Source organism: Neltuma alba, unplaced genomic scaffold (assembly GCF_004799145.2).
Source record: "Neltuma alba isolate B1F8T4 unplaced genomic scaffold, ASM479914v2 tig00007603_pilon, whole genome shotgun sequence".
NCBI lineage: Eukaryota > Viridiplantae > Streptophyta > Magnoliopsida > Fabales > Fabaceae > Neltuma > Neltuma alba.
In genome coordinates, this window is record NW_021634823.1 from 10,233 (window position 1) to 81,834 (window position 71,602).

The window sequence follows — 71,602 nt, forward strand, 5'->3', positions numbered from 1 at the left end:
ATATCACCTGATAATGAGAACGATTGTCAGCTTTCAAGGAGCACTATGACAAAGATCATTTCTGTCACATTACTGATCTACTTTACTATGAAAACCATAGAGTTTAAGCAGTTACGAATAAGTATTATGAATGGCTTACATATCACCCAAATAAAGCATACCTCTGGCCCACGCCACTTGGTTATTTGAAGAAAATATTTGAGGCATCCATTATAATAAACACTATCTGGAAGAAATGCATCGACTTTGGTGAAAGTCAATGTATCATTCACTGTGTCATAACATCTGTCGTGGAAGAACTTACCATATTCAGAATCTTCATAAAAGAATTCAGGATATACATAAGAGGAATATGCAAGAAATACTGAAAAATGCTGGCATAACGATGGTCCACACTAACTGAGCAAGAACAATTAACAATAAGAACTTCAAAACAACAAAAGCCCAGGAGTACTTAAATCCAGTGAGGAGCCACACAATAGACAATTACTATCAGATCCAGATTTGCTGTAATTGTGCGCTCGCGCGTGTGTGAGAGAGAGAGAGAGAAAGCATCAAAGTGGCGTAGGCTTCATATATCATTTTATTCTTTTTTCATAGAAATGGAAAATCAAAGGAAAATAGTATTTGATCCCTGATGCCCTTGTCAAACATATAAAAAATTGAAGAAAGAAAGAATTAGGGTATATAATCATGAAAAATGGCACCATGCCACTGTTTCGATAGCGTAGACTTGAGTATAAGTACAAGAATGTAAACTAAATTAAAAGAAACAATCAAACAATAGAATACAAACCGGAATGGATGCTCAGATGTATAAAATTGTGGTTTATTGGCCTTGGCAATTACAACGTCAAACAGATCCCTCCAGGATTCTCTGCAATCTGCAGAATCCTAATCAAAAATAAAGAATCAGCTGAGAACATTATAGCCAGATATGGAAAACAACAAAAATACCATGAATAATTACACTTAAAAACTAGCAGGAACTTTCAGCCATGAACTTAATACAAACGTAGACAAAACATCAAAAGGCAAGCGTCAGTGCTAACAATCAAGGCATTATATGCACTTCAAATTACTCCATCACACAGCTGTTATGAGAACTTGTCAATGAGATGAAATTATTCCTTTCTGTAAGCATTCCTTCAAGCAAAGTTTCATTGATACAGTGATGGTTATGGAGAATTCAAGAGGACATTTTCCATGACACAATAAAGAGTAGGTGTGTTATGTAACATCATCTCAAGCAATTACCTCTAACAAGAAGCGCATCCCTTCATCCACAAAGTTAAAAGGAGAATTAGTCAACAAGAAAAGATTCTTGCCCCTCTCCCTTAGCATCTTCAGGAGTTGAAGTATCTTCCCCTGAAACAATTGCCCACAAAGGAATAACAAAAATTGCCAGAGGATTATAAATATGACTGCCACACTATGCTTCTCTCAACGGTGATAAAAACAAAAAACAAATAGTTTAACTTAACTAGAAAAGCAGTTTCACAACTAACCTTTTTCTTATATTGCAGTAGATCAACATTGAAATGTGTTGAACATATTCATAAGAATGCAAAGAAGAAGAAGACAAAGAAGCTAAACGCTTTAATCTTACGTTTTTCACCAAGTATATATGTGGATTAGATAGAATGCCTTGATGAACCAAACCACTACGGTGAACATGCTGAATGGCATGATTTACATCTTCATAAATGTACGAAGCATCAAATTCCAGCTTGGCATCAACAAAGTACTGCACCATATCTGCAATAAGGCATGCCTACAAAGTAATTATGTAAACGGATCAGTCCTAAACTTAGAATTTTCATGGTAGAGAGAAACTTTGCTTCATCAAATCAAAAGATGCCCAGAGTGGAGCAGAAGAATATGGGAAGGGAGTTCTCAAAAAAATTTTGAGCCTTAAAACTATAAATGAAGTTTTGAAATTTCACATGCCTTGGAACACATTCCATCTGTGATGAGAAGTATGACTTAAATCCTTTAAAAAATGGCTAAAAGGAGCAAAAGCTTAGAGATTGCTAGCTTGTTAACAGCAAAACAAATGGTCTATTAACTGGAACAAAAATTATCAAGTCCCATTATCTGAAATATGACTGAACCTACCGATCTTGAGTCCTCACTCCTGGAATTTTAAGAAAAAATCAGAGCACCTAGTGAATTTTATACAAGTCCCATTACTGGAACAAAAATTAGCAAATTTATTCTGGCTAGCTTGTTTTTCACTTTATTTCTGAAATATGACTGAACCTACCGATCTTTATATGAGTCCTCACTCTTGGAGCTATCCCATCAGAAAGAAGGTAAGATAGAGCTCTAACAAGACTGCTCTAGTTCAGATGAATGTAGAAAGCAGAATGCGGACAGCAGGGCATTACTTGGCTTTACAACTCTCAGACATACATGAACAGATTCAGCACTGGAATAAATATCTTCGATTAATAAATTTACAAAACCTAATACAAAAGGGGGAAATGTCTTCTACGTAGTTACTAGTTACTACCAAAGGTCCCCCTAGCTATGTACTGGATAATTATCAACCATCATTGTGCAACAAAATAGCAGAGAAACTGACCTCACTAAAGCAGAAGATATCCATTAAACCAACAAGCGAGCGGGCTTGATCCCGACCAATATGGCGTGTGCCGTATATATCTCGTATACCTTGTCCACTTAACTGTAAATTCATGAGCAAAAGATCATTTTTTATAATAGACAACAAACCATGATTTGAGTAGCATGTGAACCAGAAGTAAGCCAAGATACCACAGTATAAACAATATGCAATAGAATCTAGATGTGCAATATGCATCGTATTCTTGACCATGCTATTCCATTAATTTTTCACCCTGGGACACCAATGACATTTTTCATTTTAAAAAATTATTTATCCCCTCATTTCATGACCCTTTAACATTCAATTCCATTCTACATACCAAATAAGCCCTAACTATGCGTCGGCCAAACAAGGGACGTGACTCGTTAAATCCAAATCAAAATAATAGCACAAGGCCATAAGATAATGCCAATTACATGTGTGCCTAATAAGATAGAGAAACAGTGTAGTACCCTGCGTCGACCAAAGTAGCACGCGTCTGGCTCAATTGAACCAAAGAAATCCAGCTTCATGAGGCACCCCTTTGACTTATCATAGTAGAGCCCTCTAATGGGAAAAGATGGGTCATATTTGAATTCCATACAAATTTCCGGGTACCTGAGCTGAAAGAAAGGAATGGAAAGAGTAAGAAAAAGCTCACAAGTGGAGATAAATAAAGAATCAGTCTGCGCTAACCTCGTTAACCAAGTACTGCTTTGCGAGGTCATATATCAAAGTCTGTAACTCGGAGGAATAATGTGCCAACGTGTAGTCGTAGTCGAACCCATACACCTGCAATCTGTCCAATCTTAAGTTTTTGTTCGCGTATATGCCTGATGCAACCCAAGATAGAAACCGATCAATTTCTTGAACAATGTATTTCCTCCGAAGTCCAAGAAATCTTTGACCAACCTTTAGGATTCATTCTTGGCATTTCTTTCAGCGTATCAGGAATTCTGCGAAAATTCTCTTTGACAGCTTCAAAATCACGCCGAAGCATATGTATCTCCTCATCGAAATTCAGATTGCCTGCTTCGGCTCCGACCACCCCACCTTCAGGCTTTAGTAACACACTCTGTCCCGACGACGCAATCGCGCTATAAAATCTTCGAGAGCTTCTCGAAAGCCCTATAAAATGAAATGTTAAGTTCAGCGACAGGGAGAAAGCATCACTATGAATATTATACTACAGAGAGAAGGAACCCCAAAGAAAATAGAGAAAAATAAAGAGACCTCCTTGGAGAGTAGAAGGAGAAAGAGCAGTAATCTGCAAACAGGCAATACGATAATCAGTATTCCGAAGGAGGGCATTGAAAGTACAAGCGGCACAAGAGAGAAAAGAGAAAGAGGCGATACGTCTATGGAGAAATGGCGAGGATGAAGAAGCCTGCGAAGAGAAGCCATTTGAAAAAAAGATTGATGATATTCGTATTCAAAGAAGCGAGGAGAGAGAGAACGTTCATATAAGTCGCGCCATTTCTTCGCGCTAGTTTTGTTTCATGATCATCTGCTATCTGCCATGTTCGTGCAGGAACTAAGATTTTATTGCGAACCAGAAAATTAATAGGCCCTGGTAGGAAAAAGGTAGACAACTTTTTAGCCCAACTACGCTATTTCACTGAATTTTCACCCACTTTCTTCTTGGCTAGAGCTGGATAGATTCCTTGCAAATGTATCGGTCGCTGCTCCTCCGTCAATCCAACAAGGGTTTGAAACTTTGAATTTATAGCAAAAGGTGGAGCCTGAAGACTGTACCGCGACAAATTTCCGTATTTACGGCGGCAAATGGGAGAAAAGGACTGCATTGCTCATTTACTTACATACGGCAAAACTTAAATATAAATTAATTACACTCCATTATTGGTTAACTTCTAAAATTATTACTAATAAAATCTCTCATATATTATAATTTTATTTTTTATAAACAATAATTATAAACTTTCTTTTTCTTTGCCAACAAATAATCATAAACTTTCTAAGCTATGAATCTTGGAATATAATTTGATTGTTGTTGTTTTAATTTTTAAAGAAGTTTAGTTGATAAAATTACGTAATACTATCATTTAATTAAATAATTAATACCAATTAATATATAATACTCGTATCAAATTACACAATATTTACAATATGTTGGTACTATTAATATGTAAAGAAAGTTGGATGGCAAAGATATAAACTAACGATAATATGGAGAGAAACCAACAAGCTGTTGGTATTAAGCTGTTTCATTTTATGAAAAAAGATTACATAAGTTTAAGTATCAGAAAGCATATTTATTAGGAGGATTTTAATTTTAATTTGCTCTACCTGATAAAGATTAGTATGAAATCTAAAATGATCTGGAAAGACTCTAAGTTCATTCAATATATATATATGCGGAGAATTACGTGAGTATTTAATACTCCTCCGGTCCTTAATATAAGACCCATTTAACTAATTTGATTAGATTAAGGAAGTTAGGTAAGTTAGTTAATTATAAGAAAAGTGACACATTTTTCCTAAAACACCATAATTATCTTTTTTAATACCCCTCTCCCTCTTCTACTTGGTTGTGATTGAGGGAGTATTCATAGGGGTAATTTAGAGAAAATTGATAAATATAAGAAATGGGTCTTATATTTAGGATCAAAACTAACTCAAAAATTAGGTCTTATATTAAGGATCGGAGGAGTAATTTTATTCTCTACATTATAATGGTAACTTGTTCTCGTGCCACCCGTGAAACATTCAATATCACTAGGTTACTAGGTTACACTCGGTCACATTTATACCGAGGTTGTAATTGTTATGCTGGAAGTGAAAGTGGCTGGCTGGCCATTTGGCCCTTGCAACCGACTCCTGCTGCTGGGAACGCCAGCGGGACAATCCTTTCTAAGAATACCCATCAGGTCAGGAGGCGCGTACGGGACCACGTGAAGTCCATCTGGCCCTTCTATTTGTAGGTAGAGCAGTCCCACTAAGAATTACTCCTCCGGTCCTAATTATAAGACCCAGTTGACTTATTTAAGGAGATTAATGAAGTAAGTTAAATTGGTTATTTATAATAAATAAGTGTTGTCATTCCTAAAATATCCTTGCTAATTAAATATATTGGTTAAAACTATCATTATTAGAAGGATTATCTTGGAAAAAAATGCATAAATATAAGAGACAAAATGGATTGGGGTCTTATAATTAGGACCAAATAAAAAGTTAAATTGGGTCTTATAATAAGGACCGGAGGAGTACAATTAAATCCTTTAAAAAAATATTATTTTGATTCTTAAATAGGACTTAATTATTGAGTTAATTTTTATTCTAAATATAAAACTCATTTCTCATATTTATCAATTTTTTCTAAATTACCCCTATAGATATTTCTTCAACTATAATCAAGTACAAGAAGGAGAAAGAATATTAACAAAGATAATTATGGTGTTTTAGAAAAAACATGTCATATTTTTTATAATTAAGTAATTTAACTAGCTTCTTCAATCCAATCAAATTAGTTAAATAGGTCTTCTATTAAGGATCAGGGGAGTAATTATTAAAAAGTTTTAATAACAATCTAAGTAATTTGTAACGACAAATTTTAGAATAAAAAAAATGACAACTTCTAATTTGTTATTCGGACTTGTTAATGACTATTTCTTTTCTTAGGGCTTTATTGTAATTTTTTTTCTATTGGTTTTTTCATGCTCTTTGCACCAAAAAATATTAAAGGTTAATATGATTTCAAATTATTAGATTTGATTCATATAGTTTCATAATTTTCTTTATCTAAGTTTAACGAATGGTCCTCATATTTTCAAGGAATTTTGATTTTGGACTCTATATTTAAATTCAAGCTAAATCCTTATAAAACTATAAAGACTAAAACCAACGATTTAAAACTACAGGGACTAAAATCAAAATTAGATGAAATTGTAAGGACCATTAGTGAAAAAAATCATACTTTATCCTATGAGGAAATTACAATAAGGTCCCCAAAAAAATATAATTATCAAAAAATCCTAATCACAAGTAAAGAAACTATCATTTTCTATATCATAACTTGTATGATGCTATCTTGTTATTCGAACTTGTTTCCTAACTTTTGCTAACCATTTTCCATATGATGCGATATAATACTCTCCCTATCTTGCAAACAAGGATCAGTAATATTCAAGCAGCGAAGCATGCATGAGCTATCATATAACGGAGAAAACTCGACATGTCATGGTGCATTGCATGCAGTGTTGAACGTATTTTTTTTACTTAAAAAGGGCGGTTTCTCGTGTATTTTAAAAATGGCCGGGACATAGATGTAGCTTCTTAATTTTATATTTAAAGCAGGATGGCAAGACTCAAGTGATGAAGGTGGGTTATTTAAAGCAAAAAGAATCTTACCAACAAACAAGATTTGCTTTAATAAAAAGGAGATTACAATCATATTTCAAAAAAGAGATTTAATTATTCTAAAATTTATTGACAAGTGAACAGCAAGCAATAATAAGTTCTAGAGTAGTGAATGACAGTATGTTCAAACTAATCACTTGTCATTGAGACTTTTGGTAATTAAACTTCTTTCTCAAAACTTTTTAGTAATTCTCCCTCAATAAAATTCAAAACGTGAGGATGCTATTGACATAATTTATAAGTAGGGTATCTTATTGGTTTTTTTTTTCCTTTTATATTTTATGTTGTGGTCATCATATTGGCTCACTTGGTCTAACCCGACCCAAATAAGACCCAATTATTTAAAGAGAGAATTGCAACAAAGTCTCGTGGAAAGAAAATAACTATTAAAAAATTTCAATAACAAGTGAGGAGTTATAATTTTCTATTTTGGAATTTGTCATTATAAACTACTTAGTTGTCATTGGAACTTTACTTACTTGAGACTTGATTGTAATTCTCCTTTATTTAAATGGGCTTCTTGTTTGATGCGCAGTGCATAAGCATGAAGAAACTGACAGAAAGGTTTGGTGCAACAAAAGAGGTTATTCTTTTATAATGTGACGAATTAATATTCAAATTGTCGTTGGGAAATGTGTCTAAATTTAATGCTTGATAGTGTCTCAAACAAAATTGCTTTCAATAAAAAAAAATACATATACTCCTCTAGTCCTATTTATAGGATAAAAGAGAGAAGATATTTTTTAGTCTTATTTATAGAGCACTGAGAAATTTTTTTTATATGGATATATAATTTTACCACTCATTTATTATTGTGTTGATTTTGTTTATATGAGATACAATATATATTAAATAAAAATAAAATTAAAAATTTGTTAAGTTTTAAATGAAAGTTTATGAAATTTAAGTTTTTTTTTATTTGTGTAAAATATGTTAAAATGATTTGTAAATGCAGAGGTCAAAATATAACAGGCAATGTACAGATCATATAGGAACGTAAGCACCGCCTCCGCCGCCAGATTGGTTTAAAATCAATGTTGATGGGATCATGTCTATGAATGAGCAGGTTGCGGTGGAGCTCCAAGAGATAGTTGAGCAACTTGGATAACTGGGCTTCAATTTTCAGGGCCTGACTCTTCCATGCTAAAAAATTCTCCCAGTGTTTAATTTCTGATATATTTTTAGGCTTCGTCCCCCTTTTTCTACGGGGGCAAGAATTGAAGCAACGTATGGTATTAGAATAGATGGTTACCGTGTGTTGTGGTGGGACGACTATGGGACAGCCTCACGCGTTTCATGTTGCCAAATACGTATTGTATATAAGTGTACAAGTGTCATACTCTCGTATAATATTTGATTACGCGAGATATTATTACAGTAAATTGAATCCATTTTGTCAACCTATTATATTATATATATGGAAATTATCAACATATTTCTTAAGTTCAAAAATTACCAACCAATGATCGAATTATTCTAAAGTCTCAAAAGATCTCACTGTAAGAGATTTTATTTGTTTAATTACTAAATTACTCTTTTTTTTTTTAAATATGCCTTGACAACTAAACAAGCAGTCATGAACACCTTAAGATTTAATGATTAACAACTATCACGGCAAGTATTAACAACATATTTTCTCACTGCATCACAAAAATATAATGGATGAGTTGTTAATATCTGTCATGGTAATTGTTGATCGTTACACTTTAAATTGTTAACAACTACACTTTCACCTAAAAAAAGGATAAGAACAATTTAATAATTAAATAAATAGAATTTATTGCAATGAGGTCTCTTGAGATTTCAGATTAATTTGATGATTTCAAGAGGTATTTTTGTATTTAATTCTTTTGAGTGGGACCTTATCACAATTTTTCCTAACCCCCTGCTTGGATGAGAAGAAAAGTTGGGAGGAAAGAAAATGGAGAGAAGAGAAAACTGAAAGGAAAATATTATCACTCACCCTGCTTGGATGAGTGAGAGAAAACAGGGAGGAAAGAAAATGTATAAATATCAAAATGACTAAAATACCCTTATTATAATTAATTGGCAAGGAAACTAGATAATTTAGCAAAAAATTTATTTTTTTATGTAAAAATAAAAAGGAAATAATTTTTGAACTTAATTACAAAACCAGACTCGTCTTCACTGTCAGGGACTCCCACGGAGATGTCGTTACTGCTGCTGCTTGAGGTTTTCTTCTTCTTTTCTCTGCCTCTCTCTCTCTGCTTTCTTCTTCCCTTCCTTTGCTTTATCATCTTCATAAGCTTATCAGACATGCATAGGTTCTCCATAAGCTTATCATCTTCTGTTGTCGAAGCTCATGTGCCCATCGTAACCTTCTCGGCAACGAGTCCTTCTCTTGCTTCTCTTGGGAACCCATACTTCTTTTAGAGTGCACAGAAAGATTCTGCTCAAGTGAGTGGCATTAGCGTGATCATGCAAGCTTTTGGGTGGAAAGAAGCTGTGCCCATTTACGTCGACAATGACTGCTGGAAAGGGGCCATACACTCCTTAACTAATGCTCTTCAACAAGCCTATGTTCGAATCCCATATATGAGTGCCATTTCACCGTTAGCCGCGGACGAAGAAATCAAAACAGAGCTCTCCAAGTTGATGGCCAATCAAACCAGAGTGTTCGTTGTGCACATGTCCACCAATATGAGTGCCATTTCATTGTCAGCCGCAGACAAATTATGACCACTGGACCAATGACGGTAAGAGCGTTTAGTGCGGGAAAGAATGAGGATGAATGCGAGCTTCGCGGGAGAGGGCAGTGAGGGGAATGAACTAAAACGGTGAAAATCTCTCCATTTGTGGGGAGAAATTTTGAGAGGAAAATGGGGTATGGGAACCATTATATTTTTCCTCCCATTTTTCCTTTCTCTCCTATTTTCTTTCCTATCCAAGCAGGGAAAAACTTCATACCTCTCCTATTTTCCACTCCACTTTTCTTTCATCTCCCATTTTCACTCAATCCAAGCAAAGCATAAATGTTATTGTTTCGGTGTTTAATATACGAGTCAGATAACCAATTTATAAATTTATAAATATTAAGAAAATTTATCAAGTTAGTTAATTGTAATAAATATGTGCTATATTTCTTAAAACATTCATGTTAATTATATGCATTAGAATAAAAATATTTTAACATGTGCAACCATCATGGGGACTATTTTGGGAAAAAAATAAATATAGGAGACAAAGTGGATTAAACTCTTATATTTAGGATCAAATTGAATTTTTAACTAGTATAAGAAGCAAAGCTATTATAAATATATCATTGATGGAAGGGGATGCATGCTAATTGAATCTTAATTTAAGACTAACTATTTGAGATATATTATAGCTAGTTAATAAAAAATTCCAACAGTCGGACATTGTGATAAAAGAGTACATTTAATTTGGGCATTGTGATACAGGGTTGTGCTTTTGACTTTTCCTGTATAAACATGCTAATTTCTTTAATATATTCCTACAAATCCCTTCGTGTAATCGTACCTAAAATAAACATATTTGTTTAATATATTTCTATAAATTAATTACTTCGTAAATACTACCTAGAATACATCTTATTTATGCTATATGCAGCATGTTCATTGTTCTCATTTTTCAAAATTTATTCGGGCAAAACACCAAAAAAAAAAAATCCTTAAAAAATTACCAAGAAGAAAAAAGGAAAGTAAAAAGGTGTTCCCAAAAGATAAATCCTGGTTTGAGCAATGCTTGACTTTCCAAGTTTCTCTCACAATATATATAATCACATCCTCACGCCTTGTGTATCAGATTCAGAGAAACACAAATTGACTTTTGTGAGCCTTTCTTCCTCGCCGCCAATCAATCATCATCATCCCCTTCTCCCTCTTAATCTCTCCTCCTCATCATTCTTCAATCCTCTTTTGCGCCTGGTCACAACTTTCTCGGCAAAAATAATTAACAAGAAAAATCTTCTCTTCACCGCAAAAGAGAAAATGCCATCCTCATTGGATAATGATCAGCTTCTTCCTTCTTCCCCTGGAAAATCCAAATCCGAAAGAGCTCACCTCATGAATCGTCAAGTTTATCGGTGTTTCTCTTCCACCAGCACAATGTTCCTCTGGGCTCTCTTTCTTATTGCATTGACTGTTTCTTATTTGAGTTTTCAGAGTGTTGGAAGTCCCTATTTGTCTTCTTCCTGGGGAGGAACCAAATGGGAGAGGCAGGTCCGGGCCTCTGCTCGGATTAATCGCCGAGGCGGAATGGCCGTCCTGGTCACCGGCGCTGGTGGTTTCGTCGGCTCTCATGTTTCCCTCGCTCTCAAGAGAAGAGGAGACGGCGTCGTCGGTCTCGATAATTTCAATAACTACTACGAGACATCTTTGAAGAAAGCTCGCAGGTCGCTTCTCAGCACCAATGGCATATTCATCGTCGAAGGAGATTTGAACGACGCTAAGCTTCTGGCTAAGCTCTTCGACGTCGTCGTTTTCACGCATGTCATGCACTTGGCGGCTCAAGCCGGCGTTCGTTACGCCATGAGGAATCCTCTCTCGTACGTTCACAGCAACATCGCCGGGCTGGTCACGCTTCTAGAAGCGTGCAAATCGGCGAATCCTCAGCCGGCGGTCGTCTGGGCTTCGTCCAGCTCTGTGTACGGTCTCAACGAGATGGTTCCATTCTCCGAGTATCACCGGACCGACCAACCGGCAAGCCTCTACGCCGCCACGAAGAAGGCCGGCGAGGAAATCACCCATACTTACAATCATATTTACGGGTTATCCATTACCGGTTTGAGATTCTTCACCGTATATGGACCTTGGGGAAGACCCGACATGGCGTATTTCTCCTTCACGAAAAGCATCCTCCAAGGCAGACCGATCACGATATATCGTGGAAAGAACCGGGCCGATTTAGCCCGAGATTTTACGTTCATCGACGATATTGTAAGAGGTTGTGTAGCGTCGTTGGATACGTCAGGGAAGAGTACAGGTTCGGGTGGGAAGAAGCGAGGACCCGCCCCGTACCGCATCTTCAATCTGGGAAATACGTCGCCGGTGACGGTACCGGCGCTGGTGAGAATTTTGGAGCGACATTTGAAGGTGAAGGCGAAGAGGACCATCGTGGATATGCCCGGGAACGGCGACGTTCCATTTACGCACGCCAACATTAGCTTGGCCCAAAGAGAACTTGGGTACAAGCCCACGACGGATTTGGAAACTGGGCTGAAGAAGTTTGTGAAGTGGTACCTTTCCTATTATGGCTATGGGAAGTCTGTAAATTAATTATTTTTCTTCTTCTTTTTTCCCCTTCTAGGCTTCTAGAATTTTCTTTCCCAATTCCCATGTAAAATTCGTGAAAGGAAAAAAAAAAAAGAGTCGAGATAAAGAAGAAGAAGAAGAAACTCAAGAAAGGAGCGGAAATCAGAGGGAATGGTGGAGGAAGAAGATACGTGTACTTTTATCTAAGGCGATGTCTGGAAATATTAGTGAGCAGATGGAATAGATGAAAGTTTGGAGAAATTAGAATGTAAAAATTATTTACATGTGTTTATAAATTTATAATTACTTTTAAATTTTATACAGTATATCTTTCACAGTCCGCGGCAAATCATAGCCCAAAGATGGATTGCGTCAACTGAAGTTGACAAATAAAGCTGGGCTGGCCAAGTGACCATTTTTTTAAGCTATAATTTTGTTCAGATTAATGTATATGTTAGTCAAAATGTTGCAATCAAATTATTATTTATAGGAGCCAAACTATTACATTTAGACTCATGTTCAAGACAAGCCAATCATTTGATCAAATGTTTGGCCCATCCACGACCATCAGATGCCAAGTTATCATCACGGATATTCTCCATGCATAGTATAGGTACATTATCTTTTAAGATTTCAATTCAAAACTATCATTAGCTAGCCAGTCTCTCTACGTTTTCTGTTTTTTTCTTCTAATTTTTGAAAAAGGGGTAGGCATGTGAATATAGTGAAGATAGTGATACATAATGATTTAGGATAAGTTGTAAAAAGGGAAGTTTGATATTACGAGAAGAAGCAGTGAAAGCATGTTACTGCCTCCGATCCTAGGTAAGAGCTAGTTAGGGAATATGATTTTTTTTAAAATATAATATTTTAATATATTTTGCCTCCTAAATTTATAATATTTTTTCTAAAATATTCCTATTGATTGTATGGAGTTTTTACTAAAGGGTAGTTCCAAAGTACATAATTAAACATGATAATTTAGGGAAGCCAACACATATATGTAACAAATAATAACCAACTTAACTAATTTTTTAATTTCTTCAAATTAATTATCTATCTCTTATATTAACAACAAGAGGTAGTAGCTTATAAGCATTACAAACTAAAGACCAGCACCAGATATAGTTTGTTCGTCAATATATATAAGAGCCAATTAGAAATTTAATTTAATCATAAATATAAGATTTTGATTCACTTTGTTTCTCATATTTATTTCTTTTGTCTCCAAGTAATCTCTATAGTGATTGTAATAATAATTGTCTCAATACACATGATTAATTAATAAGAATATTTTAAAGAAGATAATACTTATTTATTACAAATAACCAACTTAATTAATTTTTTAATATTTATAAATTAGTTATCTAATTTTTTATATCAAGTACGAAAAGATAATATTATTTATATTATATAATGGCTTCAGTTTTGTAGGCAAGCAGCCGAGTACTACTCTATACTCACATGCCACGCATCAACCACAAGCGGCATGCGTGGGCAAACCTACTTTGAAGGTCTCTCAGTACGACTTCCACTTTCTGGTTTCTCATCATTATTTATGCTCTCCCACAATTCTACCTTTATCCCTTCACTTTCATTCCTGCAAGCCTTACTATCTCTTCTCCTTCCTCTTTCCTTGACTTTCTCGCTCCTTACGCCTTGCTCCATACGTCCATATATACCCAAACATGTTAATTAATATCTTATCTCCCATAGAAATTAATTAGAGTGACAACATATATAATAAGCATTATGCAATATGCTTTTTTTATTTCCATCACACTTTTAATAATACAACACACAGTTGCTTCATATGTAATCACACACCAGACTACTACATGACACCTACACACAAACATGGACGTACTAAAGATCTTCCACTTCAAATGCACACATGCATGCTATGATCGATGCAAATTCTTATTCAAATGCTTCTTTTTTTTTAATTACTTCTGAAAGAGAAACTGACCACTTTCCTGCTAACTTAATAATAAACTTGCAAGCAGGAATCAGTTAATCCGATCACTTTCCATTACCGCCTCCGTAGCCTCCGCCGTATCCCCCACCTTCGCCGCTCCCTCCCTTTCCGTTCGATCTTGACTTGGCATGAGATCCAGCATATGATCCGGCTTCAGAACCCGCTCCGGAGGATCCGGATCCTGATCCTCCATGAGATCCTGCATATGATCCGGCTTCAGAACCCGATCCGGAGGATCCGGATCCGGATCCTGCATGAGATCCTGCATATGATCCTGCCTCAGAACCACCCCCAGACGACCCCCCAGACCCTGAATTCGAATATGAACCCGAACTTGAGCTGGAGCCCGAACCAGAGCCTGACCCCGAGCCTGACCCTGAGCCCGACCCTGCCCCGGCACCGGAGCCGCTGCCGCCACCGAGTCCTATACCTAGGCCAGCACCCACACCAACCCCCACCCCTAGATCCTTCCTTGCCACTCTGCTCTCACACAAAACAGCGACATTGAACGAAACCAGCAAAGCTATAAGGGCCAAATTCCTTAAAGCAGCCATTGAAGGACTCTCAGATGATAATATGAGAGGCTATATGAGGGGATGTTGTAGAGAGGGACGTTCAGATGCATGCTATTTATAGTGGAGAGTTGAGAATCATGGCTTGTGCGGTGGGTAATTAAATAATAGCGGAAAACAAGCATAGTGCTCTCTTTAGTAGTAAAATACCATTTGAGTCAATCTTTAAGAGATTTATATCTTTTTTTTCAAAACTGAGATGTCATTGCAAAAACTATGTCATCTAGGTAGTATGATGGTCTCATTGATCAACCATCAAAACTGTTGTTTTTATCTGGAAATTTAGTGTGATTGAAAACTAGTGGGCAGTTAAATAATAGTGGAAAAGATAGTATAGTGCTCTCGATCTTTAGTAGTAAAATAGCATTTGAGTTAGTCTTTAAGAGATCTTTATCTTTTTTTTCCAAACTGGGATGTCATTACAAACATTTGTCATCTAGGTAGCATGATGGTCTCATTGATTAACCATCAAAACTGTTGTTTTTATTTGAAAATTTAGTGTGATTGAAAGCTATATATAGTCTAACATTTTCAACTATATGTGTTCTTCGTAAGAAAAGATTGTTGATTATATGGAGCTATTATATAGTCAATGATATTGTCAATTAAAATAATTAATAATGACAACGAACAATTTCAAAGACACAGGTTTTTCTTTACAAAACAAAAGAGAATACTTCATTGAAATAAAGAGAGGTGGAAATCCGTGTAAAAGAAAGAAAATGCATGGTGAGCATTTGCTAGTGGGTGACATGTGCGTAGTTGTGTTACAGGAAAAAAAGAATTAAATTAATTTTTTTGTGAGAATTATGTGATAATAAATACACTGAATAATTTTTAAAAAATGAATTTATTAAAGGAATTTATGTGGACGAAACAGGTAGAAATGGGGAAAGTGGAGACGTGTTGAAATGGGATATGGTTTATAAATCTGATTCCTACTGAGGGAGTGGCGCCGCCTCACAGGCTTAGTACTTTATGCATCCCATTTTGTGTGTGTATTAGTGGAATAATGAATGGCAGTGTCACTACCTGCTGCAACATCACAAATTGCTCAGAGCTAATCCTCTTTAAATAATTAAGGTTGGGAATAACAAAAATAATGTGTGATCGAACAGACTAGAAACTGAAAAGCCATCGAAGCTTAGACATTATTGGCGCACATATATAGGGATGCAATGTGGAAATTTGAACTAATAATTTACATAAGATAATAGCTACGTTTGAGTCATATCAAAGAAAAAAAAATTGCTTTATTAATGCTAAGTAGCTTTGATATGGGGTCTTCATATATCCTGCTAGCTTCTATAGTTTGAAACAGTTTATAAGTAGCTTTTTCATCGTAATTTATAAATACGAGACAAGTATGTGAATGAGTTTTGCCTCAACTTACGTAAAAGTGTTTATAAAAGATTTAGCCGCTATCCCAAACAAGTCCTATGCCTGCCCAAACTCGGGGAAAAAATGCCCATCACACCCTAAAAAAAAAATGGTTAGGAAAAAAAATATTAGGCTTGTTTGGGCAGGACCACTTGTCAAGGCTGAGCATTCGGGTACAATATGCTGCTTTACCCATTTAGTCTAACCTAAAAAATATATAATTTTATTAAAAAAAATAATATGAATGCATATTATTATGCTATTATAGTCTTTTTAGTTGCTTTATTTTTAATGGCTTATGGATGACTGAATGTTATTTATTTATCGTTTAAGATTAGATATTGTGTTAAGACTTATTGTGCGGTCTTTTATTATGAAATTTCTGTGGATACATGTGAATTAACAGTGTTTATATTTATTTTTTTAAAATGTTATATTGACGTTTAAAAATATTATTTATTAAGTTTTTGATTGAGTTTAATATACACACACACAATATTATAAGCAAGAAGTTTTTATTTGGGTAGGGATCTGCCTAGGCCAGCCTAAAATGACCGGGGTATTTCACTTTCACAAGCATGGGCAGGCAAAGAGCTGCGAAATGCAGCGCATGCATCCATCGGATAGGACATCAGACAGGGGTTACGTTTTGTTCGGTATGTCTATGTGCAGTTCTATTATGATATCCCTTAAGCAAAAGTCAAGGATATTCTGTTCTAATTTAAGAATTAGTCAAGAGTTAAATTCGATTATAAATATATAAGATTTTAATATGATTTTTTAATTAGATATATAATCTCATATTTTCCAAATTTAATTCTATATGAAGCCTATTTCAATTAAGGAATTAAGGAATAAAATTAAAAAGCAATAAGATTTGGTGCGTTGGACCACTGGACCAGGCGCGTGCCGCAAAGGATTCCAACAGCATGCCTGACTTCCCCTTCCCCATTTATCACTGCTTAGCTTCTCTGTTAAAATGGTATCGAATCGCCGTTTGAAATAACTTAAACTGAAATAAGCTTCCACTGTTAAGTGGGGTGTGGCTATGTTTAAAAATTTATTAAACAGAGATAAACTCCTTCATATATTTAAAATTATTTTTAAAATAACTTTTTTGTGTTAATTGTGTTTTTCCCTCAATACTCATTTTGTAGTGTTAGTCAAATCTGAGATATTTTGCAATATTTTTTTTTGGCCCAGCACTACTCGATATATTTAGTTTATTTTTAATCTTTGCAACCATTAATGAAATAATTTTTTTGCAGTATATTTTACTACTCTCTCCGTCCTTAATATAGGACCCAATTCTTGAGTTGGTTTGGTCATAAATATAAGAGCCTTTTCTCATATTTATCAATTTTCTCTAAATTACCCCTATGAATAATCCCTCACCATAATCAAGTAAAAGAGGGAGATGAGATATTAAGAAAGATGATTATGGTATTTTAGGAAAAATGTGTCACTTTTCTTATAATTAACTAACTTACCTAACTTCCTTAATCTAATCAAATTAGTTAATGGGTCTTATATTAAGGATTGGATGAGTAACATATTTTAAACTATGAAAGTCCAAATTTTTGGAAACTAAACTAACTTTTTTAACAGTCATCCATTCATTCAAGTTATCTAAGAATAACTCTGTAATACATTTAGATGTCAAATGAGTTGGGAGACTAAAGGCGCTGAGTGTTTGAGAACTTAATAATCACATTTAAAATCCAGACAAATTATGGAATCCAACAAAATATAGTTTGGGTGATTTGACAAAATCTCATGATTTCAGATTCTTATTACGCATTTAGCAAAAATAACAATGAGTCCTTAGCCAATGATGGATCAGTAGTTTCTGATCAATGGTTTATCTGGTCCTATTATAGGACAAAGAGAGAAGAATTTTTTCTGATCCTATTTAACAAAGCACTAAGAGAAATTTTTTGTATGAATATACAATTTTACCCTTCATTTTTTATTGTGTTAACTTTGTTTACATGAAGAATAATATATACTACCTCCGGCCCTAATTATAAGACGCAGTTGACTAATTTGGAGAGATTAAGGAATTTAGTTAAGTTAGTTATTTGTAATGAATAGGTGTTGTTTTTCCTAAAATATTCTTACTAATCAAATTTGTTATCTAGAACTATCATTATTAAAGGACTATCTTGGAAAAAAATAGATAAATATGAGAGACAAAGCGGATTTGGGTCTTATATTTAGGACCAAAATAAAAGTTAAAAAGGGTCTTATATTAAGGATCGGAGGTAGTATTAAATAGAAATAAAATTAGGAATTTGTTGAATTTTAATGAGAGTTAATGAAGTTTAAGGTTTTCTTTGGTCTGTGTAAAACATATCGGAAGTGACTTATAAATAAGACAGAGGAGTACCCAATAATAAGATCTAATTGGTTCAAAGAATTATAAAGAAGAAAAGCAAAAGTAATAAGGTGTTTTCTTTTTGCGATACAAAATCATAATGCAATTGTAGCCAATGACAAGTTGTCTAATCTAACCTTTCTTTTGCCCCTTCGTACCTTCTTTAAACAATCTCCTCGATCATTTTTTACCTATTTAAACATAATTAATTGTCGACAATCAACAATACAATACTTTGTTTCTTTTATAAAAGACAATTGTGAAACACACATGTTCCTTCTTAAAAGAGAGACTTAGAGATTGTTTTAAATTTTATTTGATTTTTTATTTTACTCTCATTTAATTATCATATTACTCATATCATTACATTTAATTTCCACACATTATCTCTCTTCCACATAAATGAGAGTATTTTTGACAAAAAAATTACATTTTTAACATATTTATTGTCTTCAATTAATTTTAACCAACATCTTGAATAATGTAATTTGATTATCTCTAATAAAAAAGAAACGGAGGCCAATAAAAACAACATTCAATCTGAACCTTCCAACTTTACAATAAACAATCAATGGGTAAGGCTGAATTGACTTCATAAATACCGATTTTAAAAGTGCAATATTATGGTGAATATTTCCATGCTACAGTACTTTGTTATGTTTTTTTTCACTTGTCATGTTCGGCACCAAAAACCCATGAAGCTGAGTTCTGTTGCTAATGTCATTTTGGGATCATTTCATTAATTCTCATGAATTGAAAACAGATGACAGGAACTCTTATAAATTCCAAGCAATGATCATGATACCCCATGTAGCAGTTGATGAGTTAAACGTACTGCAGTGTTGAGAGCAGAGGGCAACTAATCATGATGATAATCATACTCCAGAAATCCAGAATAATGAAGAGAGCCATCCTTTTGTTCCTGTTCTTCTTCTCCTGAGATCTTTCCTGTCATAGTTCTGTTGGCTGTAATTCCAGATGATCGATTTGATGGCTCAAATGATGTAGGAACATCTGATCCTGTACCACAGATATTTGTGTTTAAAGAAGCATGATCATTGCTCGATACATTGTGGTCATCTTCTATCCTGAAGGATAATATGTTGAAACATATAAGTTCATAAGCATTTGAGCTTGCAAGACCATAACATTACTCACAATCACATCGGGCACATTTATCATAACCAGGATGAAGGCTCAGTGGCACCACAACACATCTCACAGAACACATAAAATTCTGCCATGACAAGCAAGAATATATGGTATAATAAGCAAAGAAAGAATATATATGCATTCCGAATTCTGATGCAACAACTTATGTATTTTCCCTCTAATGCATATTTAGAACCATTACGGCGTTCATTTACTACTTTTTTTGTACATCCATCGGTTAGAGAATTGTATTGACAGGACAAGGTGTTCAAAATAGATTAGCTCTGCTCTGCCCTGTGATCCAAGAATAAAATTTTAACTGGTAAGTTCACTAATACATAGAATCATACCAGAAAGAAGCTTCAGAAAGATCAGAAACTAGGCAAGCAAACCACTTACTTTTACCTTTCTTCCATTGAAGTTGTCAAAAGCAATGATACTAAAGTGACATACCATTGATACACCAAAAAGAAAAAGCAACAAACAATTAAGATGCCTTGCAACTGTGCACAAAAATGTACATTGATCATACTACGAAGGTGCCAAATTTTCACCACATAAAGCCAAACATAAAATATCAACCCAAAAAAAAAAAATCACTTACCCTGCATTAGATTGGTCCGAAGTTGGAGGATGATTTTCACTGTTCTCTGTAACCTGGAATTCTTTCTTCAAAGCCATATTCATTAACTCCTATTCCGTATATACTTTAAGCTCAGCAATTCTAAAACAGCACAAGTCAGTGCCTCTAAAAGAGAAGAAACATGCTACAACTGGAAAAACACAAAAGAAAAAAGCACATGAAGTGTACACACGAGATGTCATCATCACAAAGGTCAGAAGCATCTTGATGCAACTCTGCCTCTAATTTCCGCACAAACAAACCAAACAGTACACTTCAGGCGTGAGAATGAGGTGAAAACAAGAACCTCCCGTACTATATTTGGCATAGAAGCATCTAGGATTAATGGAAGATTAATACCTCAAGTTCACAGACGACAGAATTCTCAGACTCAGCAACCCTAGTGCTGGGACAAGATTCGGAGCATATATGGGGCCACCCCTTGGAAATGAGAGCTCACATTCCTCAGCCACTGGACGTGTGGATTCTACAATGTCCATTTGAAAAGGGAAAATTATACTGTACAGTGAAATATCAACTCAATAGACGCCCAATACATCATTTCATATCGTCTTATCCCCTCTCATTATTTAGCTAATTACCCTCACGTTTACTATTGCCACATGTGAAATTATCACTCTTCCTCTATCGTTGGCTCTATCACTTGCTGTCTCTCTGTCTCTATCACTGGCTTTATCACGCACAATCCCTTCTCTCAAGCTCCTTCCTTTCTCGCCTTCTCACTTTCCTTGTCAGCACTCTCTTCTGTTTACTAACGTTTGTTACGAACCATTGAAAATGAGAGATACGAATTAAGATTAAGATTGAAAAAATAGTGTTTAGCATGAAAAATTACTTATTATATAGAATTAAACAAACTCATAATATGGGGTCGAGGAATACCATGAAAAAAGTGGTATTCCCTAATTGTACTATTATAAATTTGTCTAATTCCACGTAAGAAATAATTACTTATATTGAAAACTTTTTTAATAATTTTTTAATTACAATCCTAATATATGTCTCTCATTTTTAATGCTTTCTAAGAAACAATGTCTTTTATGTTTTCCGATTTCCATTTTTCTCTCCACTTTCTCCATATGATGTCCCGTGCCTTGCAAACGCTACGCTTCAGAGAATAAAAAGGGTTTGGTGGAATTGAAGATGTGAAAGTTTCTCAGCGTCCCTCAATATCTTTGAATTCCATCCGTTCAATATTGATCTAAGCGCTCACAAGGAGACACATCATGCAGCTTTCAAAATTACATCTCCACCGTCAGTTGTAATCTTGGCCGTCCATTTACATTCAGCTCCTCTTCGCAGCCAAATCCCTCGTGATCTGATACGGTAATTTTTGTTCTCTTCTGACCTATCTGATGACGGAAATGCAGAGCTCATTGTCATCCACCGTGGGCCATCAGTAATATGGATTGAGTCCACGAATTCAATCCACCAACTTTCGTAAGGTGACGAGTTGGGTTGAAAGAAATAAGAAATCATGCTATCGTTTTTAACCCACACTTACCAGCCCACAACCCACTACGGGCCAGCTTATCAGTCTCTTTTTTAACATTTTCTTACCAATTTTAATTAAAAAATTATTATTTTTACTTAATTTACATATAACCTTACATTTTGTTAGAGACTTTGATTATAAATTTGATTTCTCAGTTTCTTTATTGTTTTATCATTTTTATACTAATAAAATAACTGTTAACAGTAAATTATATTTTTATATTTCAATTTTTGAGATTAATTTAATTATATAATTAATAAAAATATAAGAATAAGAAGAATTTGGTTTATAAAAATTTATAATTTGATTTAAAAAATTTTAAATATATGTATAAAAATTTGAAAAAACAGGATGGAAGTTGGCAAGCCAACAGCCAAATATGGCCCGTGAGGAGGCTGTTCTTTTGGGACTAGCTCGATGACCATCTCTAGCTGAGAGGATCTTGTTCCCTTTTCCACCCTTCCTCTCTCGCTTTCATCTTTCATCCCCTTTCAATGGAGGTTGTTGTGACATTTTAGGCTATGGAGAAGAAAGTTAATGTAGTTAGAAAAGCTGACACATTTGATTAGAAAAACTAGGATTTTTGTTAATGATTTTGGCTTCTTCTTTGGCACGCAAAGTCATGCGTCGGATTTAGGCGATGGTTATCAGTTGGCTTAATCTCCGTCTATTTTGATAGTGGCTGCTTCATTCTTCCTACTCTGTCCACTTGCATTCTTCTCTTTCTCTTCCAATAGAGTCTCTGATTAGGAAGGAAAAAAAAAAAACAGTATTTTCTATTTTGTGCTAACAATACTGACATTAGCTATGCAGTGCGAATGATACTTCAATTTTTTTTTTCAATGAAAACGATGGCACTGTAAATGAAAATGGTATTTCATTTTCTTCTGGTGAAGATTACTTTGTTGGTTTTCTGTAGTAATTATGCCTTTGTTTTGAATTATATTTTTAGTTTCAAATGCGTTGGTTTGTTTATGTTCAGTCAATATATAAGAATTTCTTTCGGTTTTTGAAATTTTGACAACGGAAGTTATTAACCAGGCTTTTTTTTTCTTCTTGTGAATAAGGTTGTTGAGGATGCAGATGAATCTTTTTCCTGATTATTGCTAATATTATTCTTCTTAATTATTCTGCTAAATTTTTTTAACGAAGATTTGGACAAAGCTCATTAATGTTCAGATAAAAGTGAACGTTATTTTATTAAAAAAAAAAACTAAGCATCTCTAAAACCGGAGGGAGTAGTTGATTCTTCATTGTTTTTTTTTTTTGGGACTTGAAAGATTCTTCACTGATGAAGTGTAGGAAATCTGTAATAGATGTTTCTTTATGCTCGGTCAATGCATGATGTGTTTCTTTATGAGCCCTGTGATTGACTGGACGAACATGATTTTGAGATTCTTGAGAGACATAGAGAACAAGGCTTCTGAGAGAAACCTGATTCATGATCATGCTGGGTAAACGCTTCCTTGGCATTTCACAGATTCTCTTCACTGCTTCGCTCACAGTCTGACTCCTCGGTGTGGGACTATGTGCTAGGCTTAGAGCTTTAGACAAAGTCTTTCTTTTACAGCAAGAAGTATAGAAACATTCATGCCTTATTCAGGAAAAACTAATAAGCTCAGCAACTTTTTCCATGATGATGATGAGATTTTGGAAGCCCTAGATTTTTTGTCTTTCTGAGTTCTGGGTTACATTATATTTTGAGTTTTCTCATGTTTTATTTTCACCTCTGAATTTTAGATTTTGTTAACAACGCTTTCCCTTTGGCCAATAGATATCATCTGATTAGGGGTTTATATTTGCATTTATTTAGTCATTCTAAGCCTGCCAAAAACCTAGGCTAGACTTGGTAATAGCCAAGCCTGACAGGAAAGCTTATGGATTTTGGCTATATTACCTATTCCTCTTGAATTTCTTAACTATCAGGCAATTAAAGGTTGTTAGAAATGAGGTTGGACTTATTCATCCTATGGAGAGCCACAACCCAGATCCATCAGTGCACCCTCTTGAATATCTCATCTCTGCAACAAATGCCCGCAACAGAAATGAAGAACAGAGCCAAAAATCTTACAGTATAAATAGTTGAATATTTCAAACATGAGAAAAATAACTACTTCATTGATACTTGACAGAGAAGTTGATCTTGATTATAAATACATAACCTATTTCTGTATGAAAACTTAGCTTTAAGAGCTTTAGAGACCGGTAAACAATATTTAATTGAGAATTTCCTTCTCTTGATTTTTATCATATATTCAGGGGTATTTTGAAAACTAAGATTCTAATTGATTATGTAGGTGTTGATTAATCATTCTACCATGGGAAATTCCAAGACTCAACTCCAGCCTTCTTTACTTGGACCTTGTTTTCATTTATTTATCCGAGAAATCCACGAAATGCACCAGTAGAGTATTATATGTGAACCAAATACGGAGAAGGTGTGGCGACCGGAGAATTAAGAATTTTAGAAGTTGAAGACAAACTTACCTCCCAAGGCAAATGGCGGAAACAGAGAGAATGTGTTTACTTCTAGAAATTAGAAGGCTACCTGAGCTTTGGCCCGGTTATAAGCAGACAAAAGCATAAGATATGAAGGAAAGAAAAATCAGCAACTCATACAAGACAATGACTAAATTAAAATTTTATTAATTTCCGAATCAATAATCTCACATGAATTTACCTCCCTCAAACGAACTAAAATCGCGCAAGGATCTTGACTCACTTGCCCCTTTTAGGCCCCTCATCACTACCGGGCCTACTTAAGGACACAATGTCGAGCCCAAAGACCCAATAGGGCTGACACGAAGTAAGAAGAAAAGCTTTCCAACTAGATTGGGCGGGGTGCGCCAGGCCCGCGCAGTAGTGCAACGCATGGGCGACACGCGAGGATCCCAGCAGCAAGCTACTGTAATGGACCCTCCCCCTTAAAAAATTAATTTAATATCATGTGGGCCGATGGCCCACGTATCAGATATTAAACTGATAAGAACAGATACTACACTTGATCTTAGCCAAAAGGCCGAGAAAGGTATGCTTTGTCCGTTCGGTTCCTTAGTTTTTATACCTGCTGACTGCTTTGCTCACAGGATGAATACCCAATGTGGGACTATCTCCACTCCAAACAAGCAGCTTTCTTTCACGGCGCTAAGTGTAGAACCCGGAAAATGCTGATCAAACAACTAAATGAATCCAATATTTGTGCTGATAAAACCCTCTGTTTAGCTAAAATTTACACGAATGCTACATAATTCTTTCAGATCTTGTGGGAAAAAGAAAGTTAGGTTTACTCTGTGCTTCAAATCCTTGACAGGAATGATGAGTTGGGTGCGTTCTAAACGAACGACAACGAATCACCGGGAATGAGAAGCGAAAGACCCTCTGCTTTTCAGACACAGAAATCTTTAGTTTGGACCATATATCCAAATTGCTGGTTCGAACCCCGCAAGATGATGACTTTCCTTTCAAGTAAAATCTATTCATGAGTTGATGCAATATCTGAGTTTGTGAAATATGATTGCCAACCGTAATTAATAATAATGTGAGAGCAGTTTGAAAGCTAGGTGTGCATCCAAAGAAGCTGGAAACTCTCAAATTAAACCACTTGGTTATGCCGTGAAATTGGATCTGCAGCTTTTTAAAGCGACCCAGAAGCTTATAAAACAAGTAGGGAAACGCATAATAAACTGATCATGCTAAAAAGTTCCTGAATTTGCCCACCAAACTGAGCTTGCATCTCTCAACAAAAATGAGATTCACGAAATAATGCTTAACTTGAACTATACAATCCAACACAACAGAGGATTTCACCACACTCTCCCACAAAGTGGTCGTGATGACTAAAACTTTGATCGTTCTGAGAGGACCAATGCATTGTTCTGGGCAGATCTTAAGTGAATGGTTGCCTTCGATTGACAAAATGAATCAGAATATTTTGGATTGGATTCATCATAATGATCTTAAAATGTAATTTTTATTCATGGATTGTACAGGGAAAGAGATTTCATATATAAGCAAGAGGTAGTAGTCAAGTTGGTTTTTCCGAATGTGTATAAAAAGTCCAGCATTTTCCATCATCTCTACACTACTACTACTTTTTTTTCACTTTTGTTACGAGAGAAACTGCCTGTGATGCCAGCAATAAGTAACTTGAATTATATGTCTCACCAAAAAGGGGGGGGTGATACCACAATTCAGGACTTATATTCACAGCATAGATTATGCTAAAATTTATTAAAGCTTTTATATTGGGGAAAAAAAAAGACACAAATATACATGCTCTGTTTGCCTAAGTGTTTGAGGGCTTGTTAAGTAGCTTTTGAAGCTATAAGTGCGGTTGCTCTCTCAGTAGGATGTTTGGCTCAGAGTTTAACTAATCTCACTTATAATCAGAAGCTGTGATTTTTAAGCCCGATTGAGGTTATGTTTGGATTGCAGTTGGAGAAGCCAAAGGCATATGGAAAAGCGTGAAACTGAGGTTAGTGGCTTATTGTGGCTCAGAAGATTGTTTGGATGGGACTTCTTTTCTAACTGACTTATGGGAAAAAGTAACTTTTCTAACTGACTTATCCAACGCAATCTGAATCAACTTTTCTAACTGACTTATAGGAAAATTGTACAAAGCTTACGATCTAATTAGTCATGTGATTTCATTTACTTTAATTAGAGACCAAATAAATTTTAATTTATATTCTTGTTTATCCATTATGTATATTTAATTAATTATCTACAATGTGTTTTCAAATTTTTCTCCGTAACAAATATTTTTATTTTATAATCTCACAAATAAACTATTTATATTTTACCATAATAATTTTATGTATTTTTTAAACTATTATCACATTAAAAACATATAATTTCAAACACTATTATTCAATAAAGTCTATGCCATTTTCAGTCATTTACAACCAAACTAACTTTTCTATTAATCATCCAAACAACTTTTAACTTTTTCAACTGACTTTTTATAAACACCTATCCAAACATAAATCATATTACACTAAAACTGACTTTTACTCCAACTTCAGTTACAAAAGTCAGTTAGACTATAAGTCAGTTTTGTCCAACGCCAATCCAAACATACCCTGAATAAGTAGGAGAGTTCTGCTTTTAGCTTATGAAAGCGGGCTTTTAAGGGGACTTTGGGGCCATTGATCATCACCTTTAATGTGCTGGGAAAGGTTGCCGACTGGACTATCACTGTTCATGTTCTAATTTTTCAAGCGAGCAAAACAAGGGAGGAGCTGGAGGCCGACTGAATATGGAGCTGTAGGGATTTGCAATATTTTTTTTCATTTTTCTGATATTTTCAAATTTAATTCACTCAATAAATTTTATTTTTTATATTAAATTAATTTAAATTTATTGTATTATGTCAATTCATTTTTTATCATATTTTACTTTATATTTAAAAATATTTCTTATGATTTTTCTAAAGTTTTTAAATTTAATTCACTCATTAAATTTAATTTCTTCATATTAAATTATTTTAATTTCATTGTATTATGTAAAATTATTTTTCTTAATTATGTTTCATTATTTATTAAGACCTATACCCATTTTGGTTATTTTATAACTAAACTTACTTTAACTCAATCATAATCCAAATAATTTTTTACCAATATTACTTTTACAAACTAACTCTCTAAACTCCAATTCAAACACAATTCAAATTATCTAATTTAATTTTTACTCAATTTTATTTTTCTAAAAATCAAATTGATAATAAACTACTTTTCTCACTAATCCAAACAGACCCACAAATAGTTGGGCTGTGTTGTGCGGTCCTTACCTCGGGATGCCAAGTCTAAGGTGAAGGTATATTCAGCTTAGAAAGAAAGAAAAAGAACTACTTTATTCTATTCTTCTTCTTTTCTCTTTTAAACCTTGTTATTAATGAGCTAATAATATATTTTCTGTAATTTTCCGTTTGAAAGTAGATATTTTTTCCCAATAAAATAATATCTTTGGTTTCACTTCATTGTCCCTTGTTTAATATTTTCTTTTTGGGCAGCATAACATTCTGTGTCACCCTATTTATATTCGTACGAAAATATTTTATGCAGTGAATTTGCGAAAGCACTGGTGGGGCAAGGCAATTCGAAGTTCGTCCTCGTCGACCGTGGCCCTTTGCGTAGTGCCCTCTCTTTCTCACTTGGAACGGGGGTTGCCTGCCCTGGCTATTCATCCTTCATCATCTTTGCTCCATCGGCTATCGGTTAGCTCTTCCATTTACAGTAAGTCCTCTTATCTCGAGATTCCCTTGACTTTCTCTCTTACTCAACACCCTTTTTTGGTTGGAATTGTTTTGGGCATGAAAAATAATACTTTTTTTTTAAATGTATTTAGTTGGTTAATTTGTTCTGTTTGCATTCTTCTGGATACATACGATTTAGATGCTTTGGTTCGCACGTTGTGGTTCTTTTTCTAATTCAATTGGAATTTTGCAATTGAGTACCGCGCTGTTGAATTGACCAATGTTTCTTTATGTTAAAGCCCGTTGAAGGATGGACATTTTTGTCAGGATTGAAAATCTTGAAACCTGTTAACAATAACTGCGAAGAAAGAGAGTTGATACAACAGTTTTAGGCATCATCCCTTTGGTTCCCCTTCTTGCGAGGGTTCATCCTTTGAATTCATTGCTACCGTTTTTCAAGATTTTATGGTGCTCAATGCCGAAATTTTAAAACTTTATCCTAGATGCTTGTAGCAGAGACCAATATTTCAATGTCCATAAATGAGGTACGTAAAAACAATTAAAAACGTACAAGCAATACACATGAATTCAATAGGATTCGCAGGTATAATAGTATTTGCATGATGCCGGGGTCCCAAACATAGGCACACTAGATTAAACTCAAAAATTTCTGGAATCCCAATTCTCCCCCATGTTGTATTTGTTAGTTGTTGGTCTATCTTACTCACTCAGGGGACACATGGCTACAACCCAGAACATTAGGGGTTTCAATCCCTCCTCACCTACATTGGCCAAAAAGGGAAGTTGCTATGCTTGCAATGTTTTCCTAGCAGTGCCGCTTGCAAGCATGCTTGCTATGCCCATGCTTGCAAGCTTGCTGTCACCAATGGGGTTGCATTTGTTCTGTTATTTGTTAGTTGATGGTTTATCCTCCTTATTTAGTGAGCACTTGGCTGCAACCCACAGCATTTGGGGTCTGAATCTCTCATCACCCTCTATTGGCCAAAAACAGAAATTGCTAATATTTTCCTAGTAGTTCTACTTGCTATGCTTATGAGTTTGCTGTCAGAAATGGTGTTGTCTTGTGTCTATTAAAGAATGCTTGGGCGTCTGTTCTGGGACCCCAAAACAGACACCCAGACATACGCTTAGTTGTCAGTTTTTATTACTTAATCAGTGAGCACACACCATATTTTTCTGGCACGTAAATAAACTATACATATGGTTCAAGTGACGAACTGTAGTTCTATTACTCATGCAGTTCATCATATTTGGACTTTGAGAATTTTAAACTACGGTAGAAAAAAGAAGGTTTGATCCCAGTTCAAATGATCAATAATTTTGGTAACCGAATCCACAAATGTTCATTCTATTAGGGAATGAATAAAATTATGAACCTTCACTTAACAACTTAAACTTTTGGGTTGATGTATTCTTCGACTAAATTTAATATCCATAATTCCATATTATTTTTATTTGAAGTATGATAATTTGTGGACTGGAATCACCTAGTCATCCGTGATTTGTCCCTATATAAGAACATTCACTGGAACTTTTGGTTAGACCTTTAGCTTGAAAATATGAAGGTAATGAATATTCATATTGTGCATTTCATAATATAGATCTGATGCATTGCTTTCCTGATAAAGTTTATTTCTCGAATTCTGTTTGCCATTTATGATAAAACTCATCATTTAATAACAAAAGTAAGGGTGTTTTCTGGGACGGGATGGAAGTATGGAAGTGGGATGGCCTTAGCCATGCCCCATCCTGGATAAGATTGTGAAAATGTCCTATTCGAGATAAGCTTCCTTCAATAATGAATATGCCATGGGTCCTGTGACCATTTGTTTTGTACATTTGCTTTCTCTTTAAAGTAGGCAACCATTTTTGCTTTCGCTTATGTCATAAATCATGACTATGGGTCCATATCCCCTGCTATCGGAGCAGAGGGTATTTTGCTGCAGATAGCTTGGAAGTGTACGATCTCGATGTCTGGTTGAACGCTAGTCCTCAATCTGACAAATGGCAGCCAGAGGCAATATTCCAGCAGCATATGAGGGGCGTTCTGTCCAAGCTCCTGGGATGATGCGGCATGGTCCATATACTGGTGTAAGTTCTTCTGCAGGCCATCCTTCTCTAGAGGCCCTGCCCCGTCAAATGTTGGGGGATGAAATTGCTTCTCAGGAAGAAGAAATAAAGCGACTAGTGGGCGACAACCGTAGGCTGGCAAGTACTCATGTGGCCTTGAGAGAAGAGCTTGTCGCTGCTCAGCAGGAAGTGCATAAACTGAGGGCACATATTAGGAGCATTCAAACTGAAAGTGATATCCAGATCAGAGTTTTACTGGATAAGATTGCAAAAATGGAGAGAGACATTAGAGCTAGTGAGAATGTAAAGAAGGAACTCAAACTAGCCCATCTTGAAGCGCAGAGCTTGGTAGCCACTAGACAAGAACTGAAAAGCCAGATTGAAAGAGCTACTCAGGAATTGAAGAAAGTCCGTGGTGATGTCAAGAGTTTGCCAGATCTGCAGGATGAACTGGACAGCTTAGTGCAAGAACACCAGAGATTACGGTAAGTCATTTGCCTATTATGGGTTTCTTCCTTCTGCGTGTAGACCAGAACTGATACTAAACTCATTGATGAGATTTTCTCCTTTTTATTGTGAGAATGCACATGTGATTGTTGGATAAAATTGTGCAAAGGGAAAAGAATGCATACTAATTTTTCCCCTATTCTTTGGTACACAAGTTGCAATGAACCCGGCTGCTGTTCATTGGATTGTCTAAACATGGTGAGACCAGAATGCATTCATGATGTGTTGTCTTCAAATTGGGTATTTTGAATAGCATTATGACCGTCTCCTATTGTTATGATCTACTATATTAACTTGTACTTTGTGCAACAGACTCCTGTCTCGTAAGTGTGTGTAAGTTGTATTGATCTCTTTGTCAGATCACGTTTTTAAGTCATATGGTATTTATTATTGATGGCTGTCTTTTTTTTTTTTTTTGGCTGGGAATTGGTGGCAATTTTTATATGCACATAATCTTCCGACATTTGCTTTGGCATTACATCCTGTTTCATATTTTCTTTGTTGCTCTTCATTGGTGCTTTATCTTTTTCTTTTTCTTTTTTTAACTTTTGACCTTGTTTGCTGATTCTTTGAGAATCTGGTTGGGCACAGTGCAACCTTTGAATATGAAAAGAACAAAAACGTTGAGTTAGTGGAGCAACTAAAAGCAACAGAGAAGAATCTGATAGGAATGGCAAGAGAAGTTGAATTTTTACGAGCTGAGATTCAGAATGTTGAGAAAAGAACACATGGTAACTTTCTATCTCCTGGATGCTGATGTCTTATTATCTGATATATGCGTGCATTTCCATCTTTGATGCATTAATTCTACATTGACACAGCACCAAATCCGTATGGTGCTGCTGCAGCAATACCCAGAACCTTTGTTGATGCCTATGGGAGAGCTCAAGTAGGAGAGACAGCACCAGCGTATGGGGCCGGCAATGGCCGGCAGCTTTGACTAGGGCTGCTAGGGCTGGACTGCTTGATTCCTCAGTTCCTAGGAAGTGATGTTTCGTGAGGAGCAATCAGATGTAATTCTTGATTCTAGCTGTTGCTAGTATAAGCCATGAATTGATGGTTATATTGTTTATATATAAAACACAGATCTGATGGCTCTATTGTAACCCCTCTCTATATAATGTCAGTGAATTTTGTAAAGTGCTGAATAAAATTTGTAATGGCCTCTTGTAATGTATTTATTTAAACTTATTTAAAAAAATTTTAAATAAAGAACTCTTTTTTTTACTGTTTTGTTTAACCTAAATACACCCCAAAATTAATGTAGGGAGGAAGTGAAAGCTTCAAAGCAGTTCTTTTTGGCTCATTTGAAAATTTTTTAAGTAGTTTTTTAATCGTGATTTATGAAATATAAAATAAATATTTAAGAGAAATTTTGTTTTGATTTATATGAAAGATATTTATAAGTGCTTGTATAAATGATGCTGAACAAGTATTAGACTTTGTGCAAGGATGAGGTTTTGGGAGGCACCCCATGATTCTGCCTGTTTTATGGGCTTATGTGTCCCAAAAAGAACGGGCCAGTTACCGACCATTTTCATCTGTGATGAGCCAGCCCTTCATGTAGGACCCATCACAGTTCAGCTCGACCCAGGAGCTCGGATGTTCTGTCCCTTTGATCTGTTACATATCAAACACCAATGGCCTAATGACATGCGAGCTCCTATTTGTAGAGAAGTTTTTATTATTGCATATGCTGCACCAGATACCAGCATTTAGGTTAGATCATCGTATTTAGAAATATTATTCTCAGGACCTTTAACCGAACAAAGACTTTTTTGGGGGTAAATAATACATTTGATTCTTAATATAAAACATAATTGATTAATTTGGGTATATTAAAGAAATTAGTTAAGTTATTTATTTGAAATAAATAAATAAAATTTCTAGGATACAGTTATTAATCATATATATTAGTTAAAACTCCTATTTGATTAAACCTTTAACATGTGTAAATACTATAAAGACTATTTTGAAAAAAATAAATATAAAAAAAATGGATGAGAATATTATATTTAGAATCAAACAAAAATTCAAACTAACTTTTATATCAAGGATTAAAAATAATATATTGACCCGAAGCTATGGACGAACTTCATTCTTTCTTGGGGTGCTTGTGGATTTTCACTCAAAAAAAAATGTGGCCAAGTAAGTCTAACTCTGATATTTTATCAAAAATAATAATTAATGGTCACTGAGAACTATAATCAACAACAATGTTGACTACTAACATTTAAATATCGAAAACTTCAGGCCAAAATAAATAAATATCGAAAATATTTTCATTGAATTGTAACTCAGATCAAAATTCAGATAATCCAGGCATGTCTCAATGATGCAGATTTGCATTGCCATTTGTCAGCTACTGCCAAAAGCCACCGATCAAATTCAATAACCGAAAAAAAAAACAGAGAAAAAGAAAGAAGGAAAGGAAAAAAGGAAAATTGCAGCCATCTATTTCCCTCGAATTCTTTTAAAAAAATACAAAGTAAAACAATTATTCAGTATTAATTCAATTCACTTTATCTCTCATATTTTTCTTATTTTATCAAGGTAGTTCTTATAGTAATAGTAGTTCTAACCAATATGCTTGATTAACAGAGATATTTTAGGAAAGACAATACTTATTTATTACAAATAACTAACTTAACTAATTTCTTTAATCTACTCAAATTAGTTACTCTTCTAGTTCTATTTATACAGCAGAGAGAAGACATTTTTTGGCCCCCTTCATAGGACGTTAAGAGAAATTTTTTGTATAGACATACAATTTTACCCTCCATTTTACCCTCCACTTTATCTCTTATATTTATCTAATTTTATCAAGATAGTTATTGTAATAATAATAGTTCTAACCAATATGCTTGATTAACAAAAATATTTTAAAAAAAATAATACCTATTTATTACAAATAACTAATTTAAATAATTTTTTTAATTTACTCAAATTAGTTACTCTTCTCATTCTATTTATAAAGTAGAAAGAAGATATTTTTTGGTTCTGTTTATAGGGCATTGAGAGAATTTTTTTGTATAAATATATAATTTTACCCTCCATTTATTATTGTACTGATTTTGTTTATATGAGGTATAATATATATTAAATAAAACTAAAGTTAAAAAATTGTTAAACTTTAAATAAAACTTAATAAACTTTAAGATTTTCTTTTTATTCCGGATGAAATATATTGAAAGTCATCTGCAAATATGAGCCGAGGGTAACTAGTTAATATATTAACGATCGAGTTATTCTTTTTGTTATTAGATGGTCAAAACTTGGGGAAAGTAAGTGGGAAAAGGACCTTTTCTCATTCGTTGTTTCGTAAGGCTTTCTCTATCTCCGATTTTCAAATCGGCAATTTCCTTCAACTCGGTTCTTCCCAATGCCGAAAAATTCGATTTTCCAGTTCTCTTCAATTTCGCTCCTGTACCTTTGAAAAGGGAAAAAACATGTTTGGCTCAATGAGAGGAAGGGGAGGGGAGGGATTTTAATGGAAGGAAGGGGAAGGGAGGGGAGTGAAAAGATTTTAATATTATCTTGTTTGGATTTATAAAAAAAGAGGGGAGGGGAGGGAAAAATATTTTAATATGGACAATTTTGCTCTTATTTTATTTAAAGCGTAGGCATAATGGTCACAACATGACAAAATATAAACATAATGATCACAACATGACAAAATATGGGTATAATGGTCATAATATGACAAAATATTACCCTTTCCCTCCAAATTCTCCCAATTTTGGAAGGGAGGTTGAAGAGGGGAGGGGAGGGGAAATTTTAAAATTTTTTCCCTCCCCTCTTAAAATTTGTGTGTTGCCAAACGAGGGAAAATAATTAAAATCCCTCTCCTTCCCTCCTTTCCCTTCCAAAGCCCTCATATCAAACACACCCTGAGAGCTCTTTCCTAGATCCGAAAGAGAGTATTTGGATTCTCCCAGTAACTAAAATGTGCATCATGCCTTAATCTAACTGGGATTCGCCATGGTAGAGGAACTGGATCGGAAAAAAGACAGATTCTAGTTGTAAGATATCTAAGAAAACCATCACTAGAATTGAGATCTCATTCAGAGAAAGATATCAAATATCTAGAGTTCTTTTCGTATATTATATGGATAATCCGATCTGACCATGACTGGGAGTTGTTTGATTTAAAAAAAATACAATAAAATAGATGAAGAAATTCGTCCACCCCCTGCATATTTTATAAGTTCTCCCAGAAAAAAACCTGTAAGACCCACTTCATTTGGAATTCCATCAATTATTCGTCTATCAAAAAAAAGAATTTAGTTTAGCTAATCTTCTTATATTATTAATTAAAGACATTCTATATGTTTCGGGTAGCAACAATTTGATTCTGCTAATCAATTTCTCCATGCTTGTTCTGTCAATCCCCGTAACCTTGGAAGCGAAATTGCTGGGAAAGGATAGCGACTGCCAGAAATGGTTGCAAAAACCGGTCCTCATATTCGGCATATGCATCATGGTGTTGTCGACGATAGGTCTGATTGGAGTTTGCTGCAGCGCCACCGCCTGCCTCTGTATCTACCTGTTTCTGATGAATCTGATCATCATTGCGTTGTTCGCCTTCAGTGTCTTCTTGTACGTGATTACCCATAAAGGGGCTGGGGAAACTGTGTCTGGATTAGGGTTCGAGGAGCAAAGGCTTGGCGATTACTCCACCTGGTTGCAGAGGAGAGCAGAGAACATCGATAATTGGAATAACATCAACAGTTGCTTGCAGCGAGCTCAAGTCTGCGTTAAATTTTACGCCGATCATCAAAACGACACTGTTTAATCTTTCCATCAACCAAATTTATCTCCGATTCAGGGTGGTTCTTCATTTTGATCTACTTTCTCATCTAATTATCCCACCCTTGCGTGTTTGTGTTAAAGGATATCACATTGCGGTGCATCCTTATAAAATAAATTTTTTTTTTTTTGCCTGAATAACATAACACACTTGTATTATTGATGGAAAAAACTAAAGTACGAATCACAAAAGCTTACCGAAGACAAAGGCAGCAAAGTGCAAAACAAACTTCCTTCAGATTAACAGAAACAGACCAATGCATATATATATAACGATGTTATACATTTTAACACCATCTTATTGTGACATGCACAATGTTTTACTATATAACAAACCAATACAAATCCACCTCAATTTTATGAAAAACGATGTTATATATTGTGGTACGATTTATATTTTATTCTTCTCATGTTCAAAAATTTATATCCTTAAAGTTCTTGATGGTACGTATTCTCTCTTTTATAGAGTTAAGGTTCTAACTATACACTTTCACAATTTCATTCTTTGTCTCTCTCTGAACTTTACAAGAACTTTCCAATGTAGAATTTTAAAGAATATTTACACCATCCTTAAAATTTATGGAGGTTAATTAAGAATCTCTGCGCCGCATGCACTTAATTGCCCTTTGAAATGAAAAGTCTCCTATACTTTTTTTTTTTAACTGACATTGTTTAATCTATTGTTCTATACCATTTGAGCTGTAAAAAAGGTGATCTTAATATATAACACAGGATTAATTATCATTGTACTGGGAACTGTTTATGCTGTGGCGTTTGAAACTTGTTCAAATATTTGACGATAACTTGTTGCTCTAATAATATATAATGATTAGAGAACATGGTGATGTTTGGCTGAATTTGTGCAGTCAGGGTGTTGTAAGCCGTCAAGAATTTGTGAGTTCGAATACGAATCGCCAATGGTATGGAATAAGCCAGAAAATGGTACGTCTTCAAATCCAAATTGTAATGCATGGGACAATAATCCTAACGTTTTGTGCTTCGATTGCAACGCATGTAAGGCTGGAGTGCTGGACAACATTAGGAATAGTTGGTTTAATGTTTGTGTTGGGAACTTCACTCTCATCATTATCCTATGGTTGATTTATTCCATTGGATGCTATGCTTACAGAAATGACCGAAGGGAAGAACTCAACAGACGTTATTTTATACGGTACTAGAATAATAATTCTGGGGTATGTGTAAATATACTCCTCCGGTCTTAAATGTAAGACCCATTTAACTAATTTGATTAGATTAAGAAAATTAGGTAAGTTAGTTAATTATAAAAAAAGTGACACATTTTTCCTAAAACACCATAATCATCTTTTTTAATACCTCATCTCCCTCTTCTATTTGATTATGGTTGAGGGAGTATCTATAGGGATAATTTAGAGAAAATTGATAAATATAATAAATGGGTCTTATATTTAGGACCAAAACCAACTCAAGAATTGAGTCCTATATTAAGAACCGGAGGAGTACTAGCGTCTGATGCTTTGTAATATAGCTTCCTTGAAAAGTTCTGATTGTGTGCAGTGAAAAGCAAAAATGGATGAACTCCACACACCCAACAGTATCATACATGTTTTATATAAATATATATATATATATATATATTTATATATGATTGAGCTACCTTGGGTTTGAAGGTGGATAGACTTTCCATAGATTCAATGTATCTTGGTTGTCTATGGGAAAATAAAAAATACTACTTTCGGTCTTAAAGAGCTAGATGATTAATTTGAATAGACACTACAAGAAATTGTAAAAGTAGCAGCGGAACCTTTCTAGCGGTTAAAGAAAACCGCTAGAAATTTCAGATATTTCTAGCGGTTCCTACAAAAACCGCTGCAAAATACAGACGGTTTGACCATTAAACGCACATTTCTAGCGGTTACCCCCTAACCGCTAGAAAATTAGAGCTAGAAAACTTCCCGGGCTTTGGCGGGAACTTGGCGCCAAATTTGTAGCGTTTACTTTCTAGCGGTTCAGGCTAATAAACCGCTAGACACTGAAAAATTCTAGCGGTTGATGCATGAAGCGCTAGAAATTTTTTTCATTCCCCGAGGAGTTTAGAAATTTCTAGCGGTTCGCGGCCGAACCGCTAGAGATCTCTAGCGGTTCGGCCGCGAACCGCTAGAAATTCCCAACGGTCATATGACCGTTGGGAATTTCTAGCGGTTAGGCACAAAACCGCTAGAAATTTCTAGCGGTTTTGTGCCTAACCGCTAGAAAGTTTCGGTCTATATATACCCCCCCCACACTCTCACTTCTTCAATCGTTCTGGAAGCGAAGCTCTGCTGAATTTTCTTCACAAACATATTTGAGTTCTGATTCAGTTGCAGATCCTTATTTTCAGGTAAAAATAGTAATTTATTGATAAATAATTTTTATTTTATGTTTTATTTTATTAATTTTATTATGTTATAGCTTATAAATTAATTTTTTTATTTCATTTATAAATAATTACTATTTGTTGTTATTAGGATGCCTCGTCGACATGGGAAAGACCCAGTTGATCCTGAGAGAGCTGGACCCAGTGAGGTTCATCATGATGCTGATGAGCCATTTCCCAGCATTCATGACTACGATTTGAGCGAGGAGGATATCCTCAGTTTTATGGAGCAGGATGGTATTGAGCGGACTGAGGAGGCTCATTTTACTGGGGATGAGCAACCCCATGCTGATGCTGCTGACGAGGAGGAGGAGGAGGAGGAGCAGCAGGATCAGGGGAATGAGTATCCCCAGGCTGCACAGCGTCCTGCTCCGAGACGTCAGGCTGGTTATGAGGTGGAATTTGTCGGTAAGTATTTATTTTAACTTTTTAAAGTTTTGATCAGTATTTAATTTATATAGAAATTATATTAATTTATTGATATATAATTTATTTCTTAATTAAATTTTGTAGACACTGAGGGGAACAGGTCCTATCGGAGGCTGACAGCCAGAGAGCTGTCTATGATGACGGGCGGACGAGTGGTTGTGCCGCTCAATGAGTTGGGCCAACCGACGAAGAAAGGTGGCCAGTTGTACAACAAGTACGTGCGCCTCCTTGGTCAGCAGTGGACGCTGTTCCCCATCTACGTGCAGGACTGGAAGAAGATCACCTCAGACAAGAAGCAGCAAGGCTGGGAAATAATGAAGGTAATATAAAATTGTTATTTATAATTTTTTTTAATTTAAATAAATGATTATATATTTTGTTTTCAAATAATTTAATTGTTTGATTATAATTTTTTATTTATTTAATTTGTTTGTTATTTATAATATTTTTAAAAGTAGTTAAATGAATATATATTTTTAATTTAAATTATTTAAAGTAGTTAAATGAAAATAATTTGTTATTGATTTCATTAATTTATTACTTATAATAATTTTAAATTTAGTTGAGTAAAAATATTTTTTTTTTAAATTACTTAATTGTTTAATTATTATTAAACTTTGATTAATTTATATTTTATTTATAATATTGTTAAATTAGTTAAAAACTAATTATTTGTTTTTAATTATTGAAATTGCTTAATTATTTGTTTATAATTTGTTATTTAGTTAATTTATTATTTTAATCATAGAGTAAATTTATTCTGGGGGAGGAGTTGAGGGCTGACACGATCAAGAGGCTGGGGATGGCATGGAAGAACAGGAGGGCCGACCTGTGGAGGGAGAAGAAAGGTGACGGGACGAGGCCCCTCCAGGAGATACTGGCAGATGTACCTGGTGGAGTCCCGGACCAAGACTGGTCCACTTACGTCTATTTTAGGATGACGGCTGACCAGATGGTATGATAATATTGTATTAATTATAATTTCTTTATTTTTTATCCGACTTGACTCATTTAATTTAATTTTTTTACATTTTGCTTCAGGCTCTTTCTAGGAGAAATGCTAGGAGCGTCAGGCATCAGACGATACGTCATAGGGCTGGATCCAGGAGCTTTGCGATCACTTATGACGAGATTGTGAGTACTTGAAATAAATTTATTAAATATGTAGATGTATTTAATTTGTAACTAATTATTTCTTTGATTTCATTTACAGATAGAAAAGACGCAGCAGGAGCGGGGATACACGCCCACTTATGGCGAGATGTGGCCGATGGTGTATAGACCCCGAGACGGGCGTGCGTCGGATGAGGTTGAGGAGATAGCGGTAAGTAATAAATTAAATATTAATATAATATCACAGTGTAGATATCATTATATTATAATTAACTTCTTTATATTAATTTTGGTAGGCACGGATGACTCAGGTCGATTCCGAGTTGCGTGAGTCTCAGGGGTCTGCCTTGGATCCCACCGCCTCACTTTTAGCGGGTCTTGGCCGGCCGCAGCACCCTGGTCGAGTTAGCGGGCTTGGACTTGGACCTACACCGACTAGGCTGCCCCGCTCAAGTGGCGCTGGCCCTTCATATACTGCTGGGAGCTCTCATGCGAGTGCGAAGCGGCCGGGTTCCTCATCTTCAGAGGAATTGCGAGAGGAGCTCAGACAAGAGTTCGAGGCCAGGATCGTGGAGCGTGATCGTCAGTTCCAGGAGCGTGATCGTCAGCTCCAGACGCAGCTTGACCAGCTCTTGGCAGCTGCTACGGCTCTGCGTCATGTGGTGGTCAGTATAGCTCCAAACATCTCGGTTCCTGACATCCCCGACCTACACATGCCACCAGTCCCGCCCCTACCCCCCATCCGCCAGTCCAGTCCCAGCAGGTTGAGCGGCCTGCCCACCGTCAGCCGGAGGATTCAGCAGAGGATGATCCCGATGATGCTGCTTCTGCCCCCCACCCATGATTTGCTTTCATTGTATCGGATTTTATTAGAATCTTAATTTTACGGTTTTATATATTATTTAGATATTTATCTAAATTTTATATTTATTTGTTTCCTTTATTGATTTATTTCTATAATTTTATTTATGTCAAGTACTAATTAATATTGAAATATTTATTTATTTATTACAACATCAACATTACAATTTATTAAACACGTTAAACATATTAATTACTCGAAATAATTCTATAATCATTTATTAATTTAATAAATATTTTTAAAACTGTAGAATTTTCTAGCGGTTCTGGTGAACCGCTAGAAATTTGAGAATTTTCTAGCGGTTCACGTGAACCGCTAGAAAATTCTCAAATTTGACCGAATTTTCTAGCGGTTATAAAACCGCTAGAAAATTCAAAACAGATGGAGAGAAAATTCCCGTTAAACCGCTAGAAATTTCTATCGGTTTGTAACCGATATTTAGAATTTCTAGCGGTTAATAACCGCTGGAAATTGAAATTTTCCGTTAAAACCGCTACAAATTTGTAGCGGTTTTGTAACCGCTACAAAAAAATGACCGTTCCTCCACCCTCCTTTATAAGCTGAAGCACTTCAACTGAATTTCATTTTAACTTCTCTTTGAGCTCTGTGGCATATTTTCACGAAATTTGAGCATTATTAGTCATGGATAGGTCGTGGATCAACTTGCACCGGTCGACTCCGCAATACTTGGCTGGTCTAAACTATTTCTTGGATTTTGCTTTCGCCAATGCTGCCGTAAATGGTAAGATTCAGTGTCCCTGTCCTAAATGTAATTTCAAAAAGTGGCATCCCAAAGATATTGTTAGGGAACATTTAATCTTTAAGCCTTTTCCGCGAGAGTACGTATTTTGGCAACTACATGGGGAACGGCTAGATATGGGTGCTGAGTCAGTGCCAGTAGTTTCACGGATGGGAGTTCGAGTGGATGAGGCCGATGCCGTGAATGATGCTGTGCGTGATGCTTTTGGTGTTCACGAAAGCTCGAATCCCAACGAAGATGAAGTAGAGGGACCTCAACCGGAGTTTCTAAGAAACGAAACTGCTCGGGAATTTTTTGACCTCATGACCGAAGCTGACAAGCCTCTTTATTCTGGGTGTACAAAGTATTCGAAGTTGTCATTCTTGGTGAGGCTGTATCACATCAAATGCTTGTGCGGTATGACTGACAAGGCGATGTCTATGTTGCTGGAGTTACTGGGAGATGCTTTCCCCCAAGCTGAATTCCCTCCGTCTTTTTACGAAGCAAAAAAGATTATTAACAAGCTTGGCTTGAACTATAAGAAGATAGATGCATGCCCAAACGACTGTATGCTATACTGGGGAGATGATGCCAACAAAGAGATTTGTACGAGATGCAAGACGTCACGCTATAAGTCGGTACGAAAGGGCAAGAAGCAAAAGAAGAAACCGGCCAAAATTCTCAGGTACAAATTATTACAGCGTGTTACTTGTTCCGTCTCTAAAAATATTCGGTATTTTAAATTTTTAATATATTATTTTCTTAGATACTTTCCTTTGAAACCACGGTTGCAAAGAATGTATATGTCATCAAAAATGGCTCAGCACATGAGGTGGCACGCGACTGAGGAAAACCTAGATGGTAGGTTAAGGCACCCACGAGACTCGGAGGCGTGGAAAGCGTTTGATGCGAAATTTCCAGACTTTGCCAATGATCCTAGAAATGTACGTCTTGCATTGGCAACCGATGGTTTTAATCCCTTCGGAAACATGAGCACAAGTTACAGTATCTGGCCGGTGGTGTTAATTCCATACAATCTACCACCTTGGATGTGCATGAAGCAGAGCTCCTTTTTGCTTTCCATGATCATTCCTGGCAAGAAAGCACCAGGAAATGATATTGACGTATACCTGCAACCGTTGATACACGAATTGCTCGACCTATGGACGAATGGTGTTGAGGCATATGACTCACATGACAAGCAACTATTCAATCTCCGTGCAGCCTTGATGTGGACAATAAGTGATTTCCCGGTTTGGGAACTTTGTCTGGCTGGAATGTGCATACTGGGTTGGCCTGTCCTGAGTGCAATTTTGATTCTGTGCCATGTCGCCTTCCACACAGTCGCAAGTGGTGCTTCATAGGACATCGACGGTTCCTTGATTCCAAGCACAGACTTAGATTGCAACGGATTCGCTTCGATGGGAAACAGGAGAAGAGAGATCCTCCTGTTACTTTGTCTGGTATGGATATTTTGCGGCAGTTAGAAGATGTTCATATCGAGTTTGGTAAGAGTGTGGATCCCGAACGATTGGGACGACGATCTCGTGGGACATCTGATACGCAACCTATGCAATGGCGGAAGAGAAGCATATTTTTCACTCTTCCTTATTGGGAATCTAATTTGCTACGACACAGTTTGGATGTTATGCACATTGAAAAAAATGTGTGCGATAATGTGCTATATACGTTGCTCAATGAAGCTGGAAAGTCCAAAGACCATCTCGCAGCTAGAAAAGATTTACGGGCCTGGGGAATTCGTGAAGAGGCTTGGCCTGATGAAAACGACAAGTTTCAGCCAGCTAAATTCACCTTGACAAAGCAGAACAAGGATATCTTCCTCTCGACGTTGAAGAACATAAAAGTACCAGATGGATATTCTAGCAACATCTCAAGGTGTATCGATCTGCAGGCTCGAAAGGTTACTGGGTTGAAAAGTCATGACTCTCATGTTCTTATGCAACAGTTACTTCCATTGGCCTTGAAAAACACACTTCCTTCTGATGTATCGGTGGTTTTGGTAGAATTATGTTCATTTTTCAAGAAGTTGTGTGCGAAGGTCTTGGTAGCGGAAGAGCTTGATCAGCTGCAAAATAAAATTATTCTTACACTTTGTCACTTGGAGATGATATTTCCTCCATCATTCTTTACTGTTATGGTTCACTTGACTGTCCACCTTGTTCGAGAAGCAAAGGTTGCTGGCCCAGTTCACTATCGATGGATGTACCCTATAGAGAGGTACTAGATTATCTTTTATTCCCGCCTCTTTAAATTTCACATTGTTCTTTCATTTACTCGTAATTATTAATGCAATTTTAACTTACAGGTACTTGGGAAAATTAAAATCATATGTTAGGAATAAGGCATGGCCTGAGGGGTCAATAGCAGAAGGTTATTCCGGAGATGAGGTCCTAACTTTCTGTTCGAGGTACTTTGATGACATGGAGACATCTTTTAACCGCCCGCGTCGCGTAGATGATTCTCCTCCCGGTCCTTCCACGTCAACTTTATTTCCTCCTGTTGGGAAACCAGTTGGAGGATATGAATTCTTCAGACTCACTCCTACAGAGAAACTCCAGGCACACAGACACGTTTTGATAAATTGCAGCCAAGTTGAACCCTTCATGCAGTAAGTATATATATCATATAAGCTCACTAGCTTTTACACTTTATATTTGTTTCTTATTGACTCTTCTAACAAATTACACTATACTATAGTGAGTTTAGGAGTTATCTCAGGCGTCAGCTACGGGGCCGTGCGCGTTCTGCTGACATTGATAAAAGAGTCCACAAAGAGTTTCCCAGTTGGTTTACACGTCGAATACGTAATGACAACAGCCCATACACAGATGAATTCAGAGCTCTTTCTCTCGGTCCGTTAGACCATGCACGGAGGTTTACCGCGTACAATGTCAACGGCTTCAAGTTCTGTACGGTTGCACGTGATCAGGGATTGCTCACACAAAACTCTGGAGTTTGCGGGACATTCGGAACGAGATGTTATGCTAGCAGTAGTGATGGCGATATGCGCTTTGGAGGCGTCACTTACTATGGAAAGCTAATTGACATTATTGAGTTGACTTACCAGCTTTTCACCGTGACACTGTTCAAATGCTCCTGGGCAAATACGACAACTTCACGGGGACTCGCTACTGACCATTTGGGCATCACCTCAGTCAATTTCTCAAGACTTATTCATACGGGGGCATCTGAAGATGATGAGCCATATATCCTTGCTTCTGAGGCACACCAAATTTACTATGTCGAGGACGAGAAACATAAAGACTGGAATATGGTCGTTCACCTCAAACCACGGGATCTTTACGATATGGGTGATGGTGACATTATTTACGACAGTGAACCCTTCCAACCCTCGAATTTTGAAGACTTCTTTCCTCAAGGAGATGATAATTTGCCACTTATCAGGTACACGTCTTTTCTTAAATTATTTAAATAATTAACTACTAATTACTAATTTTTTCCAAATACAACATAAATTTAACAAATTTTTTTAAAATATGTCCTTTCAGGCCGGATGATGATGGAGAGTAGCAGCATCCAAAATAAATTATTTAACAAATTTTTCGTCCATAAATACATATGTATAAATTAAAATTCGTAAAATTTTTTTAAAAAAAAAAAATTTTCATTTGTAGCGGTTATTAACCGCTACAAATTTTTCCACGAAATTGTAATTTGTAGCGGTTATTAACCGCTACAAATTACAATTTCGTGAAAATTGTAATTTGTAGCGGTTAATAACCGCTACAAATTACAATATCGTGAAAAAATTTGTAGCGGTTATGAACCGCTACAAAATACATACCTGTAAATTAAAATTCGTTGAGATTTTAAAAATAAAAAATACTAACTTTCTAGCGGTTAATAACCGCTACATATGTAACCGCTACTAATTACTAGCGCTTTTATATACGCTAGAAAATGAATAACAGCTACAAAATGTTATAAAACGCTACAAAAACACCGCTACAAATGTGTCGCTGATCTCTATAAATACCATATCTTCTCTACATTCATTTACTCCATCTTTTTCCTTCCTCTCCTATTCTTCTTCATAATTCTCTCTTTTTTTCTTACTATCTCATATTGTGATTTTTTTCTCTTTACTCTATGGTAAGTGAATTTTATTTTATAATTAATTGTATCTTTTATTTGTTTTTATTTAAAATTTACTAACATATTTATTTCTCCTTTCCTTTCAGATTTTTCTTCTCCACATTTGTCATGCCCTCCTCAACTGATTCAAATACTCATCAACTTAATACTATAGGTTCAATATTCCAAAATATATCATCTTCAATTCAACTATCTTATTAAATATTCAATTAAATTATCTTGTTAGATTAAATTCACTTCTTTTAACACATTCATAATTTAATTACATATTTTTTATTACAAAATTTGAATATATAAAATGTAACATATAACTAATTATACAAATTAACAAAAATTCTTCAAAATAATTTATTTAATGGTTTTTAAAATTATAATATGAAAAACCATAAATTTTTTTTCTGGCACGGTAAACATTTCTAGCGGTTCAGAACCGCTAGAAATATTTCGTCAAATTTAAATTTCGCGCCAAACTTTCTAGCGGTTAAGAACCGCTAGAAAATTTTCCCGCCATTCTAAAAATTCAATTGGTGTGAAAATTTAATTTCCCAAAGATTTCTAGCGGTTCTATAACCGCTAGTAATTTTCGCGCGCTACTGAAATTATTTAATTCCCGTTTAGCAGATTTCTAGCGGTTACAAAACCGCTAGAAATTTTTCCGGGGAAACTTTTCTAGCGGTTATAAAACCGCTAGAAACGTTTCCCCGGAAAAATTTCTAGCGGTTTTGTAACCGCTAGTAATGTGTCTCCTTCAGATAATTTCTAGCGGTTCGTAACCGCTAGAAATGTTCTATCGTTTTGACCATGATGTGTAGCGGTTGAGATAACCGCTAGAAATTTTTTCTAACACCTGTTTTTCTAGCGGTTTCGTTAACCGCTACAAATGTTATTTGTAGCGGTTAAAACCGCTAGAAATGTAACACCATAACCGCTAGAATTAACATATTTTTTTGTAGTGAGATTAAAAAAATTAGTTAAATTAATTATTTGTAATAAATATATTATATCTTCTTTAAAATACTCTTACTACGGAAAACAAATGACCGCACCCTTTGATACGTATGGAGAGTTGAGAATGTCAACGCAGTTATGAATTAAATTTTAGTGATGCATAGCATTCATCGCGAGTTGCATCAATGAACACTACTAGCAGGCAGACCAAGAAAGTTGTCCATTATTGACCTAGGATTTTATTTAGGGAGATTACAATGAGGTGCCAAACAAAAAAAAAAAATTACTGAAAGTTCTAGGAAGAGAAAATTAAAATTTTTTAAGACTTGTTTTGTAATTATTTTTTTTAAACCTCATTATAATTTTTGCTTTTATATAATATGTAAAAGTACAAATTTGATTAAGAAAATGTGAATTTGTTTAGTAAGCTTTCGTTCACAAATAATATTGTCCAAAAAGTTTTATTAGATTTAATGTCGTCTCAAAAGTTTCAAAATATAGTGATGTTACCTCACCCATTAAAAAATAAACATTATTGTTAACAAATTATCATTAACGATTAATATTTGTAATAGTAAAAAACACTGTTGCTCCATTTTAAAACTTTAGAGGCAATCCTGAATTCAAAAAAACTTCCAATGCAACATTGCTTTTGAGTAAAAAATTTTGGAAGAAATTTTCATCCTAACCCTTTATTTAATTGCATTATATTATAATTCTAATATAGTTTCAAGTAATAAGTACTCCTCTTGTTACATTCATACGGCAGAAAGAGAAAGCTTTTATCGATTCTTTTTATAAGTCGTTTTATTAAATTTTTAGTATGAATGTATTATTTTATCATTAATTTATTATAGTGTAGATAGTTATTTTTTAAAAGTGTATATATATATTAAATAGGAATAAAGTTGAAAAGTTGTTATATTTTAATGAAAAGTTAATAAATTTAAGATTTTTTTTATTTGTATAAAAAATACTGAAAGTAATTTATAAATAAGATAGAAGGAGTATTGATCATGACTGCCTAATTTTGTTGCTGTGGTCAGTTGGTTTTGTATGATGAGATATGAATTATTAATTCACGGACGGCGAAAGAAGAAGTAATCAATAGTAATTAATAATTGATTTGGTAACGAGTCCATCCACATTTGGTAACGAGTCCATCCACATTTGATGACTCGTCTGAATTTCCGTTCACGCCTCCAACATGATTAATTAATTTTTTTGTCGTAAGAAAAACAAGATTAATCGGACGCACTCGATTCGTCCACAGTCGCTTTCAAATTCGACAAGACACGTACAAAGCCTCTCTCGCGGCTCACACGAGCGAAGCTCATGGCAAGAAGCAGGATAAGGTTTTCCTTTTCTCAATGAGGTTCGGAGGTTACGTGTTCTTTTCGATTATTCAGGGGATAGTTAGAAATACGGGTCAGCTCGTTACAATCCGCAGGTTATACAGTGTGGGCTGGAATAACTTGTATTTTGGTGGACTGAAAAAATCCTAATCCTAACCCATCACAGTTGGTTGGCGGGCTAGTGGCCATCTTTTTTTAAAAAAAAAAATTCTCAATTTTTAAATTTCATTTTTTATTTAATTTTTTAAATTAATAAAGAGTGATCTAAAATTTTAAAAGCAATCACAAGTATAAATTATGTTTAACCACATTTAAAATAGTCAATATTAATATAAAACAATACATTACAAATATTTTGCGTGATTAACATTCAACATCAACTCATAAGTGATAAATTTTATAATTTTTTTCATACAAATGCTATGTTTGATACAAAATACTATCTCTTAATAAATTAGAAGTGCATTTATCTAATTTTTTTTTTAAAGTTCATTCATCATGTTTTTCTAAAACACTTTTTTCTGTAATAAATATTGTCTTATATTTGATTGTAATTATTAAATTTTTGCTATAAATATATTATGCTTATTTTTAAAAAATATTTTTTGTTTACATATGTACCCAACGCAGTGTAGATAGTTATTTTTTTTGAAAATATATATATATTAAATAGGAATAAAGTTGAAAATTTGTTATATTTTAATGAAAAGTTAATACAATTTAAGGTTTTTTTATTTGTTTAAAAAAATACCAAAAATAATTTATAAATAAGATAGAAGGAGTACTGATCATGACTGCCTAATTTTGTTGTTGTGGTCAGTTGGTTTTGTATAATGATATTTGAATTATCAATTCACGGACGGCGAAAGAAGAAGTAATCAATAGTAATTAATAATGGATGAAGTAACGAGTCCATCCACATTTGATGACTCATCCGAATTTCCGTTCACGCCTCCCCCTTCTTTTCTCTCTCTCCTTATTTGGGGCCATGGCTTCCCTTGTTACGTTTCCACTCCTTCTTTGACTCGTCGGCCCTCTGTTTCGTGCCTTCTAATTAATTATTCCTTTTCAGATCCAAATTACATATCAAATCTTTATCATATTATTATTTTTTCTTTGAAATTGATGCTACTCGCATTTGAAACACCTTTTTTTTTTTTAAATTTTCGATGCTCTACAAATAGTGTAAAATAAGATATCTGTTTTTCATTAGTAGTTTAATTCACTGATCCTTAAAAGCTAAAACATGGCTCGTACTTTTTGTTCAAGAAAGAAGTTCTTAAGTATAAAACTGTATTAAAAAAAATAAAGTTGTTACAAAGGATGACGCCTTTTCCAAAGCTTCTCGATGGTTGCAGTGGTTCACCCATTCCTATATTTCCCTCTCTATTGCTTTAAAGTTTAATCTGGTTTATACGTTTCATAAGGCAAAAGTGTAAGAACTTTATATATATAAATATGTATATGTATACACACACATATATGTATTAGCATTTTGCCTTTTGTTTTTTTATTTATTTAGTATAACTTCTTCAACGGCCCCAAAATTCTCATCTTCTCATCTACCTTTATTTTAAACACTTCTTTATTTTAGATTTTGATTATAAAGTTTATAAATCTAACGCGTTTATTGTATAAATAACTTTATTTTATATGTTTGGCCTTTTATAGATCTTGTATCATGAGAATAATTTATGTGAAGGCTCAAAAATATTTATAAACTATTCATCAACAATATTTATATTTAAATCCAAATCTTTGTTGAAAAAAAATGTCAATTAGCGCTAGACTACTTTCAAGATTTCCTTTTATTATTTAATTTGCGGGATCAAATATTTACACATGGAGGATAATATAAAAATTACCTTGGCTCGTGTCATATTGTCATGCATGTCACACCTTGGACTCAATTTTATCTCACCATGACCAATTATTCATCATCCCCCAAGTGTGGGGGGGGTATTCGTGACCTTATCACATAAAAATTTTTAGGACTTTCTTAAATATTAGATTGCGAGTTTGAGTTCTTAACAAAAAGTACAATGAGTGTGTAAACTACGACAATAAAAAAAAAAAATAAATATGTTGAGATTTTATGTTTCAATGGTCTTCCTAGACTTAAATTTGTTTTACATATAAGATTGTGAGTTGAAATAATAAAATCAAATTTTTTTACAAGTTTAATTTGTAAAGTGATAGGTGTAAATATGAAAAATTGAACTGGCAAACACAGACTTTTCAGACTCTTATGTTTTAAACTGATTAATTTAATCATTAAACTAAATTAATAAAAACGTGTCACGTTCTGTTAAACTTAAAGAAGCCATCGCCAAAACGCGTCAGTCGCGTACTGAGCGGGCAGATACTGCCTTCTTCGCAAGTTCGTTTCGTAACATCTTCGGCCCAAATGCTTGATGTCAACTTACTCGTCGTCGCTATAAAAACAAGCAACCACCACCTAAACCTCAAATCCTCTGATCTCTTCGCCTTCGTTTTGGGTCTCTTTCTCTCCTCTGTTTGGTTAATCCGTGTGCTCAGATCTTTGTTCTTCTCACAAATGGGTCGTGTGAGCAACAATCTGATTGGGATCCTCAATTTCTTAACCCTCCTCCTCTCTATTCCCATCCTCATTGCTGGCATTTGGCTCAGCCGCCAAGCCGACACCGACTGCGAGCGATGGCTCGAGAAGCCGGTTATTGTGCTCGGCGTCTTCCTCCTCCTGGTCTCTCTCGCTGGCTTGATCGGCGCGTGCTGTCGCGTTTCCTGGCTTCTCTGGCTCTACCTAGTCGTCATGTTCTGCCTCATCGTTCTGGTCTTCGCCTTCACCATCTTCGCCTTTGTCGTCACCAACAAAGGCGCAGGGCAAGCCGTGTCAAATAGAGGTTATAAGGAGTATAGACTCGGTGATTACTCTAACTGGTTGCAGAAGCGGGTTAACAACGCCAAAACCTGGAACAAAATTCAGAGCTGTCTTCAATCTGGGAAACTCTGCTCTAAATTTAAAGACCAATTTCTACAGGACAATGTCGAGAGGTTCTATACTGAGAACTTGTCGGCGCTTCAGGTACTGTGATATTGCTGTTGCAAATTTGCAACTGCAACGATATTCTTGTCTTTTGAATATATAGGACGCTTTTTCGTTGATTTTAGTTTCGGGTTTCTGTCAAATTTTGAGCATGCATGTGATTGTTCTTAGATTTCGCTTGACTGCAAAAGGGATTTTTCGCAAAATAGTACATATGTGGTGTTGCTTGTGTTCATTATTAGATCTGGATTTGTAGTCTTTAACCATATAAGCATTATTTCACATTTTCACCCTACGATCGGAATTTGGATCATATGACTTTGATTTGATAAGAGGCAAATTTTACTTGTATTTTCCCCCAACTATCTGCTGTTTGGGTAAAATTTGAACTTCCACTTGAACACGGCTCATATTTATGTCAATCTGCTTGTTTGGGTAAAATTTGAACTTCCACTTGAACACGGCTTGTATTTTGTCTTTGGGGCATGAATTTGAGTTTCACTCGCAACATAGCAATGGCTGAAATTTCTTTTTAAATATTTCACAATAATCATTATAAATTAAAAAAAAAAAAACAAGACGCTTTTAGATGCATGAGATGAAAAAGGCTCTGCTCTTCTTTTGGAGAGATGAAGTTCTCATGAAAAGGCCCCCTTCTGAAAAAAGCGAAATCGAATCTGGGAAAATGTGTCGAGTTTAATGTTATATGTTTTTCCAACGCAGTCAAAGGTTCCTCTGGGAAAGAAGACGCCCTTTTGCATCCAATTGGTTTTAGTCTGAAAGGGGCTGGATTATTTTATTATATTAATCATGCTTGTTTTCAAAAGCCCTTTTCTAGCCATTATTTTATAGTTCATTCCGGCCAGGCAGCTGGCCAAGAACTTTAACTTCATTCTCGTGAGCTAGCATCATGTTCATTTCTCTCCATCCTGCCATAGAAAATTTCCTGTTCCATGCTGCATTATTGTGTGATTACTTTATCTTTATATTTTTGTCTCATTCGTTGATAAAGACATCGAATTGACATTGTCAATCATGGTTATCCTTTTTTTTTGTGTTGAATTCAATTATGTCAATCCTTATTCTGAATCTGATGTTGCGACTAATACCCGTCTTATCTGCATAGGAATTATCACTTAACCGCCGCTTTATATCCTTTTCACTTTCCCCCTGTTGGCAAAAAATAAATCAAAATCATAGCATTTTCTTCACAAACACTTAAATCACAAATTGGATTTGAATTCTCTAGACCGAATCAAAACACGGATCATAGCTATATAGATAATGTCCAAAATCTGATGTTTCAATTTTATGAAGTTTAAATTGTCACGCCAACACTTTAATGTGGTGGAGCCCTTAACCATACAAGTGGATCACTGATTGGGACAAAAGTATCTCATAATTTAATATCTGACATCATTCTATACATGCGTGTTAGTTTTTTTCCCTCCCTTTATTTGTCTACCTAACTCTGATCATGACTTGTGCTCAACGGCCAACGTGCTTTGAAAATTCGCTGCAATAGCCATCACAATCTCCTCAAGGATTAACACTTGTTTAAACATAAGTCCTTCAAGTACCTGAGAAATTGAGTACCATGAGTCTTACTTTTGTACCTCCTTTTTGATTGTGTTGTGCAGTCTGGGTGCTGTAAGCCAGCGGACGAATGTGGCTTCACCTACGTGAACCCAACGCAGTGGACCAAGCCAGCAAATTCAACCTCTACCAACCCTGACTGTGGCCTGTGGAACAATGACCCCAAAGTTCTGTGCTTCAATTGCCAATCTTGCAAAGCCGGGTTTCTTCAAAACATAAAGACTGATTGGAAGAAGGTGGCTGTTGTGAACATCGTCTTCCTCATCTTCCTTATCATTGTGTACTCCATTGGATGCTGCGCTTTCAGGAATAACAGGGCAGATAATTGGAAGAGATACTAGAGAGGTGGTTGTTGTTAGAATGTAGATGATATGCTTAGCTATATATAGTTTGTTTGGTTTATTTGATGGATTTTTCACACTGTTTGATTCAGGACAACAGGATATTAGATATCTAATGCTCAGTGTAAATTTCACCATACTTACTGCTGTTTTTGCATATTATTTTGTTAATTATTTGTGGTGTTGAGTATGTATTTTATGCATGTGCTATAGCCCTTTTTCTCTCTTCTTAATAAAAGGATGGAGGATGAGGATCCGTATTCTATTTCTTGAACCAATTATTGTTAGAATGTTCAATAAAAGTCTCACTGAAAATTAATAAGTGGAAAAATATATAATAGAACGCTTTCAAGCATTTTATATTAATTTTATGGGTTGACATTAACTGAAATGAATAATTTTTAATAAAATTGCATTCCATCATGTCTTTATTATAAGCTTTTTCTAATTAGCTAATCAAAATTAAGAGGAGGTAGTTAAATCAATAACTTCCTCTGGAAATGTCAAATACTTATAAATTTACCCGCGTTTTAACATCATGAATTACATTCAACGAGTCATAGAAGTTATAATTAACTGGATTTTGAATTAGAATCATCTTTAAAATGTAATTAAAACTCCAATTGGTGATGGACCATGTACTTCTCGTCAAAAGTAATTTATAACAAAGATAGAAGCGAGTAGAATATATATATACATATATATATATATATATATTGAAGTGATGTTTTAATCAACAGAAAAGTCAGATATTAAACTTGATTTTGTCAAAACCTCAGTTTTTGTTGGGGTAGATGGCAGAGACATGCCTTGCAGGGTTGGCTTTGTTGATGTTGTCAAGGGGCTGTATCCCATTCCTAACCACTGATTTGGCTACAGTAACACGTATTTGACTTCAAATTAACACATGGTTTTGAGTTCCAAAGTTGGGGAGAAAAAATGCTCACAATCTCTGACTAAAAATTACCCCCAACAAAAAAAGTCTTAAACAGTAAAACACATGCCCTCACAAGTCTAATTTTGTGAGACATTTATGCACTAGTGTTCTCCTCTAATCATATTCAAAACACTGTCTGGCACTAAATATAAACACTTCTCTTAATGAACATTCAAATCTTAGCTTGTCACGTTATGAGAAACTAATTTTTTTTATTAGACTCGACAACATTAGTTTGTGAAATAGCATTTTTCTAAACCAACATATTTTTTGTGAAACTTGAGAGTCAGTGGTGTCCTTGGTCACAGTCTCACAGGCTCGTAGTGTTGGCTCCCACCATATTATGTAAATGAATTATACTTCTTTGCTCTTTAATATAGGATCTGATTAGGGAGTTGATGTTGTTCCTATATATAAGGCCTATTTTACATATTTATTAAACTTTTTAAAATTAACCCCATTAATATTTCCTAACAATAATTAAATGGGAGATGAATAAAAGGAATTAAGAAAGATGTTTTGCATATTTTTAAAAAATATCTTATTGACAAATTTAACTAATATTTTTAAACTACTCAAATTAATTAATTAAAGACAGGAGGAGTATTATTTATAACTTGTGAATAATTATCACTTATACCACTTGTGAATAATATGGCGTTTATCGTCAGACCCAATCTTTTACATTTTAAATAATTATTTTTCATATTTTTAGTATTCACTTTGTTCAATTAAAAAAACTAAGTACTGAAAATATGACATATGGGTTCTAAAAAAAGTACTCACAAGAAAACGTTGATTCAAGCCAAGGATAAGGACCATGATCCTTTTTAGCAAGTTCAAAATTTTAAGGTTCTTAATTGTCGTTCATATTCTTAAAGGATCTTTAAATATGTCATTTTCAAATAACATTAAAAGTTTGTTACAGTAATTTTCTTGGACCTCAGCAATTTAGATTGAATAATTACTCGTCTGGTTCTAAATGTAAGACCTTTATACTAGTATGTATAAAGATCTTATATTTAGAATCGGAGTATTTAGATTTTTGACATCTATAAACCACACCGGCACGACGCCTTTATGTAACCCAATCAATGCTGGCAATTAAAGATTAGAGTATTCATGGAGATATGGGCCAATGGGCTCAATTTAACAATAAATATTTTCCATCATTTGGGCTTCATTCCCTCAGAACCCAAAGAATAGAACGTAGCAAAATAAAAACAGAGCGAGCGAGAAAAGGGATCATCTGGGCTTCCTTCATGAATTTTTGGACCATCGGAATTTCAAGGCCCACAACTTCGGCCTTGACTCCACGCAAATACTCTCACTCTCTCTCTCTAACTAAGAGACCAATTTATTGGAAAGATAAAAAGAGTACATAAAAAGTTGGCTCGTCATATTTGAAAAAGTTGAGTTAAACTCAAACAAACCGAACAAATCGGCCCGCCTAACAACAAAACAAGAAACAAAACTAAGCAAACTAGTATGACAAACTCTTGATATAGGAGTTAATTAACTAATTTAAGTAAATTAAAAAAATTTATTAAGTTAATTATTTATAATAAATAGGTATTGATTTTCTTAGAATACCTTTACTAATCAAATATATTAGCTAAACTTATCATTATTGCAAAGACTGTTTTGAGAAAAAATAGATAAACATGAAAGGTAAAATAGATTAAGGTCTTATACGTAGGATCAAGATAAAAATCAAATAATTTTTTATATTAAAAACCAGTGGTAATATAACATAAGAAACTAAAAACCACCAATTGAAAGAAATATCACCCACATGCAGCGAAGCTCTCTGAAAGAACAACTCTGCATCAACCCAGGCGTCAGTCAAACGAGCTTGTTCGCTTCCATTGTTAAACAGCAAGGGGACCCATAGCAACAAAATGTAACGCACAACGTTTATAGCATTTATGCTATTAAAACGTAAAAGACTTGTCAGTACCAATTAGTTGGGGATGAGGATGTAACATCAAAGCAAATAATCTCTCTTCTATTCTCACTATAAGATCATTTTTTTAACGCTATTTAATAAAACATCCTTTTTCGAAATGATTAATTTTTGTGTGCTAAATATCCTTTGTTGTGGCGCTCCCAAATGAACTAAACCTAGGTCCGTTGTAAATAATTCTAAAATTTTAACTAATTTTAAACCGCATTATCAAAAGTCAACAGACTCCACTGAGTAGCTTTCTAGATTTTCATCGAAAATAATTCCACATTGAAAGGAAAAAATCACTCCTCCGGTCCTTAATATAAGACATATTTAACTAATTTAATTAGTTTAAAAAATTAGGTAAGTTAGTTAATTACAAGAATTTTTTTCTTAAAACACTATAATCATCTTCTTTAATATCCTCCTTCCCTCTTCTATTTGATTATAGTTAAGGGAGTATCCATGAGGATAATTTAGAAAAAAGTCATAAATATAAAAAATACTACGTAGGTCTTATATTTAAGACCAAAATTAACTCGACATAGAATAGATTAGTAGGTTACCTCATGACTATAATGTCATTTTTTTAATTTAAATTAAACCGGTCATAATACTAACTAATCTCCTTGCACCATAAATTTTACAAAAGGATCTTAGAGTTGGCAACGAAACCATTCTTCTCTAGTTTTTGTTATAAGCATATATATGTGTGTGCGCGCGCTTAAAAAGATAACAATACACAGAACACTAAATTAAAGAGAGAACTATACATTTATATAATAAATAAATTTAATGAAATACTCCCTCCGTTCCTTATTATAAGAGACGAATAACCGAATTACGTTGATCAAAAAAACAGTTAAAATTAGTTAAGAACAATCAATGTGTAAAAAGTATAATCTTTTTTCCAAAAATGCCCTCATTAATAAGGAGAGAGAGCATGAGAGAGAACAATTAAATTATTAAAAGAAAGAGAAGTGGGAAGGAGAGAGAGTGTGAGTTGGAGACAATAAATATGGGTAAAATAGGAAATCAACACAAAAAAGTAGAGACAACTTTTAAGTGTCTCTTATATATAGGAACATGCCATAAGCATCAAATGTCTCTTATAATAAGGAACGGAGGGAGTAACTCATATGAATTTAAAAAAAATATGCACAATCCCTCTCTGTCATATGGATAAGAGCGGAGGAATACTTAGCAGAGAAGAAACGGTCATAAATGAAACCATTAAATCCCCAAAGGACAACGGCTCCTTTCACCCTTTTTCTTGCTGAATGGAAGCCACAAATCATAATAATAACAATAACGCACCGGCAAAAAAACAAAAACAAAAACTGAACCAAAATGATTTGGAAAAATTGATAGTTAGCATTAAATTGGGGAAGATGGAAGCGTACGCGTCGGAGGTTTAACACCACACGGAGCACCTAACACGCATTCTCCAATTTAACCAACCCGTTGATAATTTCATTATCGTTATTATTATTGGGATTGAAACTGAAGTGCTGATCCTCATGCAGCCTATGCCTGACACGTGTCACCCCCGAATTGTTTCCTTCTCCCCACCATTAAACCCCGATGTTGTTGCTTGTTATTCGTTGGCCGTTGCTTCATTCCCCACCTTTTTCTCATATCCTTTCATTCTTAAATTTATTGAAAAATTGTTCTCCCCCATAACTGAAGGTCAACCAAAAAAAAAAATCCTCCCGTGATTGATTTTACTGCTTCACCACATGTTTTCCTTGTATAACGTCTTTAATCTCAGCCTCTTGAATGAGCAAAAATTTACTTTATACTTTTCTAAATACTCGTTTAGTCCTATTTATAAGGCATTTTCAGCATGCTTCACATAGATCAAGGAAGACTTTAAACTTCATTAACTCTCATTTAAAATTTAATAACTTTTTAACTTTATTCTTATTTAATATGCATTATATCTCATGTAAACAAAGTCAACACAATAATAAATGAGAGATAAAATTGTACATTCATATGAAAAATTTCTCTTAGTACCTAATAAATATGACCAAAAAATGCCTTCTCTTTCTGCCTTATAAATAAGACTAGAGGAGTATAAAACATTTCCAATGAATATTGAGAAAAATAGTTGTCGAGGTTTCAGACTTTTGATAAAAGGCATGATCTATGTGCGAGTTAGGACAAAAAAAAGTACTTAAAAATAATTTGTAACATTAAAATGGTGAAAGATTAAAAGTACTTTTTACTATTACTCTCGAATTAAAATCAACATATCTTTTTTTTTTTCCAGCAGTCTATTTTAATTACCTTTAATTTTTGTTCTTCTTGTATAATCCCTCACTACAATAAGGGCATTTGCAGAAAAGGAACATTTAATTACTATAAACTTTTTAATGAACTAATTTGTATTTACAACCATGAAAACCTTTCAGCAGATATTTTATATATATAGACCCAGACGAAGTATCACTTTACGAGCTTTCCACTCATATAATCTGAAATTGTTTACTTCATGTTAGTTAGAGTCCAATGCGATTTTCAAAAATCAATTGGTCTATTTCTTGCCAGATAATTATTGTTTCAATTTGACACTACTTATTATCATTATTATTAATAATATATTTTTTACACTACTTATTATCATTATTATTAATAATATATTTTTGACACGATTACATACTTCCAATACGAACATATGCTGTAAAATTTAAGGTAACATATGCTCTTAAAGAAAACCTGAGTGGATTATGTGTAATGTATTAATTAAAAATAGTCTATATAATTTTAATAAATTATACTTCTGATTTTGAGCATAAAACTAATTTTGTAGCGTAAACCGAATCAGTATAAAATAGTGATAGAGATTTTTTTGAGTGAAGTGAAAACCCGGAGACACCACACATGGCTACAGGGTTTGTAGCTTCCTCAAAAAGTAGAACTTGTGGTTCTCATTTCTTCCTTCATTGTCCTAATTCCTCACATATATCTTCATGTTTCTGCATGCGCATTTCTCTCTCATACAATCATCTCATCCTCCATATTATTCTTCTTCTATTTATGTGCCTAGAGAGTATTATATTCCTGTGAGAAGTTTTCTGAAAAAAAAATCTAAAATATAAGACGTTAACAAGATAATTAATGACAAATTTTCACTTTTACCCTTTATTACAAAGAGGAAAGAGGGTCTTAAATGCATGGGAGAAGGGGGAAAATTTGTAAAAAAAACTTAATGTTTTGTATTATGGATAGGAGGCACTATTTGTCAGTTATGCATGGTTATCATAACTGCCAATCCATGCTTTATCTAAATCCCAATATGTGTGTGTGTAATCAATTGAAGCTTCCCTTATCTATATGGGTGCTTGCCATTAAATCCATGGCTTTATCTAGAAACAAGCAGAAAATAGGCTAACCAATATATAAGATATATACGGCATCTTCTTCGGGTAATCGAATTATTTTCTAAATTATTAATTTATTATGACACGCTGTCTGGTGGGAAATGAAAATGGAATAGCTCCCAAATTCTTAGTGGAATTGGATCCCCCGAAATTTGGTCAATGAAAAAAAAATATAATAATTATAATTTTAAAACCGCCCTGCTTTAAAAAATATTGCCCTAAAATCGAACAATGAAAATTGAATTGTTCCATTATTTTTTTCTTCTGAGAAAAAAATTGGCTTCATTAACAAGTTAAAATGCAAATTTATTGTGTAAGTTTTCACTCAAGAGCATTAGATATTCAAAAGTTTTTTTAAGAGCCAATTTGTTTTGGAAGTTTAAAATTGTCACAATATTACCTCTTACCGTTGAAAGTATTGATGGTCAACATAAGTTTTTTAATAGTCAGAAACAATATTGTTACGATTTAAAACTTTTAGGATAAATTTGTTCTAAAAAAATTCCAAGCATATAGTATTCTTGAGTCAAAACTTTCAAGATAAATTTATAGCTTAACTCTTTATTAATTGAAGTTCCTACCAAAATTGTTGGTTGGAAGTTGGCTTAATGACACTAACATTTCTTCTTCTTCTTTTTGACCAGCAACAGTAACATTTCTTTTATAAATCCCAACAATAATATAACAGAGAATTAAACTGTACATTAATCGTTTTTATTTCCAAATATAATTAAGTAGTTTTGTGATTTTACACATGTAGTGCATGGATCTTCAACATTAATGGCAGATTTCAGAATTGCCACAATTAATATATAGAAAAATTCATGTAACAAAGCAGCTTAGCTGGTGAGTGGAGAGAGATATTAAGGTTTAAAGATTAAAAAAAAAATCGGGAATTATTATTTTACCAAAAACAAAAGAAAGTTTTTCACAACTTGCCATGCGAACATCACATATATGACCGAGCACGGCGAGTTAGGTTTTGAAAAAGAGTGCAGCAGTCACCGTTGATGTTAGAATCATAGGAGGAAAAAAGGTTCTCACCCCAAAAAAATCATAAAAAGAGTAATCGATATTTAGTACAGAGAATTTAATGAAAAAAGTCTGTGAATTGGTCCTTGTCGATTCAAATACATAAGTTGCATCAGTTTGATTTTGCCGACAATTCAGCTGTGATACTCATCCACACACGTCTCATACATCTGAATGTATTGTTAAACAAACGTTTAGTAATTATTGAAAATATATATAATGTCAATATTTCAAGAAAATGAATTTAGCTACTTTTAATTAGAAGTGAAAACATGTGGATGAGCTCAGGCTCAGAAGCCTCATCCTTCTAAATTTAGCTGTTCCTAGTAACACCAAAAAATCTCAGCTTTTTCGAGTAGTCCCAGGAGCAGGTGAAAAAAATCACTTGTCCTTATCTAATTAGAGGAAAAAAAAACTAAGTGTATATAGGTTTAATGCCTAAATTATTGAACTGTTATGTTCTGGAGGAAAACGAGAGGGAAAAGGGTGAGAAAGATGGAGACATAAAGCTGGGCGTCAATGCAGATTGAAACTACTGATGCTACGAAGAAAATGATTTTTATTCTGCATTAAAAATTCGGTCAATTTTGTTTTTGGGTCCTATAATGTTATTTTATTTTCATTTGTTGTCCATATATAATTAATTAATATTAATTATGCATAATGCAACTATTTTTTTCTCGTTCTGTGCAATATGTAAGAAGATGTGTCTAGTCTCAATAAATTAAAGACAAAACAAAAATAAAATATAAAAATAACAAATAAGACTTATTGTTGAAGTTGATTAAGAAACAGGTTAGTTGAAGGGATTTGGGAGCTAGAGAGGGACCTTGCCTCCACATGTTTCTGTCATTGTGTGTTGCAACTTACAACTAATTTGTTGTGCGATTTGGGTTTACTTAATTAATTGTTTTCTATTATTTCTGGTTTTTTGTCACAAATATATAAATCTCCATATGCCAATGATATGAACAAATAAACACTGATTAGCAGCAAGTTGTTTTAATGGCAACACCACCCATAGATTCGAGTCTAATATTGACATATTTGTGTGTGTGTTAAATTGTACAAAATTAAAAAAAAAATAAACACAGCGTAATTTACTAATAAATTTTGCTTCTTGCTTTTGTTGTGTATTTAATTACTGTCTTTCTAGATTATTGTCTCTGTCTACTGTAATAGAAATCTCTGGATTCTTCTGCTGTTCATTCAAGCAACCGATACATTAAATCTTTGATGAGATTAGCTCTAAATAAGCTCACAACAATACTATTAAAATTGACTTTTATGTGCGCCCTCCAATGCTTGGCATGGGAATTTGCAGGCGCGCGTATGAAAATCTAGTTAGTCTGTTTTCCTCCCTAGTTGTTTTGGCCAAAAAATACTAAATAAAATACTAATTTTAAAGAGGAAAAATGACTCTATAAATAACCAAATTTAATAAATAAATTAGTTAAATGCAATAACTAATATACCCTTTACAAGTATTTTCTTATTTATGAAGAGAGTACCTAAGAAAGAGAATGAGTGAAAAAATGAGAGATAATGAGTAGAAAACACATGATTGAGTATAATTAACTGGGAGAAATGAACATACTGAATTAAATTTTTTTTATATATTACAAAAAAAATACTTTTGGCAAAATAAACTTATAAAAATACTTGATCTATTCAAAAAATTACAACTTATGAATAAATAAAGGGCCTTATTATTGGTTTTTAACATTTGAAATGGTAGGAAAAATGATAAGAAAAGTTTGAATCAGGGAAAATTATGGAAAAGTTTTTCACATGCATGTTCATTCTCTCTCATCAGTCAAACTTTCAAAGGGTGATTGTTGGCCAAAATTTCCCGTTGGAAATACGTAAAAGAATGAACAATGACCGTTGATATTACTCCTCCGGTACTAATTATAAAACCCAATTGACTTATTTGAGCAGATTAAGGAAGTAAGTTAAGTTGGTTATTTATAATAAATAAGTGTTGTCATTCTTAAAATATCCTTGCTAATTAAGTATATTGGCTAAAACTATCATTATTAGAAGGATTATCTTGGAAAAAAAATGCATAAATATAAGAGATAAAATGGATTTGGGTCTTATAATTAGGACCAAATAAAAAGTCAAATTGGGTCTTATAATAAGAAAAGGAGGAGTATTATAATTTTTTTTTTTTTGTTTAAAGAAGAGACACTTTCGGGAGAGTTGTTGGGAGCATTAATGAAAGAAGGGACACGCGTGTTGAATTTAATGGCCGACTTATTCACCTAAACTGCTAAACCAGTTACTGTTTACTTTCAATTTCGCCTCTTTTGGTCCCATCTTCGTTAGCTTTTTTAAAATTATAGTACAATTTATTAACATTGATAAATTAATAATTCGCTTATCTTCAATTGTTTTAGCTAATTACTCTTTTGTCTTCTAGCTTAGCCACGTACTACTTCTGGTCTTAATATATACCTCCCTCCCCTCCTCTCCCCTCCAACCAAACACACCCTGAATGTGCATAATATATATGTTTTTTTAATGTCCAGGCAAAAAATGTGGTTTTTTTAGTGCCACGCCTTTGATACAACCACCATCACGAAATGTAATAATCAAACAGATTTTATAAATAAAATGGAGATTAAGATTATTTTAACTAGGTTTTAAAAAAAAATGGCGGAAAGTCTCATCAAAAAATTTATTTGTCAGAATGACCTAGATCAGAATACTGGTATTCTATTTTATATATATATACACACACACTAAAATACTAATGATGTGTGTACAAAATTGGTATATAGAATATCTATACAGTACATAACAATTTATCAAGTTTTTCTAGTCAGTAAGACTTTTAATAGGAGAATTTTCCCCAGTTTTCCTATGTCAAGTTCTTTTACCTTCTTTTTGACTTAGCTGAAAGGTTGCCCAAAAAAAAAAAATTCGAGTAAGAGATTCGGAGTGACCGGGCAACTTGTTAGATATTCTCCTATATTTGCGCAAACAAACAGGAGCCACCTAAATCAGACAGTATTTACATATAATTTGATTTGGTTACTAATTATTCCCTCTTATCTCTAATATAAAATAATTAGATTATATATCAATTTATAAGTAAGACAAATTAATTTAAATAATAATAATAAATATAAATAAATAATTTTTATAATTTTTAAAATTAATTGGCTAGATTTTATATTAAATACACATATATGCGCCTAAACTTAGCAGGTGAGTCCTGAAAGAGCAACTGGATAGGAGGGGGAATCTGTCTGACATGATGGATACATATACCTGTTATCGACTAACCATATATTATATGTACCACCTCTGATTTTTAATATAAAATTTTATTTAATTTTTATTTTGATTCTAAATATATGATTTCAATATACTTTGTCTCTTATATTTATATTTTTTTTTCAAAATAGGCCTTTTAAAAATGATAGTTCTAGTCAATACACTTGATTAGTAAGGATATTTTAGGAAAAACAACACCTATTTAGGACAAATAACTAACTTAACTTACTTTCTTAATCTCTTTAAATTAATTAACTGGCTCTTATAATTAGGACCGGAAGAAATATTATGTACACACGCATACACACACATATATACACATGATATTCGCGTGACAAGTTAGCTGGAAGGAGGCATGTAATTAATGCATCGGCCCAGTATACCCCTTGCCATCCGATTCATGCATCTTCTCTGTATCTTCTGACTATTTGAATTTGTTGTCCATATAGGTTGGTTTCCTTAATTCAACTTCTTATTCTTAAATTTAATTTATTATGTGTATGTAACCCTAATTAGCCATCAGTCACGCATAGATCATTAATCCTATGGAAATAAGCTTTAAATTACATAATTTACGTGGTTGCGAATATGCCTCCTCAAGCATTCTTAACAATCCAACCACCTCTTTTTTATGAGACTGAGACTGACTGATTCTTTGACTATTGAATTCATGATTAGATAGGTTATCTCTTTTATTTTTGAAATCCAACAAGTAACTCCTTGAACATCTGTATTCATGCAGACTATCCTTCAGTTAGTCAATTGTTATTTTATCGGCGGAATGAAGTATGTTATTCCCATATATATTCTTCTAATTTGTTTTATAATAATGAATTCTTAAATTTAGAATCATACTTTAAACTTGTTATATACTATCTTCGGTCCTAATTATAAGAACTCATTTATAATTTATAAATAAAGTCTTATAATTAAAATTAGAAGTAATATGATATTAGGTTTTTAAGTGGAACAACGAATAATAAATGATAGGAGAATTATCTAAAGAGAGTTTTGGAAGGAACTCGTTAAACATTTGAAGGTGGCAAAGGTTATTCAGGCAAAAAATAAAAATAAAGAGGCTAAGAATGATTTTGCTTATAAAATACTTTTTTGTTTTTAAATATAAGACTTATTTTGTAGCGTACTTAGATATATGACCCATTTTGTAATGTAAATTACGTTATAAAATGAGTCTTATATTTAGGACAGGGATAATATAAGATTTATAGTAAATTATAATGCTTTGAATAAGGCAAACTTTGTGTAATGTATAAGGAGCCCACATAATTATGTTTAAAATTTAAAATACTATTAAGAAACCCACTTGGAGCGAGTTTAGCCGGCAAAGATGGAGCATGCGTCATAAAGATTAATGGTTCAGGCATATAAAAAAAAAATAGAAAAAACGTGAGACTAATAAGTTAAAACAAATACTTTGATAGCAATAAATTGTTAGAAAAAAGAAAAAATAACAAAAAAAAGATGGCTAAAATAAAAAAATTACATGCAAGAATTGATTTATAAAAATTGTTGTCAAAACTTATACTAATATTATCATGGATTTTTATTTACAATTTTTCTGTTTCTGCAGTTTTTATTTATTTATGTTTTTCTGGAAAAAATGAAATAAAAATAATTAGCCAAGTATTGTCACATCAGCGGCCCACAATTTACCCTTTGTCAACTTTTTATGTAACGTATGCAAATTTGCTTTTTTATTTTTTTGGCTGAGTCCAAATATCCCTAGCTGATAATAGTTATTGATTTTCTCACAACGTAAACTTTAAAAATTACAATCAAATTTTACAGAAGAGAAATAATTATTAAAAAATTTAATAGTAATCTTCACAGTTTATAATATAAGTTTTATAGTGAGAATGACAACCTTATTGAAATTCTTCATCTTAAAAAGGTTTTGGTGTTGGCCACGAGTAATGTATGCAGTTTTGCTATACAAACACATCATCTCCTAATACTAGAAAAATAATTAAACACACCTATATTTAGATTTGGATTTTTAAAAAAAAATTATTGTTTAAAAAAAGACATTTTTATCAAATGAAATTGAAAGGGGCACGTATAAAGTATAAATAAACGAAGTAATCATTGGAATCACAGGCAATTTTCACTCTAAAAAGGAAAACAAATCCCAATCAAATAGACAAGCAGGAGATGAAAGAGATAATTAAGCAAATAAAAAATAAGCAAAACATGCAAGCCACGTCACTTTCTTTTTGGTTTAATTGAAGGAAGCAGTTTTGAGTACTCATTTATTAGTCGGCTCCAACATGCCGTGTATCAATATCAAAGTTATACCATCAATTAGATACTCTTTCACGACCATGGGGTGTTTGGGTAATAGGAAAAGTGATTTTTAAAAATATTTTTCTGTAAATTAAAATAAATTTGTTTATATATTTATTTCATATACTGTAAGATTACTTTTAAAACTATAATTTTGATTCTATTTAACACCTATAAATTTAAAATTACTAGAAAAATTATTCATGTTTAGTGCTGATATTATTTTAAACAAGATTGCCACAAAGGATACCTTTACACAGGAAAAAAAAAAATCTCACATAGTATTATTTGAGAGAGATAGTGTAATATTTATTAGAATTAAATAATTTATTTAGCTTCTTTAATCTTTAAATTTATTAAGTACCTATGAGGTTAAAGGTTAGAAAAATTATTTTTCTTAAAAGAAAATTGTTATATCTCATTTAGTTGGAAGAGAAACCGAATTTGCTTGCCCATGCCAAAGCCTCCGTTAGTTCTGACTTTGATTTCTTCTTCCTTCTCGTAATTTCAAGTCAAAAGAAAAAAAGCCCCGATATACATAATTAAGACAGACTTATTATTAATACGATTTTATGCATTATTATTATTTTTTTCATGCAACTAATATTACTTAGTTATATTATTTTGATGCAGTAATATAATTAAACCTGTGATGTCATGTGCCTTTTGCGTCATTATCAACTCTCATCATGTGTATTAGTGTAATTTAGTTGATGCGTGTGTGTCTTTGTTTGAATGAGAAATGTATTTGCTGGCCATAAAAAAAAAAGAAGAACGAGACAGATATTCGCCACATTTTTTTGCCAACATCAGACTCGTATCTTATAAAAATTGTGTAATATGTAAAAATTATTTTCTTTAGATTTGCTCTCCATTAATGTTCCTTTAGTTTAAAAAATGAACTGCCTCTATTTAATACATTCCATTTAATAGGGATTTCATTAGAAAAAAGTAATAATTATACTTTAAAATGTAAAACAAAAGATATGTTTAGGAAATAAAATAAACATTCAAATTAGCAAAAGTAAATAAGCACTGAGAAATTATTTCAATTCTTCACAACCCATCCCATCTCTCATGGCTCATACTCACGTAGCTCTTTTTTTTTTTTTTTTTTCAACGGAAGAGACGTACGTACATTGGTATTGTATTCATAGAAATATTTAATGTGAATTGAATCAAACAACTCTGACTAATTATTTATACTCTCATTACTAGTAATAGAAAATAACCTTATAATACCCAGAATTAAATGTTAAATATCATTTGATCAATTTACGGGGATGAGAATCCAAAAGGCAAAAACAATAGAGTTATGTTTACTTGCTCATATTATAATATTGAGCCAAAAGAAAATTTGCCAAAAATATCAAAATTAAGTACATATTTAAGCAGCATCCACTGAAATACATGACAACGGTAGAATGCAGGGTTATACACCACTCTCGTTCTTATTGTTAGTTATTTTTAAGAATTTCTTACATACCAACAAGAGCATTAAATAAATAAATAATTTTTTAAATTTTATCCTTATAAAAAAACATGAAGTCAAAATACTGTCAGAATTAATTAATTACTCCTCCCGTCTTAAATATAAGACCTTATCTAGTCCTAAATATAAGACTTTTATACAGTGATTTATTATGATTATTAGGGCAAAATTAGTAAAAAAAACAGTAAATAGAATATAAGTTACTTATATTTAGAATCAAAATTGACTAACGACAAGGATAAAAGCATAAGAGTTGTAATTATATTAGGTATTTTTTTTTTCGGGGACGCGTTTGGTTGTGAAATATCAAAATCCATAAAAAGGATTTATTCAGAAAAGAAAAGATAAAGAAGGGGCATGAAAGGAGCAGAACGCGTAGAATACAACATTTCTTAGTTGGGCTGCAATTTGGTACCCATGGGCCATGGCCTCGTCCTCCTCCATTCCCTCTACCCTCCTTCCGTAGCCATTTATTCAATGAACTCTTCCCCCCTTACTTTCTCTCCCTATCTCTCTGGTGTATGTCATTTACATACATATATACACGGTGGGGACTCATCAGTCCACCAAACCGCCAACTATATTTTTCTTCAATGCTCCCTCCTCTCTCTATCTCTCTATATATACTGCTTTTACAATGACTTCCCCACAATAATACTTCTCCTTCCACCACCCTTCTCTTCCTCCCTGTTTTTGCCTTCTCTATCGTTCGGCTTCTGATACAGAGCGAAGCAGAGCAAGCAACTCTCACCATACTCTTAAATGGGCAGTACTGCTCCTTTGTCCACTTGGCCATGGCGCAATCTTGGCGCCTTCAAGGTATTCAATCGCTGCTTCATCTCTTCCTTCTTCTTTCGGACTCGTCCTGCTGTTTCTCACTTCTCAGATGGGGTTTCTGCATGTTAATCTCTGCGTGTTTGTTTGTTTTTGTAGTATCTGTTATACGGGCCTTTCGTTTCCAAAGTCCTGTACGAAAGATTCTATGAGGGAAACAACAATTTCAGCTGGTGCTTTCATCTCCTTCTTCTCTACGTTTGCAGAGGTTTGACTTATGTCTTCTGGAATACTTATAGCAACATGCTTTTTCTCACTCGAAACCGTCGGATTCTTCAACAAGGTGTTGATTTCAAGCAGATTGATCATGAGTGGGACTGGTAATTCTCCCTTTTTAAACAATCCTCAACCCCATTACTTTTTTTTTCTCTGTAACAACTGTCTTGATTCATCTTTCATGTCTCGAAACAGGGATAATTTCTTAATCCTTCAAACTCTGATCGCCGCCATGGCCTGCTATTGCTTTCCGTTTCTTCATGATCTTCCGCTGTGGAACGTGAAGGGTCTTCTTGTTGCTCTGGTTCTTCATGTGGGAATCTCAGAGCCTCTCTATTACTGGCTTCATAAGAAGTTCCATGAAGGCTATCTCTTCCGCCATTATCATTCGTTTCACCACGCAGCTCCAGTGCCACAGGCTATTACAGGTAAGGAATTAACGACCGCCACATATAATGATTATTCCGTATCCGTCCAAAAACCGTTTTTAGCTACAGAATCAGAAGATTCTGGATATTTCACATATGCTGATATAAATTATGAACCTTAAATTATTATTAATAAGTTCTTAAAGTTTGAGTGAGTTTTTCTTATTGACAATTAATCAACAAATTAATCGGGGTTATTAAATTGAGAGGAATTAAATAGAGTGATTGACGATTGATTTAATCTAACATAATGATGTGTGCCATAAACCTCATTCTATGATAGAAATAATATAATTTATTTTTGAAATCCTATTTAGTGCATGGAAAACATGTCCAATTTAACAAGAATTTGTTGACAACCAAAATTAAAAGATTTCATGTCTTGAAATAGAAATTTGTGCGCCAGAAAGTGAGCGTAGATAATAAATATCCCTTTTTTTACGATCGGTGTGAGTTCAGCTTCAACTCTTCACGGGATCATTATCTGTCATCGAAATCTTCGTACATTTGGCTGCAAATAATTTGAAAATTTTCTGACACATTGGGCCTATGTGTTCTGTCAAAATCTTTGATGGAAACTTGACTTGGAGGCTGATTTTACAGCTGGGAATGCGACGCCTTTGGAGCATCTCATTTTAACAGCAATCATCGCAATTCCGATCGCTGGGGCTTCTATGTTGGGATTGGGATCTTTGGTGTTGATCTACGCCTACGTGTTGGGTTTTGATTTCCTCAGATCCATGGGCCACAGCAACATTGAAATTATCCCCCACCAACTGTTCGAGGCATTTCCACTTCTAAGGCTTGTGGTCTACACGCCAACGTAAGTTACGCTATCCCGCTCTGTTTCTGACCCCGTCTATTTAATTATCCGAATTGAAGTGGGAAATAAAAACAGAAAGCGAGTACACTTGGCTTTCTACTTGTTTTATGGTCTATCAAAGGAGTAGCATTAACTTCAACACCAAAAAGGGGAACGGTCCCTCCTTCGAGTCGGTTCCGCCCACTGCCACCTTGTACAGTTCTTCTGGGAAATGAGAGGGAGACAGAAATTAGAAGCTAACAGTCTTGCGTCTCTTTTTGAGTCAAATGACAGAAGAGTGGGTCTATATAGTAAATATCAAGCGATTAAATAACTTCTGTGCTGCTTAGTTAAATAAGTTTTCTCGGACATGTGTTTCTTATTACTTGGTCAATTGTGATTCCGGAACTTTTTTAACTTCCTGATGGCTAAATTTATTCATTTGCTTTCTGTGATAAATATATGCAGATACCACAGCCTGCACCACACTGATAAAGGCACTAACTTCTGCCTCTTCATGCCCCTCTTTGACGCACTAGGCAATACCCTCAACAGCAAATCATGGCAATTACATAAAGAAATAAGCTTGAATTCAAGTATGTGCGATTTCTTATTTCATCGGGCATACATATTATTGTGCCGTGAAATACAAAACTGAGCACAAATACAATTCGAAAATTTGCAATTTAGTCTAATGGAATGACTAATATGTAGGTTTATTAAATGCAGGGAAAAATAGCCGGGTACCTGATTTTGTGTTCCTGGTCCATATAGTGGATGTTTCATCCTCTACGCACGTTCAATTCGCTCTACGTACCTTTGCTTCTCTCCCATACAGATTTAGGTTCTTCTTGATCCCGTTTTTGCCAATTGCCTTAACATCTTTGATACTAATGTGGCTTTTGTCCAAAACCTTCTTGGTCACTTTTTACAACCTACGAGGTCGTTTGCACCAAACGTGGGCTGTCCCAAGGTTTGGCTTTCAGGTTAGTCCGAGAAATCTCTTCCATTTTTTTACATTTCCCCACTATGAACATGAATGATGCTGTAAAAGATTAGCACTGAAAGTTTTTCTTTTTCTTTTTCCACTTCTGTATTGTATTTGTTTTTGCAGTATTTCTTGCCATTCGCTGCTGATGGAATCAATAAGCAAATAGAGGATGCCATTCTCAGGGCTGATAGGATTGGGGTTAAAGTCATCAGCCTGGCTGCCTTGAACAAGGTTTTGTATTGTGAACTTATATTTCATTGTTTTGTCCCTGGTCTGATTCATCCAAGTTAGCTGAGTCGTGAAACTTCTGCTGTCATCTGAGTGAGGTTGTTGGGGGTTTTTAATGCATCGGTGTAAATGTAAATAGATCTCGGATACCTGACAAAACTATTTCCATCTTTGTTACTTGACATACAAAATTCATTTAAAGAAACAGGGATCTTTCACTTTTAAAGCTACCTTTAACAATATTCATTTTTCCATCTTGCAAGTGTCAACTGTACAAGGGCCTATACAAAAAAAATCAACAATGTGATCCACTAGTCGGCTTTCGAGAACCTAGCTTTTTCCAAATCACCGTTATCTACTGCAACTAGTAAACATCAAAACCAGTTTTTGGTGGTGGTCCTAAACTATCTCTTGATGACAGAAAAAAGCATGCTTAATTTTTCAAAAAATATCATTGTAGTTTTGAATAAAGGCAAAAAATGAAAACACATGTAAATAACTTTTTTCTTTTTTGGGTTTTCAACAGAATGAAGCTCTAAACGGGGGAGGGAAGCTTTTTGTGGACAAGCATCCAAACCTTAGAGTCAGAGTTGTTCATGGAAACACCTTAACAGCTGCAGTGATACTAAATGAAATTCCAAAAGAAGTGGAAGAAGTGTTTCTAACAGGAGCTACTTCCAAACTCGGAAGAGTAATAGCCCTCTACCTGTGCAGAAGGAAAATCAGAGTTCTGGTATGCCTTGTTCTTCTTCTGTCCATTCGTTCACCAAATCTTCTCCAAATGATTCTCTTTAAGCTACATCCAGATACATGGTTGATTTTTTCCCCTTTTAAACTCAAAATCTGGTTACTTGTAAACAAACAAAAGCTGTGCAAGTGGCAACTCCTTCAGTGTTTTTAAACTTAATATTTGAAAACTTTAAAATAAAAAACTTAAATTCGGTACGGTATTTGGTAGGCTACTAATGATAGAGAGGTACAATATTTGCAGATGTTAACTCTTTCCGCTGATAGATTCCAGAAGATCCAAAAGGAAGCTCCCCCAGAATACCAAAGCTACCTTGTACAAGTCACAAAGTATCAAGCAGCACAAAACTGCAAGGTACTACCCTTGCATAAATATATTATACCCATTTTGTTTTGACCACTTCTTTCACTAGTTCATGCTCCAAGTTTAATGAATTTGACTTGAGATTCGGTTAATTAATTTCAGACGTGGATTGTGGGTAAGTGGATTACATATAAAGAGCAGAGCTGGGCACCAAAAGGAACACATTTCCATCAATTTGTGGTGCCTCCCATCTTACCTTTCAGAAGAGACTGCACTTACGGTGATTTAGCTGCCATGAGATTACCAGAGGAT

At 34.2% G+C, this 71,602-nt stretch overlaps 7 protein-coding genes and 1 non-coding gene across 10 annotated transcripts in view; 5 read left to right on the forward strand and 3 right to left on the reverse strand.

The window, feature by feature from the left end:
- LOC114752890 (5'-nucleotidase domain-containing protein DDB_G0275467-like) overlaps positions 1-4,268 on the reverse strand; it is a 6,456-nt gene extending 2,188 nt beyond the window's left edge. The window contains exons 1-11 of the mRNA XM_028941587.1: positions 3,965-4,268; positions 3,842-3,875; positions 3,521-3,736; positions 3,305-3,441; positions 3,082-3,231; positions 2,588-2,689; positions 1,610-1,774; positions 1,258-1,368; positions 797-894; positions 162-285; positions 1-7 (exon numbers count right to left, since the gene is read on the reverse strand). The exon at positions 1-7 is cut by the window's left edge and continues 83 nt beyond it. Coding sequence (XP_028797420.1) covers positions 1-7; positions 162-285; positions 797-894; positions 1,258-1,368; positions 1,610-1,774; positions 2,588-2,689; positions 3,082-3,231; positions 3,305-3,441; positions 3,521-3,736; positions 3,842-3,875; positions 3,965-4,012 — 1,192 coding nt within the window. The 5' untranslated portion in view covers positions 4,013-4,268. The remainder of the gene's footprint in view (positions 8-161; positions 286-796; positions 895-1,257; positions 1,369-1,609; positions 1,775-2,587; positions 2,690-3,081; positions 3,232-3,304; positions 3,442-3,520; positions 3,737-3,841; positions 3,876-3,964) is intronic.
- A 6,681-nt stretch (positions 4,269-10,949) lies between these two features.
- On the forward strand, positions 10,950-12,243 carry LOC114752887 (UDP-glucuronate 4-epimerase 1-like). The gene has a single exon (XM_028941584.1). The coding sequence runs from the start codon at positions 10,957-10,959 to the stop codon at positions 12,241-12,243; it is 1,287 nt and encodes a 428-aa protein (XP_028797417.1). The 5' UTR covers positions 10,950-10,956.
- A 1,714-nt stretch (positions 12,244-13,957) lies between these two features.
- On the reverse strand, positions 13,958-14,793 carry LOC114752894 (glycine-rich cell wall structural protein 2-like). Of its 2 annotated transcripts, XM_028941593.1 has the most exons (2): positions 14,448-14,793; positions 13,958-14,384 (listed from the first exon to the last, which is right to left on the reverse strand). In XM_028941593.1, the coding sequence occupies exons 1-2, from the start codon at positions 14,749-14,751 to the stop codon at positions 14,242-14,244; spliced, it is 447 nt and encodes a 148-aa protein (XP_028797426.1). In that variant the 5' UTR covers positions 14,752-14,793; the 3' UTR covers positions 13,958-14,241. The 2 variants fall into 2 exon arrangements, with proteins under 2 accessions (XP_028797426.1, XP_028797425.1); XM_028941592.1 differs by having other exon boundaries at positions 13,958-14,793.
- A 9,859-nt stretch (positions 14,794-24,652) lies between these two features.
- Positions 24,653-24,848, reverse strand: LOC114752898 (U2 spliceosomal RNA). Its single transcript, XR_003740913.1, has one exon. It is a non-coding gene; the product is annotated as a U2 spliceosomal RNA (small nuclear RNA).
- Positions 24,849-29,986: 5,138 nt separating this feature from the next.
- LOC114752892 (protein FLX-like 4) lies at positions 29,987-31,832 on the forward strand. Of its 2 annotated transcripts, none has more exons than XM_028941590.1 (3): positions 29,987-30,585; positions 31,199-31,338; positions 31,429-31,832. In XM_028941590.1, the coding sequence occupies exons 1-3, from the start codon at positions 30,035-30,037 to the stop codon at positions 31,545-31,547; spliced, it is 810 nt and encodes a 269-aa protein (XP_028797423.1). In that variant the 5' UTR covers positions 29,987-30,034; the 3' UTR covers positions 31,548-31,832. The 2 variants fall into 2 exon arrangements, with proteins under 2 accessions (XP_028797423.1, XP_028797424.1); XM_028941591.1 differs by having other exon boundaries at positions 31,456-31,832.
- A 3,147-nt stretch (positions 31,833-34,979) lies between these two features.
- On the forward strand, positions 34,980-35,402 carry LOC114752889 (tetraspanin-8-like). The gene has a single exon (XM_028941586.1). It carries the CDS (start codon positions 34,980-34,982, stop codon positions 35,400-35,402), a length of 423 nt encoding a protein of 140 aa, XP_028797419.1.
- Positions 35,403-49,765: 14,363 nt separating this feature from the next.
- On the forward strand, positions 49,766-52,634 carry LOC114752888 (tetraspanin-8-like). Its single transcript, XM_028941585.1, has 2 exons — positions 49,766-50,458; positions 52,060-52,634. Exons 1-2 carry the CDS (start codon positions 49,802-49,804, stop codon positions 52,354-52,356), a joined length of 954 nt encoding a protein of 317 aa, XP_028797418.1. The 5' UTR covers positions 49,766-49,801; the 3' UTR covers positions 52,357-52,634.
- Positions 52,635-67,313: 14,679 nt separating this feature from the next.
- Positions 67,314-71,602, forward strand: part of LOC114752897 (very-long-chain aldehyde decarbonylase GL1-1-like) — a 5,136-nt gene continuing 847 nt past the window's right edge. The window contains exons 1-10 of the mRNA XM_028941598.1: positions 67,314-67,559; positions 67,674-67,894; positions 67,986-68,218; positions 68,822-69,041; positions 69,489-69,616; positions 69,750-70,006; positions 70,135-70,242; positions 70,766-70,972; positions 71,231-71,341; positions 71,453-71,602. The exon at positions 71,453-71,602 is cut by the window's right edge and continues 24 nt beyond it. Coding sequence (XP_028797431.1) covers positions 67,503-67,559; positions 67,674-67,894; positions 67,986-68,218; positions 68,822-69,041; positions 69,489-69,616; positions 69,750-70,006; positions 70,135-70,242; positions 70,766-70,972; positions 71,231-71,341; positions 71,453-71,602 — 1,692 coding nt within the window. The 5' untranslated portion in view covers positions 67,314-67,502. The remainder of the gene's footprint in view (positions 67,560-67,673; positions 67,895-67,985; positions 68,219-68,821; positions 69,042-69,488; positions 69,617-69,749; positions 70,007-70,134; positions 70,243-70,765; positions 70,973-71,230; positions 71,342-71,452) is intronic.

Excerpts from the sequence above, each read along its gene's own strand:
- LOC114752892 (XM_028941590.1), top strand. The coding sequence starts at position 30,035 with ATGGCAGCCAGAGGCAATATTCCAGCAGCATATGAGGGGCGTTCTGTC. Across the intron at positions 30,586-31,198 it reads CAAGAACACCAGAGATTACG|TGCAACCTTTGAATATGAAA; the intron begins GTAAGTCATTTG and ends GGTTGGGCACAG. Across the intron at positions 31,339-31,428 it reads TGTTGAGAAAAGAACACATG|CACCAAATCCGTATGGTGCT; the intron begins GTAACTTTCTAT and ends ACATTGACACAG.
- LOC114752889 (XM_028941586.1), top strand. The coding sequence starts at position 34,980 with ATGCTTGTTCTGTCAATCCCCGTAACCTTGGAAGCGAAATTGCTGGGA.
- LOC114752894 (XM_028941592.1), bottom strand. The coding sequence starts at position 14,751 with ATGGCTGCTTTAAGGAATTTGGCCCTTATAGCTTTGCTGGTTTCGTTC.
- LOC114752888 (XM_028941585.1), top strand. The coding sequence starts at position 49,802 with ATGCTTGATGTCAACTTACTCGTCGTCGCTATAAAAACAAGCAACCAC. Across the intron at positions 50,459-52,059 it reads AGAACTTGTCGGCGCTTCAG|TCTGGGTGCTGTAAGCCAGC; the intron begins GTACTGTGATAT and ends TGTGTTGTGCAG.
- LOC114752887 (XM_028941584.1), top strand. The coding sequence starts at position 10,957 with ATGCCATCCTCATTGGATAATGATCAGCTTCTTCCTTCTTCCCCTGGA.